General features: G+C 42.5%; 1 protein-coding gene across 2 annotated transcripts; it reads right to left on the reverse strand.

The window, feature by feature from the left end:
- Positions 1-31,424: 31,424 nt before the first annotated feature.
- LOC134529768 (alpha-ketoglutarate-dependent dioxygenase alkB homolog 7, mitochondrial) lies at positions 31,425-60,696 on the reverse strand. Of its 2 annotated transcripts, XM_063364184.1 has the most exons (5): positions 60,354-60,681; positions 52,037-52,210; positions 45,127-45,251; positions 38,877-39,043; positions 31,425-31,812 (listed from the first exon to the last, which is right to left on the reverse strand). In XM_063364184.1, the coding sequence occupies exons 1-4, from the start codon at positions 60,627-60,629 to the stop codon at positions 38,905-38,907; spliced, it is 714 nt and encodes a 237-aa protein (XP_063220254.1). In that variant the 5' UTR covers positions 60,630-60,681; the 3' UTR covers positions 31,425-31,812; positions 38,877-38,904. The 2 variants fall into 2 exon arrangements, with proteins under 2 accessions (XP_063220254.1, XP_063220252.1); XM_063364182.1 differs by lacking the exon at positions 31,425-31,812 and having other exon boundaries at positions 38,494-39,043; positions 60,354-60,696.
- Between the last annotated feature and the right edge of the window lie 252 nt (positions 60,697-60,948).

The following is a 60,948-nucleotide window of genomic DNA, read 5'->3' on the forward strand; positions in this document are numbered from 1 at the left end:
TGTCCGACATGCCGATTTTTGTGCAGCATGTGGAACACCTGGCTTCGATTCTCCCGTGTTGCGAATGTACGCCATGGGTGTTAGTTTCCAGTGGGGCGTGCTGGCAGATGTCTGTCCACGACTCCATAGCCCTCGCACATGCCCTCCACGCAGCTAGAAATTAGGGCTTGTGAGTAGTCGTCTGTTCTTTGTAATGCGCACACGAACTCGTCGATTTCGTCGATTTTTGCCCCTAGCAGGGGTGTTGGAACATCGTCCCTGTCAACGGCGCAGAATGTTGCATGGTGACAGCGTGCGCCTGACTCATCTACTGGCCGTCCGCTGGTGGTCGGTAACAGTTCATCCCAGGAGGTGTCATCGTGGTAATTAACCGTGTTGTCTGGGTTACGGGACAGCTCGTTCGCGAGTTCGTTACTCTTGACGGGCATGTGCTCTACCGTAAAGTCTAGGGACTGCAACAACATGACCTAGCGTGTCAACTTTGAGTGGTGGTCCTGCATTGTCGCCAGCCACTTAAGACACTGACTATCGGTGAGCATTAAGAAGTGTTGACCCTCCAGGTGTGGCCTGTAGCATCGCAGGACCAACACAACCCTGAGGCATTCCCATTCATTAACGCTATAGCGCCACTCCAACTCGCCGAATTTGGCACTCGTGTAATCTATGATGTGACCCAAGGGCCAATCCGAGTGAGCGGCGACCCCAAGAGATCAAAATGCAACTCCGACTCCACCTAGCAGAGGACCACTCCCAATGGGACACACACGTACCTGACATAATGTTCTGTATACACAGCCAGGTGAATGCAGCCACAGGGGAAACCCCAGCCAGGGTAGTTCCAGGACGCAACCTCCCACTGCCGAGCGAGTAGTGTCGACACCCTCTGTTACAAGCCTCCTGCCAACGAGTGCGTGAGTTTGGCCACCCAGCAAGAGGCACTGTATAGGAGCCCGTGTTAAGACCTCATAGCATTTATAATTTTATCAAATTAATAAGTATTGATTTCTTTCACTATTTTTTCCCAGGCTAATTGATTACAGCTAATTGTGAGGACGTAGCAGCACCATGCCTGACCCCTTTAGGCGCACACCCTCAGTTGAGTGGTGAAGACTTCCCCTTTAAAAATAATTAACAATAATAATTGTAATATATATAATAAAACCTCAAAAAACGTGCAATTTTTGAACGGTATAAAATGTTATGTAGGTATATTTGCTTTACTATATTAATTGACTCACGGTAAATTCACCACTTCCTGCAGCCATAACATCCTGGCCAATGCTGTCCGTGGTAGGAAGACTGCGCACCTCATCGACTTCAACCTGTTGCTAGTTAATGATCTGTTAACATCCACCATCGTTAAGTATCATAAAAAAATTTCTATCCATCTTCAAGGTCTACCCTGGCGATAGAATGTTCTACATAATTGTTTAAAGCTCCCCGGAGCATTTTAAATTGCACTGCTATCTTTGTACTTTCGGGCCAGACCACTTGGTGTCCTAGTCAGTATTTAAGCTGGACTACTTGACGTTGGCAATATACACTATTTTATACGTAACAACTTCTCAATGTGTGATTACTCAAGTCTTGTAAAAGTGCGTGATGGCACCAATAAAACTGATAGTCACTCTGACTTGTTCGTATTTATCTCTTGACACAAGATTCCCAGTAGATAGACTGAGATGTGTGGGGCACCTCAAGATCGCACTGGCAGTCGTCTTTATCGAAAAAATAGCATGCCTGCTGCAGATAGCATGCCGGTAAGTTTCAGTGTATCAAGCATAGCTCCCCATGGGTCATGACACGACCCAGGGACAAAGTCGATAGCCGGATCCACGTGCCCATCACTGAGCTAAAGTTAGATCTATCCGGCCGTCCTGGTGCATCATCGCACAGAGCGCTTGGAACAACAACAGTCTGACGTCGTCCGACCGACGACCATCCCTAAGCCCGACCTGCAACCGCCAGTATACTCTCCCGCTAACGGAACGCACCCCTGGCCGTGGCCCACCCGAGTCGAGCGAGCCACCGAGCCGAACGGCCAAACCAGACATTATTATTATAAAGCACACTAAATCCGAGTGGACTAGAGACGAACCACACCCATTCCCCCTCAAACAATTAATTACGAATTTTGCGACCTTAAAGTCTCTTCCAGACGCAGTCATTTAGTTTTTAACGTAATGAGGTCAAGCTTGGCGCGGCAGGGGCCGACGCGCCACCGGACGCCATGCCAGTTCCGCAGTGCAACTCGACTCGCGGACCGGGACGGACCTACGTCCCACGGAGAGACCACAACCATTGTCTTCATCGCAAGTAACGTCCGGTAAATATAGTCATTTAGCATAAACCAAACCTTTTTCGATTCACCTCTCCGTGCGTGCCCGGTCCGTTTTTTACGGTTCAGGACCTAATCCGACCGCGTAAACGTAAAGACGCCCCGCACCACACCTGGTGCGCAGGGTCGTTCTTCAGCATACGGCACGGGCCGTCTCCCGCAAACCACAGAACTTTCTTAAGGCCACGCGCCTTCGCGCTGACCACAAACCCGCAAGGGAAACTTCGCCAAGTTTAGTGGCGGTGCGTGTACCACCCCAGTGGGCACGGCACCCGCGTAGAAACAATCGCTTACGGGACTGGCCGACTCCAGTCACCCACAAACTCTGTGTGCCACGTCAATTGTGCGCGCCTAATTTTCATTAAGGGTACTTTGTTAACGTAATTTTGCGCCACGTCATTTGTGCGCGCCTAATTTTCATTAAGTGTACTTTGTTAACGTAACTTTGCACCACGTCATTTGTGCGCGCCTAATTTTCATTAAGTGTACTTTGTTAACGTAACTTTGCGCCACGTCATTTGTGCGCGCCTAATTTTCATTAAGTGTACTTTGTTAACGTAACTTTGCGTCACGTCATTTGTGCGAGCCTAATTTTCATTAAGTGTACTTTGTTAATGTAACTTTGCGCCACGTCATCTGTGCGCGCCTCTCTTGCATCAAGTGTACTTGGCCTGCATACTGTTACCCGAGAAACCAGTGCCACGAAACATTGAACATGTACCGGCCTGCACCCCGCAACGGACAAGTAGCCCTCAGGGGCATGTCTGTGCTCAGTAATTGTATGGTGTGACGTCAATCCCTTGAATAAAGGCACGTCGCTACTACGGCAATCCCACACATTCTTCTTTAACGTAAATTCCCAAGCAATACCGCCGACGGTTCTAGCGGACCACGCTGGGGCAACGAACCACGAACCCCCATTGGTTAGACACCGAGCTAGCCTGGCGCCCTCCCGGAACATAAAACGTTAACCAGACCAGCCACCCCGCTAGAACTCGCGCCCGGACTCGTGAACACGAGACCGCAGCCGACGGCAAATCTATGTAATTCCAAGCAACTAATGCAATTTCCGGCCGAGTTTTTATATTTTTACAACAAAATATGTGAAGTTACCGATACAAGTACATAGCGAAGATGTACATGTGTGTACTATCAATAAAAATTCTAAACTAGAGTGCGAACCATTGCACAGGTTGCACCAGGGGCTCTAATAGCCTAAAATGTGTAATTTTCATGATATCTGCTACAAACCTATTTTCTTAAACCCACTTTGCAAATTTCTACAATAGAGCAGGTACATAGTGACCTTCATACATGTGTAGAATTAATAAAAATCAAAACTAGAGTGCAAACCATTATTCAGGTTGCACCAGGGGCTCTAATAGCCTCATATGTGTAATTTCCATGGTCTACCGTCAAAGACCTTATTTTTTTCAAACACGCTTAATTTAATTCCAGTTGAAAAGCATACACTACACATACATGGTTGCTACAGAAATAGAATCTTAGAATTCCCTGACTTTCCCCTGTTTTCCAGAAATTTAAGAGAAAAATCCCCTGACTTTCTTATGAAGTACATACCATAAATATTAACGTGCATATGATTAAATGTAATATAAAAATTTCAACTTGAGGTAAAATAAGGTTTTTTTTATTGTGTTATTTTGATGGCAGAATTGCGAAGGAATGTGTTTTTTTCCTTTGACATGGCTGGTGAGAGCTCTTCGGCCCATATTGCTGTGAATACTATTGTAGCACAAAGTGCAGTACGCAGAATTTATGTTTTTAGCAGAGGGTTTGATATGCTGAAACTGTGACTCCTTGAGCCAATTCTCCTTAAAAGTAGTTTTCTTCAACATCTCTAAGCTAAAAAAAAAGTACATATTAATATTTTCAGCTTAGGTTAAAAATTTTTGTTTATGAATTCTTAAAAAAATATTACTACACAAATACAAAAACTATTACTAATTCACACCTAGCAATATAACGGGCCTACTTAGAGAATTACAATAGCAGCATTACAACATGCAATAGGGCCTACTCTTACATTCTTAGGGCCTGTATTACCAACTCTGGATAAAAGCCGTGAATAGCTATACACTGAATAAGCTATTCGCTGAGTATCTTTGTCCTCGTGTATTACAATCCCCGAATAGTGACCAAATAGCTATTCGCAATTTATCTGATGATTTTGACACCTCTAGTGTATTTTTTTAAGCGTTGGTATTAAAAACCCTGCTAAGATAGTGAAAAATAATGTTGTAGTGTTGCCAGTTTTGGTTATTCCGACGATCTTTTGTTTACTTTACTTTTCTGCTATCATCTTCACTATATTATTCAATACATATTTGCGCTTTGTGAGGCTAGATATGGCTGAATTAAAAGTAGCGAAACGTTTGCGCTCCTCTAATTACAGTAAAGAAGAATGCACGAAGTTAGTTCAATTCGTGCGCACGTTCGAAAATATAATTGAAAACAAGAAGACAGATTTTGTTCCAAATCACGTATTTTTTCTTAACCTGCCAGGCAACATGAAACATTGCGTAACGTATTTTTAAGTAACCCTTTTATACATTTACATTAGTTTAAAATAGACAAACAATCCTTGTCCTAAATTTGTATTGCATCACAGATTTGCAGTTCGGATTAGGGCAATATTTTAACCCTAAAGGATTATTTTCGAATAAAGTATAAGGCCGTGTCACAAGTTGATTTGATTTTTTATTTCATTCAATAGACCATACAATGGTATAGAATATGTCAAAAAAGAAAATTACAAATAAACATAAATACAAACACATAAACAGGTACAAGAACAGTATTAAAAGCATTACAAAATTAAAATAATATAACATAACAGCTGCTCTTCCATGAATAAGCACCTATTATATATTATATATAAAAGAAATTATATATAAAAGAAAAGTCATACATAAAAAAAAATACGAAGCTACCTCCTGTTCATAATCGTCTATATTATAAAAAGCCTTATGTGCTAAATAAAGAAATAATTTTTTTTTTAATAAATTACATTGGTCAATATTTTTTAGAACTGATGGTAGTTTATTGAATAATCTAATACCAACATTTCTAACTGACTGTAAAGTTTTTTTTCTTATGAACCCTTTGCAGATGTAAATCTGCACTAATTCGCGTGAAATGCTCATGAATATTAGTAAGTTATTCTTTAAATAAATTAATTTGTTTTTATGAATAAACAGAGAGTATACAATCCTGAGAGGGAGAGTGGCCAGTGAGAGTGCATCAACGAGGAGTGCATACACTCTTGAATTGCGACACGGTCTTAACAAATGGCCAAAAAGTAAACACATCCCCCCCCCCCCCAAAACCCCACCCATCCCAAAAAAAATATTGAACACACTAAACAATAAGGAAAATTTTGGTTAGGTTTGATCTGTATATTTTTATGACAAAGAAAATTAAAGGTAAATAAACTAATGCATAGTTTACCTATTGGTATTAAACACAATATTGCCATTAATTTCTTCAAGCAACCGAAGTGCTGAATGTCTGGAGATTCTGAAGCGCATAACAAATTCATCGTCGCTCCACTCTTCATAGTTATCTGGACGATATCTAATTGTTTTCGCCATTCTTGTGCTAGCAAGCAAAATCTCCAAAAACTCATCATCAGAATCACTATCAACAATCATCTGTCTCCTTCCAGCCGTATTTGATTTCAGTAGCACAGCTGATCGGCCCGATGTTTTCGAAGTGCTTATTCGCTGAATAAAGGCTTATTGGCTCGTCCGACCACCAAATAGTTAATTCAGCGAATAGGCGCCCGAATATCACTATTTAAAGGTCGTAATACGTTCGTGGACGCTATTCAAGAAATAAATTTTATTCAGAGCTTTATCCGGAGGTGGTAATACAGGCCCTTACAATGTTAACTAACGATTCTGTGGAAAAACATGTTCAGTTATGCATATTTTTTTATACACAATGTAAGTGTCACGCAACAGAACTCACGGATTATAATGGTTGAAAAAAAAGTAATTAAAAAAAATAGTTAGAAAAAATGCAAAAACATAACCGCACACAAAAGCCACGTGTTTTCGTATCAGCTTGGTAGTTTTCAAAATGAGAATTGGTATTGCTTCTTTATCAAAATGCACTTTATTTTCTTATGATCGCATCAAAAACTAACTTCACCTGAAACAACGCCTTTAAATTCACGTAATAAGCTTTGTACTCATCTTATTCCACGTGAAAATAGCCTTCAAAAGATAAACGACGCCATGCCCGTTCTGTAGTTCACTTAATGGAACGGAACAAAACACAAAGTCTCAAGGGCAAATTAAAAAGGATCAAAACACGAACAAATGAAGACCAGGTTCGCTAGTGAACAAACGAGTGCCTGGATTGGCTAGAAGTTATGGTGGATGGTTGTATCAGCCTATTGCAACGGACAATCGTAGACCAAGTAAAAAAAAAGTTACAGTTGCTGTGTGCCTTAAGCAGCAGCCTTTTAGCGGAGTCGTTCGGTAGCGGTACGAGCGCATCAAAACAAAGCTTTGTTTGAATTATAAGCAACTTTAAAATTTCCAGAATTCGTAGAATTTTCCCTGACATTTCCCGGAATTCCCTGAACATTTTAATTTCCCTGACATTTCCCGGTTTTCCCGGTTTTCTAGTCCTGTAGCAACCATGACATATCTATGATTTTACAAAAATGAGGAGTGGATAGAGAGACAAAAATGTGCAGGATATGACGTCACGAGACGTCTGCTATACAGTATGCGAATATTTACCTTGGTAAAGTTCTATATGGTATATACCAACACCAAAACCGGAAACAAGATGGCGCATGTACATGGCGCTACTTTAATACTAGCAAACACAAAAACATCATACTTTATGGAGAAAAAATACACAAATTAACAAGTAAAAAACCATAAAACAACATTTATCATAAACTAAACAAACAATACGTTAATTTACTTATTACAAGTAAAGGTCATTAAAAATAATACATTTATAAAAACAATGCTATCCAAAATAACCAAAAAATTAAACAATTCACTGCAATCAAACTGGGTAATGTGCACATATAACAGCCTACAACAGTCGATTGCTGCAAGCTTTCTATAAAAAAAGTACTGTCCACTTTTTCAAAATGGATAGACAGATTTTCTGTATATGCTTTTAGCAACAACTCCAAAAATTCTATGAAATTTAACTATTTATTAAATGTTATTGCTTTCATTCACACCAATAAGAGCATTGACGTCAGCCGGGGCTACGCCCCATGAGCCTAGTCAGTCTCCGTTTCCTCAACATTCCTCTCCCCTTCCCCGGCATTTGTACCGCCATGTACGTAGTCGTGTGTTTGAATTGCGCGCCACGAACTACCACAAGAGGGCGCTTAGAAGCAGTGCGGCGATCCCTAAAATTGCTATGTTAATATTAATTGTAAGCCTTTTTGTTGTTTTCATCCATCTTCGCCCCAGTGCTGTGTAGTTTACTTGTGTTTCTTTAATTTAAATAAGTTACCTTAAATAACTATAGACGTTGCCCGGGCGGACCCGAACAGGCACGGACTTGGACGAGGATAGGAATGCTTTTATATGAATTATCATTAAATAAGTAAATAGTAACAAACTTTCCATTGTCAGTAATTTTTATATATTTTTAATGTTTATCTGTAATTTACTCAACTTTCGCCGGGGCACGGAGTCGTAGAATACAGTAACGGTAATTGTGTTGGCGCGAAGGGCGCCATGTTGCCACCTGCGAGCGATGAGCTCACCCCAGTCCATCTTCATCACTGACCGAGAGCAGACGCGCCAGCACCCCGGGGACCTCAACCTTTGTTCATCACTGACCAAGTAATTTCTGTATCGTTAATTCTTTTTAAATCGCTTTCGTTCGTCATCCTCGGGGCAGCTCTCGGTCAGCGGGCTGTTTAATTAATTAATTGTCTCAGTCGAGTTTTTCATCACCGTGTAATAAGTATAGTTTGCAGTATGGCCACGTGTGTGGACCATGCCCTCACCTAAACCGATTCGTGCCTCAGGCTTTTTAACCGTGTAATGTGTAACGTGTAACGGGCGTGTAGAGAGACGTGTTAGTGAAATTAAATCTGGAGAATAAATATAAAGTGAGTACTTATTTAATCACGTGGTGAGTGAGTCTAGGAGTGTGGCGTGCCCGACGCCTAGAGCGGGCCAGGTCTGGGTAGCTAGGATAGAAAGGGCTGGTAACTCGTCCCCACTTGGGCTACGTCACGCCCTGAGTGAGAGACTCCGCCGGGTCCACGTGCCCTTCCACGTGGTGGCGCCCATAGTTAACATCTCGAAATCACCGGCAATGCGCGATCAGCCCTCAAATGGCGCCCAACGTGGGGCGAGTTACATTTTCCGCGAAAACCAGACCTGTACGAGCGTGTGAGATAGGCGATTGTTACGCGGAGCGCGCGGAACTAAAGTTCGCGCTGGAACTATTGTTCGCGCGGAGCGCATAGCGGGACTCTGGCGCGCCGGCCACGTGACCAGCCGGGCGCGCGCTTCCAGGAATTCGCTGCGAGCAGCCAGGTGGCCGGATTCCTCGCGACAACAGCAGCCGGGCCAGGTCAGTGTGTGTGTGTACCGCCATCCGCGTCGCGTCGCGTAGCGAAGGGAAGAGGGGCAATCGACCGGCCTCACCACCACACGACCATGTCGGACAACCACGGACTTGACAAAAATCCGGGCGCGATTAAGGCAAGTGAGTTGTTTCAAAAGAATAGCTTATATTGTGTTATGTGCGCGCGACCGCGCCAGGTGAGCGGGACGGCGATTTCTTCGTGGACGGACACGTGCGTGTGCGTAGGACAGTATGAAGCGCAGCCGAACCACGAGCAGGCAGAACGGGCGGATCAGTTTGAGGCGGGACACGGGAAGTGCACGGATGCGGAGTGTGAGGGCAAGACGCGGGAGGGAGGCTGGTGCCGGAACTGTCGCGCGTTCAAGCACACGGCGTGTTTCGCGAAGTCCGAAATAATCTCCTTTCAAGACGGGTGGTACACGTGCCAGTGGTGCCACCACGTGAGAATAGCGGGCCCGTCAGGCCGCAGCCCGGTGAGAGACGCCGCCGACACACCACGGAGCAGGGTACCTCTCATAGGACACGTGGAGCTACCGGAATTTGCGGGCAGAACCAGCGACGATCCGCGGAGATTTGTACACGCGTGTCGGGAACGCCTGAATCGCTACGGAGTGCCGGAGTGTGAGTGGGCGAACAGGGTGAGCACCGCGCTCAAAGGCGACGCCAAGACGTGGTGGCAGATCGTCCAGGAGTATGACATGCCGTGGACCGAGTTCGCGAGATTGTTCGAGGCCAGATTCGCGGACGTGAAGACAGAGATGAGAGTGCGGACGGAGCTGTATTGTCTCGAGCAAGGCGCGACGGAGGCGGCGGAGGCGTTTATCATGAAAAAAATACGTCTGTACAAGCGGCTGTTTCCCGGAGAAGAACCTACCGGAGTGCTGGAGCGGGTAGTTGAGCTGATGCGCCCGGAATTTCGCCCGTATTTACGCCCGATGACGCGGCGTCCGGCAGAGGAGTTCGTCCAACAGGCGCGCGTCTTAGAGCAGGACCTACGAGCTGTCAGACCGACCAGGATCCACGCCACCCTGAGCACCAAGCAGGAAGACACGACGCCCGCCGACACCAAGGCGCTGGTGCCCTACACGGCGCCCACCCGAGACCAAGCTAGGCGCGACGAACCCGGACCGAGCGGCCACGCGCAGCTGACATGGCGGAGACGGACTACCGGCGGCAGCCCACCACCTCAGTGCCACACGTGTCCACCAGGCACGTTCCATTGGCACGAGAACTGCCCGGTGAGGAACAAGTTCCGGCCTGACTTCGCGGCGCAGCAGCCGTCGGGAAACGGACGGCAGGGGGCGGCGCGCTAAGACAGCCCACCTCCCCCGCCTCACCTAACAACAACAGACCTACGGCGGCGGGGCCTCTCCTGGGTCACGTGGGAGCGGCGGAGGCCGACCTGTTGCGCATTCCGGTGGTTGTCAACGGGCGCGCAGTCCACGCGCTTGTTGACACCGCCGCCAGCCACAACTGTGTGGCGGCACGCGTGATTGGCCGTGACAACTTCGAGTACCACCCGGGCCAACTCCAGCTGGCTACCACGGGGGACGCCTGCTACACCCAGGGCGTCGCGACGCTGGAGGTGGACGTGCGGGACCAACGGTCCGTCACGACGGCGCTGGTGGTGGAGCAGTTACGTGATGACGTCATTCTGGGGCTACCCTGGCTCTACGAGCAGCACGCAGCCATCGACATCCGGGCCGGCTGCGTCCACGTCGGCACCCAGGGGCGGCGGACCATCCACGGGCTGGGTAAGCCTACTCCACCAGCAGTAAACCAGGTCAGTCTCGACGAGTTCCAGCACGGAGTTCCCCCCGAGTTTCGTGCTACCATCCAGCAGGTCCTCGATCATCAGTGTAATGTGTTTGCGTCCGCGGACCCGCTGAAACGTACCACCATAGCTGAGCATGCCATCCCGACCCATCCTCACGAGCCAATGTTTATCCCACCCGGTAGCTACGGCCACGTTGGTAAACAGACCATCCTAGACCAGGTTCAGGACATGTTGCATGACGGGATAATTGAGCCTAGCGAAAGTCCGTATAATTTCCAGGTCGTGTTGGCAGAAAAAAAAGACGGGAAACTACGCTTCTGTGTCAATTTCAAACCTATCAATAGAGTGACAATTAATGCCCCACCCCCCCTGCTGAACATGGCCGACACACTTTCAGGCCTGGGTAACACCAAGATATTTTCTTCCCTCGACCTAAAATCTGGGTATTGGCAGGTGCCGATACGTCCGGCGGACCGACCCAAGACGGCGTTCACAGCCCCAGACGGGCGGAGATTTCAGTTTTGCGCGATGCCATTCGGCCTACAGGACGCCCCCGCTACCTTCCAAGGGATGATGACACGGGTCTTAGACAACTACTCGGGCAAGTTTGCGGCCGCGTATCTGGACGACATAATTGTTTGGTCTCAGACGTGGGAAGAACATGCGCATCATTTAGCATTAGTCTTGGAACGCCTGGCGAGCCATGGTCTGACATGCAATCGCGAAAAATGCCACCTGGGGACCACAGAACTAGATTTCCTGGGCTTAGTGGTTAACGCGGACGGAAACCGACCCACGGAAAAACAGCTGAGTGTAATTATCAACAAGGAGCCCCCACGCACGCGCAAGCAACTGCAAAAGTTCTTGGGGCTAGCCAACTGGCTGCGAGCCTTCGTCCCAGAGTTCTCGGTAGTAGCGGCGCCGATGACAGAACAGCTGTCACCCAAACGTCCGTTCAGGTGGACCGTGGGAGCCCAGAACGCTTTTGACGAGCTAAAACGCAGATTTCAACAGTGCCACTTACTCGCGCGGCTGGACCCAGGCAGACCCCTGATCGTACAAACAGACGCGAGCGAGAAGGGCATCGGGGCCATCCTGTTACAACTCGGCGACGACGGCGAGCCTCGGGTGATTGAATATGCAAGCGCCAAGTTCGGCGACGTCGAGCAGCGGTATAGCGTGAACGAGCGTGAGTGTCTAGGCGTAGTTTGGGCCCTCAGACGCTACCGCCCACACCTGGAGGGGCAGAAATTCGTACTGAGAACTGACAGCCAATGTCTCAAATGGCTGGCCACGATGCAGGGGCGACGTTCGAAGCTGACGCGTTGGGCCATGCTTCTACAGGCCTTAGATTTCGAAGTCGAGCATGTACCGGGAAAACAGAACGAACTAGCGGACGAGCTGTCGCGAGATCCGGACGTCACCGTCACAGCCTGTGACGATGCGGAGTGGGAGGAGCTTTTGCCACCACCCAGCGGGCGCATACCCAGGACCCCGCGCACCCCGACAACCCAAGCCGCATTGTGTGCCCTAAACCTTAACGTCACACCGACATTACCGCCAGGCGCGGAGCTTGATGACTTAGACGCCTACGTGCGAGCGGCCCAACTCACGGACACAGACACACAGGAGATCGTGCGCCGTTGCGGGAGCGGAGAATGTGAAGGCTACCGTGTATTGGACGGGACACTGCAGGCGCGACCTAAGGGGACAGCTGGCCAATGGCGGACGTTCGCGCCAGCCGCCACCCGCCGGGAGGTGTTTGACATGTATCACGTGAACAGGCTAGCCGGACACCCCGGCGCAGACCAGACGCGACGCGATCTGCGGGAACAGTTCTACTGGCCAGGGGTAAACAAGTTTGTACGGGACTGCGTGAGGAGATGTAAACATTGCCAGAGGCACAAGGCGCGCCGCACCGACGGGACAGCCCAGCAGGTACCCAGGCAGCCCACCGAGCCATTCCATACAGTCGCCATAGACCTAATGGGACCATATCCCCGCACGCCCCGAGGGAAAAGATTTTTGTTGGTGGTGACAGACTGCTACACGCGTTGGGTGGAGGCCTACCCCCTGGCGAACATCCGCGCCGGCACCATTGCACGCAGCCTGGAAACGGAGTTTTTTCCTAGGTGGGGGTACCCCCGGGTCCTGTTGTCGGACAATGCCACCCAATTTGTCGGGCGCCGGTGGGCGCAGCTGGGGAGAAAATGGCGGGTAATCCTACACACCACCCCCGTGTACCACCCCCGCGCGAACCCCACGGAACGACGCAACCAAGAGGTGAAGGTTCAACTGCGGTTGAGGCTCGCGGATGACCACGCCCAATGGGACACGCACATCCCGGACGTTCTGTACTGCATCCGGCGACGGGTGAACGCGGCAACCGGCGAAACACCAGCCACCATGGTCCAGGGGCGGAACCTCACCCTCCCCGGGGAGTATCACGTGCGGCAACAACAAACGGACCCGGACGTAGAGAGCCCCGAAGGACGCCTGAGGCGATTGGCCGAGACGCACGATAGGGCGCGACGTAACCAGGCAGCTTACCAAGCACAACGCACACCCGAGACGACCCGCCCGCCCCCTGAACTGAAACCAGGCCAGCTGGTTTACGCGAGGCTCCACCCCCTCTCCTCCGGCCGACGCAACTTCTGCGCCGGCCTGGCGCCAAAGTGGTTTGGCCCGGTGGCGGTGGTCAAGGCGGGGCCCACGGCGGTCGTGATAAAGTTACCCTCAGGCCGGGCCGCGAAATATCACCGGGACGATGTGCGCTTGGCACAGGAAGAGACGGAGGCGGCGGACGAGGCGGAGACGGGGCAGGAAGAGACGGAGGCGGCGGACGAGGCGGAGACGGGGCAGGAAGAGACGGAGGCGGCGGACGGGGCGGAAGAGACGGAAACGAGACATGACGGAGCAGGGACGCGGCAGGAAGAGACGGAGGCGGCGGACGAGGCGGAGACGGGGCAGGAAGAGACGGAGGCGGCGGGCGGGGCGGAAGAGACGGGAACGAGACGTGACGGAGCAGGGACGCGGCAGAGAGAGACGGAGGCGGCGGACGAGACAGACGGGAGGGCGGCCGCACAGCTGGTCACGTCCACCCCAACAGACGGGGACGGGTTCAGAGGCTTCCCGGACCTGGGGGCGGGACAGGCGACGCCCCTCGCAGTCACAGATGTCCGGCCGAGGCGGCTGTTCGAAGACTCGGGGAGTGACGTCTCGCCTTTCAGGGGATTTCTCAGGGACACGCCCGGAGTGACGGAGGGCCAGTCGACATCCCAACCACTGATAAGGTGGCCGGAGGAAGTAGAGAGTAGGCCGGGTTCGCCGGACGAGCCATTATGGCCGCTGCATTACTCGTTGGCAGACTCCACGTTCAGGGTGACAGTAACCGAACCGCAGGAAGACGAAACACCGCGGGAAGAGAGGGGAGACCGGGCGTCACAAGACCCAGTTCCGGCTCCGCGATACACGCTACGACCCCGAGGGATCGCGAGGGAGCACAGCTGTTGTTGATAAGGGGGCGACCACGCCCACAGGCGACCCAGCGGAAACGTCGACATGACCGGCTATTCGAGGGGGGGGCAATTGACGTCAGCCGGGGCTACGCCCCATGAGCCTAGTCAGTCTCCGTTTCCTCAACATTCCTCTCCCCTTCCCCGGCATTTGTACCGCCATGTACGTAGTCGTGTGTTTGAATTGCGCGCCACGAACTACCACAAGAGGGCGCTTAGAAGCAGTGCGGCGATCCCTAAAATTGCTATGTTAATATTAATTGTAAGCCTTTTTGTTGTTTTCATCCATCTTCGCCCCAGTGCTGTGTAGTTTACTTGTGTTTCTTTAATTTAAATAAGTTACCTTAAATAACTATAGACGTTGCCCGGGCGGACCCGAACAGGCACGGACTTGGACGAGGATAGGAATGCTTTTATATGAATTATCATTAAATAAGTAAATAGTAACAAACTTTCCATTGTCAGTAATTTTTATATATTTTTAATGTTTATCTGTAATTTACTCAACTTTCGCCGGGGCACGGAGTCGTAGAATACAGTAACGGTAATTGTGTTGGCGCGAAGGGCGCCATGTTGCCACCTGCGAGCGATGAGCTCACCCCAGTCCATCTTCATCACTGACCGAGAGCAGACGCGCCAGCACCCCGGGGACCTCAACCTTTGTTCATCACTGACCAAGTAATTTCTGTATCGTTAATTCTTTTTAAATCGCTTTCGTTCGTCATCCTCGGGGCAGCTCTCGGTCAGCGGGCTGTTTAATTAATTAATTGTCTCAGTCGAGTTTTTCATCACCGTGTAATAAGTATACTTTGCAGTATGGCCACGTGTGTGGACCATGCCCTCACCTAAACCGATTCGTGCCTCAGGCTTTTTAACCGTGTAATGTGTAACGTGTAACGGGCGTGTAGAGAGACGTGTTAGTGAAATTAAATCTGGAGAATAAATATAAAGTGAGTACTTATTTAATCACGTGGTGAGTGAGTCTAGGAGTGTGGCGTGCCCGACGCCTAGAGCGGGCCAGGTCTGGGTAGCTAGGATAGAAAGGGCTGGTAACTCGTCCCCACTTGGGCTACGTCACGCCCTGAGTGAGAGACTCCGCCGGGTCCACGTGCCCTTCCACGTGGTGGCGCCCATAGTTAACATCTCGAAATCACCGGCAATGCGCGATCAGCCCTCAGCATAAACACACTTTACACAATGTCTGTCGTTATCAAAACTTATATTTATTTACTTTTTTAGAGCATACGTCTTTAAAAATACTACATTTATAAACACCCTACCACCTCAAAGTTTATTATATTTTAAAAAATTTGCTGCTGACAAACTAAGTAATGTGCACATATACCACCTACATCAGTCGATTGCTGCAAGCTTTCTCTACATTGAATTCAAGCCTAATAAATATATCACTAAAGAACTTCACTACTTACAAATATTCTAATCATTTTCAAGAAGTATTTTCGATAGCTTTGAAAAATTGAGTAGTCGCAGCACTGGGAGGTGACCACGAGTGTGAGGCAACACCCTTTGAGCTCGGGACTTATCCTGTAGCAGTCTGCCATCAATGAAAGGGTGATATAAGATGCGACCCTTACAGTATGGAGTAGGAGTTATCTGCAGTATTACAAGTATACCACTATCATTGATGTTGGAAGAATTTGGATTTTACAATAGTTTCATTATAGATGTTTTAAAATGTTTTAATTCTTATTAACAATAATAGGTTTACCTTTATTAAATTAATTACATTTACACACAAACATTTATATTTAAATATTGTTCCTAACTTATTTGTGGGTTAAGTATGAGTTGTTTTAACTTGCTTTACTTCCTGTACACAAATTTGTTAATTTTAAGTTTATCTCCAATAAAACATCCAAAATAAACATGTAAAAAATGCTTGTAAAACAAAATATTTTTGGAAGATAATTTTAAAGGGCCAGAATAAATTTTGCAATAGTCAAAATGTTTATAATATAGGTTTCCAACAAACTTTAAAATTATGATAGTTTCTGTCACCTATGTGGCAGCTCATTGCAGTTCTGCATCTTCATTCAAATTGACACATCCACTTTTATAGTTCAGGATACACTTAAGTTTTTTTAAATCATTGATATTTGATTGATATCTTCACACCTAAGTGGCACAACTTCGTACCCAGTAATCCATTAAATTCTCTCCCCCCCTTTTCTCGACAGGAGTGCTACTAACTTAACTGTAAGATAAAAATAATACTGTCCACAACATAATTACCTTTTCAAGCATCCCACAAGCTTTGTCAATCACTGCTAACTCGTCCATTTAAATAATGTATTGACATCAGCCGGGGCTTCGCCCCACGAGCCTGATCATCCTCCGTTCCCCTTCCCACCACCTTTCCTACCCGGCATTTGTATCGTGATGTACGTAGCAGTGTGAGATTCGAACTACGCGCCACGAACTACAGCAAGAGGGCGCTTAGCTGCAGTACGCCGCACCCCTATAAGTCTTAATAATTATTGTAATCTTTTTCTTTTCGCCCCAAAATAGTGTCACGACGGATATGTATGTGAGTGTCTTTTAATTAAATTATGATGATTTTATAGTAAAATACGTGCAAGCACGGACAAGGATGCTCCCTAGCGGGCGACGGCGGAACTAACATGCAACTTGATTTAAACTATTTTTACCTACATAAGTAATAATTACAGACGGTCAGGTCATGGATGTGATGTGCTAATTTTTATAAAGAGTTTATGTTATTTTCCATAATAACCCGGGGCACGCAATAGCTAGGATGTTAACGGTAATTTTGTTCGACGCGAAAGGCGCCATGTTGCCATCCGCAAGCCCTTGTCTCTCCCAAGTCTCCTTCTACAGCCGGCCGAGAGCAGACGTCTCTGCAGACACCCCGAGGACATCACCGTTGTTTCACCAAGAAGTAGTTCTGTTAAGTAATTTATCCTAATTGTTTTCTTTATATCCTCGGGGCCTCTCTCGGTCGGAGAGACTGCTTAATTAATAATTATTTACTCTCCGGAGTTTTAGTCATCCGTGCAAGAAGTAAGAACTTGAGGCGACCACGTGCGTGGTTCGCTTCCTCACCTAATTTGATTCGTGCCTCGGGCGTTTTATAACAGTATCAAGGAAGGATTGTGTAAGGGCGTGTAACGTGAGTAATAAAAACCAACTTAATTGAGTCACGTGTCTTTGTGTTCGGGGGGCCACGTGGGTCCTTAACCTGGTCAGCGGCGTGTGGGACGCCCTGAGAGCCCACTGCGGTAATTAGGAGCGTGCCAGACGCTGAGAGCGGGCTTGGTGAGGAACAGGTGTGCATTAAAAATAAGGAGGGCTAATATCTCGCCGCAAACGGGCCATGTAACGCCCTGAGTTAGAGTTTCACGCCGGGTTCACGTGCCCAATCACATGGTGGCGCCCATTATTTTCCACCAGTATTCAAACCTTAACACCGGTACGCCCTCAGTATCATTATTCACATCTACTACATTTGATATAAATAGTTTACTGGCACATGAGATCCTCAGCAACCATTGTGGCTAACATGTCATGCTCATATGGCGAGGCCAAAACCCCAGCATGTCTCTAATTTGTGAGCACTGGAACTGTAGTCAAGTGGTTTGCAGTCACTATAGTCTTAGAGGTCCCGTCACTTAAGTCTGTGCATGTGACAAACCCTCTGTCAATCGTGTCGTGACAACTCAAGACCTCACTGGCTAGCTATAGTCTTGTCGTCGCCCAGGTTTTTCCCCAGGAACAGTGCAGCTGCCCGGCTGCTCGTGGTAGAGGGGGTTCAGGCCTCGTGGCCTCCGGGGAACGTCAACCTGGTGCCCGAAATGACTAATAACAAATTCAACGGTCGACTCATGATTTATAATCCACTAACACGGAATACTTGGGGCTGGCCCCGTTCCTGCCTGCGTACGTCTGGGGTGAAGCCCGGCTCCGTGGGCTGTGCCACGCCGTTCCGTACCGCACCGAAAGTCCGTGCGACGCTGGCACTGACACGATAACTATTACTTCCCGATGTTCAGGATAGGTTTTAAGTCTCTGTAGGTTGCAAGTCTTCTCCCGCGTCTCAATCGTGACCGCTTGTTAGACAACCGCGCCACGAGAATCTCCCGCGATTCACGCGACTACTCCGCGACTACTCCTCGGGGCCGTCTGCCCAGCGACTACTCCGCGACTACTCCTCGGGGCCGTCTGCCCAGCGACTGTGCGACTACCCGCGACCGTGTCTCCCTCGCGACTCACACGACTGCGCGCTCCGCGCGCGGCGCTTCCCCTCCCGGCGCGTCTCTCCCTCCCCTCGACGTCTCCCACGGAGCACATGACGTTTCGCAGGCAGGGCGGGACCTCAGTCGCCCGGTGTACAAATACAACAATACCCTTCAAAAATATAAAAGATTACAGTCCGCTGAAAAAAAAACAACACACACTGGTATATCATTATGCCTAACTGGCAGGAGAGGCGCTGCCTCGTCATAACGGCCTGTAGGGAGCTAGGTAGGCACTTGGGTCGACGTCAAATGCCCCCCCCTCCCACGAGGCCGCTATGCGCGGCAACGTCTCTCAGTTAGGTATCACTCGACGCACTTGGGGATAATTCAAACACTGTGTGGTCACACTGGGGGTCAACCTCGCACTGCTCCCAGGAGGGTAACAGGCTCATCACGCTGCACCTGGGTATGGGTACGTCGCGGCGCACTGGCATGGTCAGAGTGGGGCACACGTAATCTTTCAGATTTTCAGGGGCCCTGCGGGTCCTGGAGGGACGAGATGGTGTAGCGGGTTTGTTTACTACGAGCGCGGCGGGGCCTGCCTGAGGGGGAAAATCTGCGTGCGGACTCGCCTTAGGTGTGGATGCAGCCTGTGGAAACAGGTCGAACAGGGTGGGGGTCGGGTCATCCGAACGGCACCCACCCCCGGTCCACTGCATCTGTTGGCGCAGGCGGCGCTCCTCCTCGTCCCCTGTGTTCGCCTCAACATCTGTTCCCAGACACTCAGAAATGTCGCAACCGCCCCCAGAGATTTGGCGGGGAAGGCCCTGCTCCTCACTGACCCCCTCCCCTTCATCATCCGACTCTGGTTCCGTGACCATTTCCCGTGACCCGTCCCGGTACGCCTGCCGCCCCGTGTCAAGGGCGGGCCACCCCTTCCAACCCCTCTCCAGAGAGTCCAACGTTGTCTCCAGGTACTGCCACAGCTCCCGGCTATAAGGCCACTGCTCTGCCTCCTCCCCTTCAGCCCTGCCTGGTGTCCTGTCTCCCGCAGCCGCAGAAGTCACGTCTCGTGTCTCGTCATCCGGGATCACGTCCTCTGTCGCGTCTGTTGGCCTTGTCTCCAGTATGTCCGTGGACGTTGGTGCTGGAGTGATGTCTGTGGGAGTAACGTCTGGCACATTTTCCCTTGCCTCCCCCGGGGCCTGGGGGCCTATCGGACCACGTGGCTCTGACGTCCGGGACGCTCCCTGGGGCGTGTTCGCCGGCAATGCTGGCGGCCAATCCGGACTCCCGGGCTGCTCTGTGTCCGTTTCCACGTCCGTCGCACGTCTGAGGTCGTCCCTATGAATTTTGGTACGCCCTCCATTGGGCGTCCGTACTATGTACGACGTTGGTCCTGCCTGACGTAGAATGGGCAGGGGCCCCGCCCATTTTGGTGCTAACCCAGCGCAGAACTTTTTGGCTCCGGATGACAGGTGGTGTTGGCGCACAAACGCCTGCTCCCCCGGCGCTAGCACGGGCGGTGGCCTATCCGTCTGTGGCGTGTGCTTGCGGAGGTAGGTTTCTTGATGTTGCCTTGCCTGCTCCCGTTTCTCCGACAGCTCTGCCCGCCGCGACTCGCCCCACTCCCCTGCTGTAGCGGCCGCCGCCACGCGGCGTTCGCCTGGCAGCGCCAAGTTCTGCCCCTGGACTAGTTCTGCCGGTGTGTACCCCGTAACCGCATTCGTCCTTCGTCTCAGACTGTACAGGAGAGCCGGAATATGCAAGTCCCACTTGCTGTGGTCCTCGCCCAACCGGAGACGGAGCTGCGCCTTAATTTCCTGGTTCCGTCTCTCGGTTGGGTTGGCCCTTGGGTGGTATGTGGGGGTAGTATGATGGTCCACCCCCCATCTTCGACATGCCTGCTTCCATCTGGCACCCGTGAACTGGCATCCATTGTCACTCAAAACTACTGCCGGGTATCCAAACCGGGGAAAAACCTCCCCGTCCAACAGGGCGATTAGTGTACCCGAACGGACGTTGGAGACAGGGTAGGCCTCCACCCACCTGGTGAACAAGTCTGTGACTACCACGAGGAACCTCCTTCCCTTGCTGCTCCGAGGATAAGGACCCATGATGTCTAGCGCTATGGTGTGGAAGGGGTGTTGGGGCCGCCTCGGTCGCTGCTGCTCCTCACCATCTGTCCTCCTCGCCTTGCAGTGTTGACAGCGGAGACAATTCCTCACATACTCCCGGATGTCCCGGGCCACCCCCGGCCAGTGAAACGTGGTGCGCAGCGCCTCCGCCGTCTGCTCTGCGCCGGGGTGACCCGCGAGCCGGTGGTCATGGAAGTAGGCGAGGATGGCGGATCGGGCTCCCTCCGGGGCGTAAATTCGCCATGACTCCATATCCCCAGGTGCCCTACTCTGCAGGACCCCGTCTACCACCCTCTGGTACGGTGTCACCTGGGCGCCACACGCCTCGACAGCGGCCCTGGCGGCGGCGTCTCCCCGCTGTACCTGCTGGACAGCATTGATGAGGTCGACTAGTGTGTCTACAGACTCGCGACCGAGTCTCTGGGGCTGGTGAGTCACAGCGTACAGGGCGGCACGCCCGGATGACTCCCCTATAGCTGAGGAGTGACCCTGTGGAGGAAGCAGGTCCTCCCAGGATCCTCCGTCCTCGTAGACGTTTGCCGGGTCAGGGTGCCGGGAAAGCTCGTCCGCGAGCTGGTTCGCTTTCCCCGGCACATGCTCGACTTGGAAGGCATAGTTCTGTAGCGTCATGGCCCACCTGGTAAATTTAGATTTGCGGCCCTGCATCGTGTTTAGCCATTTGAGGCATTGACTGTCTGTCCTAAGGGTGAACTCTTTGCCCTCAAGGTAGTGCCGGTAGCGACTAACCGCCCACACTACCGCCAAGCATTCCTGCTCATTTACGTCATAGTTCCTCGCGTACGGCCCGAATTTGGAGCTGGCATATTCCAACACTCTCCGCTCGCCGTCGGGGCCGACCTGGTATAGCACCGCCCCCATACCCACCTTGCTGGCATCCGTCTGCAGGTACAGGGGCTCCCCTGGTGCCATACGGGCGAGGACATGACTTCCCCGGAACACGCGCTTGACGGCCTCCAGGGCGCAGTCTGCCTCGGCTGTCCACCTGTACTTTGTCTTGGGCGAGAGCAAGTCGGTGATAGGAGCAGTCACCGTCGCGAAATCCGGAACGAAGGAGCGTAGCCAATTTAAGAGGCCCATTAAGCGCTGCAACTCCTTCCTCGTGCGTGGTGCTGACTTAGTTTCTATGAGGTCTAAGTGCTTCGGTAGAGGTCGGCAACCCGCGGCATTCACAATATGCCCCAGGTATTCGAGCTCCGCCGCCCCGATGCGACACTTATGTGGTGCGCAGGTGAGGCCGTGCCTGGCCAACCGTTCGAGGACCAAAGCAAGATGTCGTGCATGGTCCTCCCACGATCTGGACCAGACGATCACGTCGTCCAGGTAGGCCGTGACGAATTCGCCCACGAACCCATCCAGGACGCGGACCATCATGGTCTGAAACGTCGTGGGGGCATCCATCAGCCCGAACGGCATGGCGCAGAACTGGAATCGGCGACCATCCGGGGCGGTAAAGGCTGTTTTGGGGCGGTCCTCGGGTTTGACAGGGACCTGCCAGTACCCGCTCTTTAGGTCTAGTGATGTGAATATAGTGGCGTCCCCCAGCCCCGCGAGGGAATCTGCAATGTTTATGAGGGGTGGGGGTGCAGGGATTGTTACTGAGTTCACCGGCTTAAAATTCACACAAAAACGAAGAGACCCGTCCTTCTTGGTTGCCATAACCACTTGGCTGTTGTAAGGGGACTCGCTTGGCTCGATCACCCCGTCCCTGAGCATCTCTGTAATCTGCTCCTGTATGGCCACCCGCTCGACTGGTCCAATACCATGGGGCTTTACAAAAATGGGTTGGTGGGGCCGGGTAGGTATAGAATGCTCCGCCATTGTCGTGCGTCTTAGCATGTCTGTGGCTGCGAAGACTTGAGGGTGCTGTTACAACACGTCCTCGAACAGGGTGACATACTCAGGGGGCACGTCATTGGTAATGTCCGCCAGTCGGACTGGGTTGGCTGGAGGGGCGGGAACTGCTCGACCCACGCCGTACACCGTGCGACGGCCCCGTTGACCCACGTGCAGCCTACCTTGTCTGATGTCGATGGTGGCGTCCTCCTGGACCAACCAGGGTAGGCCCAGGATCAGGTCATCTCGGAGTCCTTGGACGACCAGGGCGCTCGTCTGACTAGACTGGTCACGTATGCCGATGGTTACCTGGGCGCGCCCAGAGGTGGGCGCGCTGGTCCCCTCGTACTGCTCCAGGTCCCCCTCCGGCACCAGGTGGGCAGCGACGTACGAGTGGCTCGCCGCCGTGTCCACCAGAGCATGGACGGGGTGCCCGTTCAGGAGCACCGGGACTCGGAGCAGTGTAGCCTCGTCGTCCCCCAGCCGTCCTAGGCAGGCAGGTGCGGCCCAGCTCGCTGCAGGGGCTGCCGGTGCGCCTGACGGCCGGGTGGGTTCGGCCGTGCTGGCCAGTGACGTGATGCCGGCGGCTGCTGATACCGGTACGTCGCTGACGTCCTCTGGTGGTGCCAGCTGTGCTGGTACACCCTGATGTGCTGGGGATGACGTCGCGACCTCTGATGACGTTTGCCCGTTCGTCCTGTTCCTCGTGAATCTGGCTGAAGATTCCTGTCGGCGACCCCTCTCTCTGTCCGCCGGCAGTGACTGATTCGTGATCGTCGGGCGGGTGCGTTGGGGACAGTGGCCGACTAAATCGCTGCCCCCTACTGGAAGTTTCCCGGCCGGCGTCCCTCGGCCTCCATCTTCCGCCACACTTGTTCCCGTGTCGGACAGTCCACGTGCCAGTGGTATTGCTCAGAGGTGCAATATTGACACCGCGGTGGCCTGCTGTCACTCGCCCTTCTGTCCGCATACCGCCCGTCCCGCCTGGCTGCTTGTTCCGGTCTAGCCTCGAGTTGCGGTCTTGAGTGACGTGGGGGAGGCTGGGCCCCATAGGGCACCAAGGCCATAGCGTCCCCTGGCGCCACCTGTCCCTGAACACGAGTCTCGCGCCTCGGGCGCAACGGCGTCCTCTCCTCCCGGTTGGCACGCAAGTCGCCTTCCACCTCCCTTGCCCGCTCGACAAACTCGGACAGCTCCAAATCGGTCGCGCCCCGCATGAATGGTCTCAAGTCCGGTGACAGCTGCTCGCAGATGAGTGGGAGGATCTCGCTCGTCGGCCTCCCAGTGTCCAAACGGCGATAGAGTCGCATTTTCATGTGCACAAATGCCTCGACGCGTTCACTGTCCGCAGTACAGCTGCCGATGACAGCTGGCCCGCGCCTGTGGCCTGTGGCCCGTTGAAGCGCCTCTCGAATGTCCGCACAAACTCCTCCCACCCTGTGAGGTAATCACCGGTGTCCGTCCACCAGGTTCGTGCACGGCCCCGTAGCTGCCCGCTGACCTTGGGCACCCAACTGTCCCTCGGCACACTCGCCAATCTGTCCCTGCATGCGGCTAGGAAGGCCCGCGGACATTCGTGTAATTCTCCCGAAAACTCCGGCAACACGACGGCGACCTCTGTCACTTGCATCACTATAGGTGAATGTCCGTGATTCTGTCCGTCACTCTCCTGCGTCACTCCCGGATTCCCTGTCTTGTTCCACGGACAGGTGCACACTTCACTGTCCTCCGTTTTTACGCCGCCCAGTTTCGCGGTAAAAAGTAGACCGCACCACGCGCACCTATCTCCCCCTTCCATCTTTGTTGCGTCGGAGTCCATGCCGCCACTGCGTCCCTCCGACCCGGCTGAACCGGCAGGCCCGTCCATTATCGCTCGCACGATAAGCTTTGTAAGCGAATACGCGCCGACACTCAACACCGCCGTGCGACACTTCACTCGCAGCTCGCTATCTCGCCGCGCGATCTGATCCCTGCGTGAGACGCAACGTGCTATCGTCCGCAGCTCGCTATCTCGCCGCGCGATCTGATCCCGGCGTGAGACGCGACGTGCTTTCGCCCGCTGTCGCGCCGCACTGGCGCGCCTGCTTCCGCTCCCCGTGTCTCTTGCTTCCCTGCGTACTTTCACGGCCCGTCCTACGACTCTGCACGTCACTGAAATTACTCACTACTGTTCGTTGCCCTGTGTAAAGTTCGTAGCCACACAAGTTGAGCGCCACTTGTCGTCGCCCAGGTTTTTCCCCAGGAACAGTGCAGCTGCCCGGCTGCTCGTGGTAGAGGGGGTTCAGGCCTCGTGGCCTCCGGGGAACGTCAACCTGGTGCCCGAAATGACTAATACCAAATTCAACGGTCGACTCATGATTTATAATCCACTAACACGGAATACTTGGGGCTGGCCCCGTTCCTGCCTGCGTACGTCTGGGGTGAAGCCCGGCTCCGTGGGCTGTGCCACGCCGTTCCGTACCGCACCGAAAGTCCGTGCGACGCTGGCACTGACACGATAACTATTACTTCCCGGTGTTCAGGATAGGTTTTAAGTCTCTGTAGGTTGCAAGTCTTCTCCCGCGTCTCAATCGTGACCGCTTGTTAGACAACCGCGCCACGAGAATCTCCCGCGATTCACGCGACTACTCCGCGACTACTCCTCGGGGCCGTCTGCCCAGCGACTGTGCGACTACCCGCGACCGTGTCTCCCTCGCGACTCACTCGACTGAGCGCTCCGCGCGCGGCGCTTCCCCTCCCGGCGCGTCTCTCCCTCCCCTCGACGTCTCCCACGGAGCACATGACGTTTCGCAGGCAGGGCGGGACCTCAGTCGCCCGGTGTACAAATACAACAATACCCTTCAAAAATATAAAAGATTACAGTCCGCTGAAAAAAAAACAACACACACTGGTATATCATTATGCCTAACTGGCAGGAGAGGCGCTGCCTCGTCATAACTGCCTGTAGGGAGCTAGGTAGGCACTTGGGTCGACATCAGTCTGAATTGCACATACATGAATTTGTGGGGTCCTGCAGGTAATAAACTCAAGACTGTTCACAAAGAATAAAGTTGTGAAGATTAATTATGAATTTGGAGTGACATTTTAAATAAAACAGTTTATAGTGAATTTCGTAGATTTATTTTCCTTCGTCAAAAAATGTGTCATACTGTCTACAAATACACAAAATCCATATAGTTCATGGGCACTCATTGCTCCTTGGAAAGAAATTTTTTGAGGTCAGTAAAACTGATATTACTCAAAATAGTTATTGTTTGTATATGAAAATGTTCCGTTGTCACTTCTGATCACATAGTACAACCAAGGTACTATGATGTCCTTGAGGTGAAAAAAAGTACACTATTGCCCTGTCAAGGGCTCCTGCAGACAACTGGTCAACAAATTTCAAAAGGAATGTTACAAAGAGTTCATTATTGATGATGCTTAGATAAGCCCTAAAAATTCATCTCAAACTCAAATTAAAATGTTAAATTAGTGAGCCACTGACCAAAACGCCCTCACATGGCAACATCTGAGCGATGACTAGCCAGACAAAGCATAGTACAAAATGGGGACTTCCCCAGAAACGCTACCTTCCTATTGGTTACAAAGATTGTTCTTACATTTACTACTTATTTAATCAGTTGAGTTACCACATTAGTGGAAAAAATTACCTCTTAAAAATACAGTCAAAGCTTGACAAAGGACAAGCCTGCAATGCCACAATGTCTACTGGCACAAAATCAGCTTTAAGGAGGTTGGACCACACCATGCGGAGAGCTGCGAGCAAAGCAAGAGAGCAGCAGCACATCTGTCTCAGGCGACTGGAAAACGACTGGGAGGCTGGAGCTAGATAGCTTCATGAGTGTGCGCTAGGACTAGTATTGATTGTTACAAGAAAATAATCCAGACAGCATCTCTAATAAAATATTACACACAAACAACGGCCCTTGATTAATAAGGCACAAGTAACATAACTAAATACGTAAATAGTAAACAGTGAATGGAGTAGAGCTTTACGTCTTTTCTTCGTCTTCAGGGTCATTAGAGACCATGAGGGGTCATGAGAACAAAGCTCACATTTGCCCCACATGCAGAAAATCTGGGTTTGAACCTGCTGGGAATTGAACCCAGATTGCCTTAGGTAAGTATTTTATCTGAACACTCCACCACAGTGGTCTCCAATTAGTAAACAAAATAAATACATAGAAACAGTAAATTTAGACATTATTTAAAGATAACACTATTATTACAACATGAAAACCTACAGGAATATATACAATTGCAATAAACACTGACACAGCATATGCATCATCAATTTTCAAATCAGGATATTCTTCCACAAGGACACCCTGTGGCTTGTATAGCCTAACAGTACTTGATGTACTGTTCATGTGGTGAACCAATGCATCCACACTCACACAATCACTTTTATGCAAAATAGCATTATGGTTCACATTGAAAGAGTTAGCAATGTTCCACAAATATCTTCTATTCAGAAAGTGTATTCGATTTAACTTGCTGTCCACTACAGAATCACGAACGTCATCCAAAATTTGTCAAAAGATACCTTCATGGCTGATTTCTGTGCAATAACTGCTCTTCCACTATCCACTAACCGAAGATGACCTAGGTCCATATCATGACCAACATGAGATTTAATAAATTTCACAACAATGCCTGTACTACTCTGCACTATTTCCATTCTTGCTGGGCAATGTGCATTGATTCTACTTGAGCCTTGAGTCTTCAGATGTCGAAAATGTTTTTCCAGATGACCCAAAATTTCCATCTCTGTGACAATTCCATGTGGTCTTTTGAGAACCGTCTGTCCTGGTCCAAGAACTGGTCTTCCTGATGAACTGAGACTTACACTTAATTTCAGTGTTCTTTTTCCATTCTTCAAATTCTTTCGGTGATACAAATTTCATAACCTTTTCTTGGAACGTAAGGTTGTGGCTTGTTTGATAATGCCCGGCAACAGACTTATTGCTTCCCGCACTGAAGCCACACACAGCACAAAGTTTTGCACTGTCGCCTTGAATAAAGTCAGAACTATGCACATTTCCTTTGTCTCTTCAAATTATATTTGAAAGGAAATGTTTTAAGACACTCTACACACCTAAAATCATTTTTCCTTTCGTGTAGCCATTTCTTAGGTGACGAAAGATCATTTTCTTTCATTTGCAAAGAGTTTCTCACACACGTCACTCTGATAACTTTACATCTAAAAATTTACATATAAATTACTGGCGAAAAATTACCCCACATGAAAATTAACTTAAACTCCGACAACCTACAGAAATAATTAACTTAAACTCCGACGTCTCTATACCTCCTCAAAGTTTACTTCCAAATGTAAACATTCGCACTCTGTATAGCAGACATCTCGTGACGTCATATCCTGCGCATTTCTCTCTCGCTATTCACTCTAAAATGGGTAAGCTTGGTGCTTGTCTTACACCAACCAAATAATCTATGTATAGGAAAGAGCTAAAATACTAACCAGTAAGTAGGTACTTTTGTTTCAGGAATATTTTATGTAAAACCACCCATAGCATTTATTTTAATTATTTTAAAGTATTTTACATGTTGAAAAACCGCTGGTAATATATTTTAAATCTAATTTTCAAATCGCAAGAATCATACAGAAATATTTTTTGCCTACTTAAATTACCTTTATTACAAGATTTATAACTCTCTGGAACTAACTTTTAGGTACATTTATTTGAGTTGTGTATTTCTTAGTTCATTTTCCCAAAGTTTACTGAATATTTACAAAAGTTCTTGGTTATCTTAAAGTGGGATACCGTTAGAAAAAATGTTAGTTGTTGAAAATTATTAACCATGCCTGCAGCTACCTTTGTTATGTATATTAATATATTCCTAACAATGGCAGCAATGACAAAATGTCTGTTGAGATTTATGATGGTGGGTATTTTTTTCATGTATTGAAAGTAAGTGGAATAAATATGGATTAATACAATCAGGTAATAATCTTTGTTATTCACCCGACAAATTTATAAACAGATACGTAGTATTTTCATTTAAGTCTCTTGTAAATGTAAAACCTTGTATTGGCTGGATGAATAATATCTTGAATTTTTCATTTGTTACACAAATAAAAATTGTAAAATTGCATTGTCACATTATACGATACCTTCAAACAACAGTTCCCTGCGGGAGGTTGTTACCTTCATTTCATATACTAAAGCATTTAAATGATCTCCTGAAGAATGAATTTACCAAGAAAATGCAAAGATGACAAAATACAGATGCCCTGGGAATAAATTCAAGATTTGGGTAAGTAAAACCAAGTTTATCGTTATAAGCAATAGCATTTCATTACAAAACAATCTTTTACAGTTTATAAATGTATATAATTCAATAGTAAAAATTAATTATCTACTTTATTTGTATATTTATTACATCAAAATTTTCATAATTACAGTTTTCTTAAAATACAAGTTTAATAACTTTCAATATGAAGATCAAGTACGCAAATGTTACAGCACATTGCTTTTACACACAAGCAATTCTCTTACACCTATCCCTCACTTAGCACGACTAATTCATTCCTAAAAATGTTCGTGCTATTCGAAATCACGTACTCTGAAGCATTAGTTTCCATAAATAGCAAGGCTAATTTATTTATGTGTTCCATTATTGTGTAGGAAAATATATTTTACGTAATATAAACGGGTTGAATAACACTCAACTATAAATATGTCACACCATTTACCTTTATGTGCCTCCCATCACACTTTGTATGACAAATACGACACTGCGAAAGGGAAATACGTGGTTATGTATTTTATCATCAGTCAGCTGGCTGACTTGCCCGCCCGGGCGTGACCTTCAACTCAAGTAGCGTACCTTTCCAAACCACACTTCATTGACAGTGATACCGATATTACTGTCCGGATAATTAAATTTCAATTTTTAAAAAATTAAAGTGATTACTTACGTATCACCACCAGGTTCACACCAATCCTGTCAGGCCAATGATTATTTGTTTCATTGCAACATTCATTTAACAAACTTTTCCACGTGAATCATCTGTTCATTTGTGTTCCGGTATCTAATGTCATATTCCCGCTAGTAAAACCAACGGCATCATACTTATATAAACTTTTGGTAAGAGTTCTTATTTTGTACGATTGTGCGCAGTTGACTTGCTTAAAACTAAAGTGCGACCAAACATAGCGTGGTCTGCATGACAATATGGGCGCCGTAATACTTCTAGTTTTATCTCAAATACTTGAACACAATGCATTAAGAGTAATCAAGCACGTACAGTTAATGGCAGCTAAATGGGCAGACGTTGCTTTTGTTTGAGTGAATTCCCTGACACTGGGTAGACTGAGTTCACGGCCCGGTTTGTGGCCAGGCGACAACGGTACGGAAAGGCGGCATACGCGCGGACGTAAAAACATTTGGTCCTTTACACTCCATAGCCGCAATTTAAATTGCCATAGCTGATGTTTGTACAATAGCCGATATCGTAGACAGACCTTTGCGCGCATCTCTTCCCCCCTTGTTTGGCTAACTGTATCCCATGGCACATCTGTTGTTTACAGAAGTTGAAACAGACTTCGTGGCGTCGTGCTCGTAGTATTTTTTTTCCCTGCCAAGATTTCGTGCTAACTGAAATTTACAGACGTGCTATTCAAGACTGGGGCAGTAAAATTCACATCGCGCTAAATGAATCCGCGCAATATGAAGACGTGCTAAGTGGATTGGTGTACTCTAAAAATTGCCCCCACCTAACTGCAGAGTTTCTTAAATGCCATTACAATAAATATTTTACACATTTTCAGAAACCCAGGCACGTTGAACACCTCAAGGTATTACATATTTATAAATCCATTTTCCCTCTTAGTTTCATTCCAAAGATTACTAAATTATTTTCTACAAGTCTTTTTCAATACTGTCATTATATATTTTGTTGTATACACTAGTAATCTGTGAGTTATCAGTAAAGTAATCATGAAGTGTTGTTTAATAATCCCTATTGACATTTGGTTTATTCAGTAAAAAAATCCTTTATTAAACATAGTCCAATGCGAACAATATTGTCAGTCATCATTAGACAAATTTAATGACCATAGCAAACACATTTTTTAAGTTATACTTCTTTAGGCGCGTTATGAGAAAATGATGAGTGAAATTTTAAGATGCGCGCGCATCACTAACACAAAATTAACAGGTTGAAGCTGCCCGCTAAACCGTTCATTAAGTCTCGATAAAAAGCTACCAACAAAATAGAAATAGAACCTCTATTAGTCGCGCATGTTGGCACGCTCGTCGCCTCTGATCACTGTTTCATATTTATAACATTTATCCACATGTTTCTAGTTTCTACATTCACAACACGTGTTTTAGTTTCATACAAGTGCGTATTATATATGTGCCAATAAATTATATTCAGTAGTGATTTAAATTGAATATTTTGATTAATATTATTTACTATTCGTAAATAGTTGTAAAAAAATTGTGCTTATATTCTTTTTCAAGTGCTCCAATATAATTGAGGCTAACTATCTGTATGTATTATTTATTGATATAAATTAAATTATTATTATTTAATATAACTAATACTAAATATTACAAATTATTAAAGTTAAATATTTATTATTGGTTATTTTATATTTACAAAATAAAGAAATAAATTTAATAAAACATTTAATAAAATATTTGTGATAAAAATTAAATTCGAACATCAAATTAAAATATTAATTTTTAATATTTATTATTAAATTGAATAAATAATAAATATTTATAAAAATAAATGAACAAATTTAATGAATACTTTTGATAAAAATGAAAAGTGAATATAAAATTAAGAAAATTATAAATATTTAAAAAATCAATAAACTTAAATTAAACTTTTTAATTTATTATTAAATATATTTATTTCCTTTTAAAATATTAAATAATCAATAATAAATATTTAAAATTAAGAATCTTACAATATTTAGTACAAATTATGTCATATATTTATTATTCTCTAAATTTTATTTTTTCAAATTTAAACTGAACTTTATTGACTGTGTTGACTATCTTTTTCCAGCCCTTTTATTATTTTATTGTAATTAATTATTTACATCCAATTAAAAACTATTTTTTAATGATGCCAAAGAAGTATAACTTCTCACGCGCGTACATAAGTAAATGCACCCTTTTTTAAATTTTTTTTCCAGAAAAATAGTACTTAAAAGGTTTAACATGTTGTACGCAGTGTATCTTAATTGCACATACACAAGTGTCACAGATTACATCCCAATAGAGAACTAAGTCTTGAAAATACTGAGCATGGTTTCTCGGGTTCTGCATTCATGCAGCAGTTATAAAGAGAACATCCCAGGTGCAGTCTCATTCACTGCTGCTCACCAGCACATGGAAAACATGGAAAATACTAACTTTTAAAAAGTAGACAAACCACACAAAGCAAGAGTAATGTATCATGCTAAAAATAGTTGTGATGTATCATATACACGTATAACAGCATCAATAGTTAAAACACATTAACTAAAACTTCATCACGCAACAATTATAAATATATTTGTTGGTATTAGTCAATTTTGATGTGTATGAGAATTTGTCATTATGTTTAATGCTCAGTTGGTGGTACTGATTTGTGTATTACCTGGAAGAAGTGATTTTGCAATAAACGCAGTCTTGGTGAAAGTTACACGTCATCTGCATGTCTGTTTGTGCTCCGACTTTCCCATAACAGTGATTATGGGCCCAGACAAGCTTGGTTTCATGTGGCTGTGACTGCTTGAAAGTCGTATGCATGTCAGGAGTATAATTGCCATTGCAGTGGTCGGTATATTTGCAATTGCTGCTGTTTTTTGTGATCGTGTGTGGTGTAGAAAGGTGGCCATGTTTCCTGCAACAGTTGTAGGATATCCAAAACTTACGAATACTAACTTCTCCAATTGGCTATGGAGAGTAGAGACGTTTTTGACCAAAGAGGGAGTAGACGACGTGATAAATATCTCGGACATCACCAAAGGGAAATTGTCAGCGGAAGAAAGACAACAGTTTGATGTGCGTGATAAAAAGGCTAAATGGGTCATAGCTCAATGTGTATCAGATAAACACCTGGAGATAGTGAAAGGGGGCAACCTCAGCTAAAGAAATGATGGTTTTGTTAAAGAATGTTTTTGCCCGGAAGAGCCCCATTTCCAAATTATTTGTGATGAAGAAACTCTTGAAATTGAAATTTTATTCAGGTGAGCTGCAGGACCATTTCCTTGTAGTTGAGACTATGCTTAGTGAGTTAGAAGCATTGGGGGCAGTTTTAGACGAAACAGATACAGTCTGCTCTCTATTATTGACTATGCCGGAGAAATTTAGCAGTGTTATCACAGCCATTGAGACGATGGCTTTAAACATAACTTTAGAGTTCGTGAAGGGACGACTCCTGGATGCAGAACTTCGAATGGTGGATGATCATATGTCACCATCCCAGGTGCCTGGCTGTTCGTTTGCGGCGAAGAGATCAAAGGTGAAGTGTTTTGGCTGTGGTGAATATAGTCATTACAAGAGACAGTGTCCAGTGTTAAAGCGGAGAGGTTCGCTTTCCTATATGCCTCGGAAGGGTTTCCGTGGCGGGAGACATGATTTCCAAAAGGTAAATGTTGCAAATGGAATGCCATCGGTAAGTGCTGAACAGAATGATGTGGTGTTTATAGCTTCAACCTGTTTGATGAGTAACGATGAACGATCTCACGCCATTACTTTTGTGTGGGGCTCAGGTGCATCAGAGCATATGATAAATACTGATTATAGGTCTCTCATGACAGGCATTGAGACATTAAAGGAGCCTGTTGCTATTGTTGTAGCAGATGGAAGTAAAATGCTTGTTGTAATTGAAAAGGGAAATATTGTTTTTGATAAATGTACATTGACAAATGTTTTGAAAGTAAATAACTTGAGATACAATCTTCTTTCTATATCAAGGGTGTGTGCAGTTGGGTATCAAACAACCTTTCTTAATGATAAGATGATAATAAGCAATTGAAAGGATACCTGACCTCGTAGGCCAAAAAATTGGTAAACTGTATGTGGTAGGGCTGAATTGTTCGGTAGTTGGAAATGAACCTGTGCCCAGTGTACGAATGTCTACTTGGCATGAGAGGTTAGGTCACCCAGGTGAGGAGGCAATGAGAACATTGGGTAAGATGACAGGAATTAAAGGTATGGAAGCAGTAAGAGATTGTAAATTATGTCATGAGAGTATTTTGACTAGACAACCATTTAATTTGATAAGCCCTAAAGGAAAAAGATGTCTTGAGATAATATGCAGTGACTTGTGTGGTCCCGTTAAGCCTACTACGTCTGATGGGTATAATTATTTTCAGACTATAACAGATGCATATTCTGGTTTTTGAACTGTGTTCCTGTTGAGGACGAAAGATGAAGCCTGTGAAAATGTGAAAAGCTTTATAAAATCAGCAGAAAGGCAGTTTTCTTCTGATAATCATAAGGTGTTGAGAATACGATGTGATAATGGGGGTGAATTTTGTTCTGCAAGTTTTCAAGGCTAGTGTTTCAGGAAAGGTATTCAGCTGGAATATACTCCTGTCTATACACCTCAGTTAAATGGATAAAGTGAGAGAATGAATAGAACTTTGTTAGAGAAATCCCGGTGTTTGATAGGAAACTTACCTAAATACCTATGTGGGGAAGCTGTTAGGACAGCATCATTCTTGTATAATAGAACCCCTAGGTACAATGGCCTAGTACCAGCTGAAACATGGTATGGGGGGAAATTGATAAAATTGATAGGAAAAGTATTACAGGGTACTTCATTAGTATATTGGTAATAATGTGATATGGAAATGTACAAAACAGAGTTGTGTTATTCTATCCCCAACACTGAAGCTGAATACGTAGCCTTGAATTATGATGCTGAAAATTCTGCTGAAGACAGTTAGCCCACAATTAACATTGCAGTATGAACATCTCCAGGTGATGCAGCAGAACATAGCTGGTTGGTGGAATATTTTCAATAGTTGATGTTCTTCTAGATGAAGGTAATTTGCCTCGCCTCATTTACAGTTTCCCCAGAACTTGATTAGTAAACGTATGCAAGAATGATGAAATGCTGAATGAGTGAGATAGTCACGTCATCTTCAGAGATATTCTCAGGAACTCTAGAATAGGCCAAAAAAATTTTGTGTACATTTCGGAACACCATCCACAATCTCCAAGAAGTAACGTTACCAGTACCAGCAAAACTAGACACTGTGTCACCTTCTGTAAAGGCATGGAAGAAAGGCACAAGATCTGGAACTCCTTGTGGAACCTTGCTGTGTAACTTGTGGATGGGAAGATACTGGAGATGTTTTCCATTTCCAAACTCAACCCACGATTTTTTTAGTTTCAGTATTTTAGAAAAAGCATAAATGGCAACCACTAAAACAACATTGTGAACAGTTTTCACTGTGACTTTGTGAATGCCCCGTGTATTCAGTAGCATGCCACACATAAAGCAGCAGACGAGCATCTGCTTCTTCATGGGATACAGGAGAGATTCTCATTACGCGATATAGTTAGTGTGTCTGTAGGTACAAATAACCTGTTTCCCAGCAGGCAGATCCATCTTGACAATATTTTATGCTAAAAACGCGAAGAGTTCTTTTTTGTTTTTGCTGTGAGCAAGGAACTTACTCGTGGATTTAGGTATTACAACATTGGATTACTCTTAGCCCAGATCCTCTTAACTGTTTTGTATAGTTTTTCAGGCTTTCTTCTAGATGTCGAAAACTTAGTCAACTCAACTGTTATTAGTCTCATCAAAATATATGGTTTAAGATCTGGTGGCAGTACTGTTAAAACAGTTTGGCTTGATTGAGGAATAAGCTTATGGACCAATGTATTATAACATAGATATCAGAGCATTATGAAAATACTACACCACCAGCAGGAAATTCAATTTGACTATTGTTATTCACACACTCCCACACAGTCATTGCAATAACTCAAACAATATGACGTAAAAAAAATTGCTAAATACCTTTTTTTGCAGTTATTTAGTTATGTAGGTAATGGAAATTTGGGTAGTTAAATGAACCTATCTACAACTCATGATGGCCATTTTGATCATGTCACCACAGGGGGTCATGACCTCTGTTCAATGTCACCTATCCTTTTTTTTTGTTCTCTGTCATGCATATAAGCTCTGGGCAAAATCTCATATTGGTAGCCGTGACGTCGTCCCGACCATGGCCTCTAAGCCCGTGCTCTGCATCGCTAGTACCAGATCCCGTTTTCAGAGCGCACCCCTAGCCCAGCGGGAATGAGTAAGGCGATCGCCTCGGGCGTGACCCCACTACACTCAAATAAACTTCAGGGCACGGAACCCCGGGGGCTCGACCCATAAAACAATCAAGGAACAACACATTAGGACACAATTATTAATTCACAGGCATTAAACAAGTGCGAGCACTGCACGCACGGAGTAGACAACGAACCTCATTACCAGCCACCATGGCCACTGGCCTTAATTAAAGTGCCCGTGACAATGATCGAGTCAGATTAAGAGAAATCCAACTAGAACAGTTCACAGTGAGACAATATGTTAGTAAATTTACAGTCGCCAACTTGATGCCACAATTGAAATAATTAAATACTATAAAACAGTTGTTAAGCCTTAAGCACCCAATTACCAGGTGCTACCCTTTAATTGAGCACCTGGAACGTGTTTGTAGCTTATAATAGAGCAAATTAAGTTGATATAAGTTTTTGGCACCGAATCACAAAGGAGGTGAAAGTTTCCCTCCCTTACTAGGCGGCCATGTTCGGCAGTCTCCAAGCACTCCGCGCCGGGTCAAGACGTGTGTCCGTGAGCAGCCTTCTATTTTGTTCCACCGATCGTTCACTCTGCACTTGATTTAATAACCAAACCTTTTTAATTCATTGCTGCTCACGTGGACTCAGCGTGTATTTCGCAGCTTGCGCAATTTATGGCACTGGCCTACTCCAGCCAACTCGTTTTCGTTAAGATCGCCGCGCATACGCCTGCCGGCTACAACCTCACGCAAGTGTAGAATAGAATTTAGGATCACGCTCATTGAGCCCTCCTAAGACAGTTAACTTTCGGCGCTGGCCATCTCCAGAAAACAAGTAATCACGTCCCCGCGAGACTGCCGCTGCAAATTCACAGTGTTATGTTAGTGTCGTGTTTTGTTTTGTAATCAGCGTGTGTTAGTGTAATTGTACAACGGCTCAGATGCCGCATAGCGCATCATCATGGCTTTTGTAGCGGTTCTGCCACCGCGTAGTGTGTGTGTAGGGAGTACAGTGAACCCATGCGTACCACCGGAGAAGTCCGTGGATTAAAAGCCAATTTAATATAAACTGTGTCGTCTACGATTATTCCGCACCATTCCGTCCTCCACACGGCCGAGCGGTCTCAGGGGATTTCAGGGTAGACTTCAAGCCGCGTACCTGGTGGGGCACGCGGGGGCAGAGTACCCACGACCCATCACCAACGGCCTAGTGTCTCACTAGCCTGCCCCCCCTCCCCCCCGGACAACAGCAGCACCGCAACGCCCGTCAGGTACTCCCCGGGCCTTCTACAGAGGCCAGGTGACGGCAGCCGGAAGTGAAACATTATTACACTAACTCCATTGACTATCATCCCGGCTAATCACGTTATGTGCATGGCCACCCCCCCCCCCCCCCCCCTTTCAAACACAAACACACACACAATGTAGTACACATGTACTCCGAAGAAATCAGATAAATGACACCTGGCCCGGTGCCCAACTATTTGGAGTTTGTGACTCCCACAGTACAGTCCCTACTTGAGCGAACGCATTACCCGAAGTCTAGGCCTGGCTACCCAGAAACAAGTGTCTCAGCTCGCTCTACCAAGTGGCTGATAATGTAGGTACCCGCCCCTGGTCTTAAGGTATCTGTGACACAGTGGCGAACCATTGGGCAGGAATGATGTACAGGATGCACAACAAAGTACAATAGGTATTATATCACAATGTTATCAAGAGCAGAAAGGTTTAGGAATAAGTAAATGAATTAAGGGTTACGTATTATTGAAATCGAGGCATTAGAGATGGTAAGCGGTAATAAGATTAAAATGGAGCATTGACAGAATGAATGAGTGGGGTAAACACACTGGCTCACTGCAATGCCACATTTGCCACTAGTAACATTCTGGGCTTGATCCCACTAAGAATCAAACTTTGATTGCCTTGGTGATAGATGAGCGATCAGACCACTCGACCACCACGGCCCACCAGATGTACTTAGGTTTAAGAGATCTCAAAGTTTAGAGTAAGCTCCGTACCACTTTGTAATCCACTCAGTGTTCATAAGGTTGTCAGGCTGGGGGCTATGTACAGACTATCATTCTTGTCTCACCATATGAGCAAGATGCTAGTGTTCATAATAAACCCCAAGATCCTAAGGACGCTCATTGTAACAATGAAAACTAATAGGCAGTTCTATGCAAAAAAAAAAACCTTTATGAGTATAACATTTTCAATCAATGCCAGTTGTGCATATTCAATATCATGAAGCTAATTTTTCATGTGGTTGATATATTCTAATGACTTCTCTATCTTTCAAATTCTATGAAAAACACTGAGCAAGTGTAGATAATCACTGAACTATAATAATCCATTAAACTTCAAATGAATAAACTGTGGAAATCCACATGAATGAATGAATGAATGAATGAATGAATGGATGAATGAATGACTTAGGGCTTAAAGTCTCATAGACATGAAGTTCATTAGAGATTATGAAGGGTGGTGGGATGATAATGGAGTATTGACAGAATAAATGGGTGGGGGAACAAACCGGATTGCAAACAACCAGGGTCTGACGCGCTGCGAATCAAACCCAGATTGCCTTAGTAGAAGGTGACCACTCAAGCACTATTGCCTAAAATTTCACTAGAAGAGCATTGTTTCTAATGGAATCCATGTTAAGGCATTTCCAAACAGTGCTTTCAGCCAAAAGTGGTTCAAACGAACCAATTAGCTAGTTTATGTAATGAAACAGGAAAAGTAAGTTTTAAACAGTTACATATGTTTTATAACAGAGTTTATTTTCAACATTATGAAAACAATAACAGCAACAAATATGAAAATAAATTTTTAGATACCATTGACTTCATATTTAATATGTCCACTCAAAACACTGATAGTAAATATGGAGTTCTGAATGTTATCAGAAAAAAAATTAAACTTTTTTTAGTCACCAATCTGCATTGCTCTGCTTACTAGAGCTGGGAGGGAATACTAGTCACACTGATAAATGATTGAAAAAGAGGGGGAATAATAAAACAGTTTAATTATAGTTTAACAATTAAATTACACACCTTTGCAGGATAATACCAACCCCTTAGTTGTACCCAAAAACACAATTTTCCAAATTTTACTTTCAACTCTAAACTTCACAATAACCCACCTAATTCCATTTTATCTTCTTTTTGAACTCATCTCTGATGAAAATCCATTTCTGGCATGCTTCTACAAATCACAGACACTCTTCTGGATTTATGAACTGTGTAATTCATCAAGTTTGGAACATTACTACCCAATATTTCGTGAGTGTATTCGTATCTTGCTATGCCCCTAGAAAAAAAACTGGCTGGAGAACACTAAAAAACATATTTGCTAGAAAAAAATTTGTATATTTATTTATATTAATTTATATACAGTTAAACAGTATATTTCGGCTGAATAAACTTTAAAAAAACGTCAGTGCTTGAGTAAGTTTATAAATCATTTGTTGTAACACTTCAAGATAAAACTACATGAAAACTGCAAATATTTTATTCCAAAGATATAAATGTAGGTAAAATAAAATGTTATGTTTAGTGAGTTAGTGGAAGACATATGTGATCTTACATTGGAGAAGATGATTACAAGATTGACCTACATGCTTTCACTTAAGAGCATCTTTACTTTTCTGAATGATGGGCACAGAACTTCGGCTCTTATGGGCTAAATTCTGAAAATGATTTGTGACAAGGGAGGTTTAAGACACAATTTCATTCAAACTGTGTATAGAAGTGTCATGTTATTTCAGTTTTCATAGTAAATGGTTACTTTTACATGCATTAAATATAAAAATATAAAAAAAAAAAAACTTTTTTTTACACCAATTCAGAAAAAAATAAACCCATACAATCCTAGTGGCATGATGTTTCTATTTTACCCAGGAAATAGAAACAGAATAACTCAATAATGTTTTTAAGTTAACTTTTTTAAAGTTGCAAAAATATAAAAGCCATACAGCGAGTAAGTTCATGCGCTCCCTCCAATAAGCTCTTAAAATATATAACAAGACATAGAATAAGAAAAGCTAACAAAAATTACTATAAATCAAAGTTCACCCTTAATTAAAATTAAACAGTGTTAATATATCAATCCTCCAAATATTATAAATGAAATTATTAAATTAATTTTGTTTATTAACATCACTACTTTCCACCAGTGAGAGGTTCTACATTAAACACAAATAAACTTCAGACAACACCATACCAATTCATGGTTTACTTGAAAAAAACTCAGATCTTCATGCCATATGCTATAATAAATGCAACACAAAATATAGTGACTGAATAGCTTATAAGAAATAAAATGATGAAATAAAACCCAAACAAATTATAAAATATTATAAAGTGCAAATTTAATAACGTTGTAATTACTAACAAGATTATTAAAATACACACTGTAGAAATCAAATAAGTAGACAAATAAAATTTTTAGGCTTGACTATGGACAAAAATCTAACAGGACTGAACATATCAGTTGTAAGTTAGCAAAGTGGCTCCCGTAATTGATGTGCTAAAACAAATTAGGGGTAAAATACCTAAACCTGTCAGAAGAAAGTTATATTTCTCACTAGTTCACAGTCAGCTAACTTATCTAAACGTAATATGTACACAGTATAGCAGTAACAGGTTAAAACAGCTAGAACTTCTACAAAATATAAAAAATCAAAATATTATATTCTCTACCTACATTGACACCAACAACTGAATTATATGCTATCACTCACATACCTCCCCTTAATATGTCTTCTGAAATGAGTTCTCTGATGCTAATCAAACAAATCAAACAAAGTATAGTAATAAATTAAATAACTAGATCAATGGTACATACCTATATCACACAGAAAAACAACAGCTTGAAATCTTAAACTTTTGGTATAAAATAATTTACATTCAATGCCTTTTAAAAATTTTAAAAAAATTCCACAGTGCTTGCAATACATATTTATTTTATTTTATTTGTAGTATGCCTACCAACAGTACGAGACTCAAGGAGCAGGCACAACAATAATACAAAGACACAACATGTACAAAAGGACAACACAAAAGAGACAACAACAGACTAAACCCATCGATAAATACATTTATTAACTGGTTAAATACCAACAAAATTTGCACAAAACTAAAAATTGACATGTACGACTACAACCAAAACATTACTACAAAATAAAAGAATAATGGATAACAATAAGGTAGATTTAATATGCTACTAAATTGCATATTTTGTTTATTAGAGTTTGAGACTAATCTGTAAATTAGGTCAATGTTAATATGGAGGGTACACAAAGCAGACAAACTATTAAATTTAGGAAAATGTAAACCAGTATTGCCAAGAATATAATTGCATTATATTTTGTGATTGTAACATTTTTAATAAACAGTGCATCTAATTGAGTTATGCGATCAGAATAAAAGTGTCAAACTTGGATTTGGAAGCATAAAAAGTGATATACGTATTTAATTAGGGCAAAGTTTCTACAAGAAGAATATATATAGAAAATCTACATGTTTATGAAAATACAATTTAGAATCTATAATTATTCCAAGATCTTTGATACTGAATGTTTAACAAACTACAAAATTATCTAATTTATAAGCACAATTGACAGGATGAAGATTTTTGGTAAAAGTTATCATTTTAGTTTTTTTAGTATTGAGGGTAACCATATTCCTGGTGCATCAGTTGTTAACTTCAATAATATCATTTTGGTATAATAAACAATCATTAAGTGAGGTTATTTTCTTGAATATTTTGAGATAGTCAGCAAAAAAAAAAAAACACCAGAAGAGTACTTAATACTTAAGTACATGGGTTATGTATTAATAAAGATGTTAAAGAGTAGTGGTGACAAAGTACCACCCTGCGGAACACCAGAACTTGCAGTAAATGAAGATGAATGATTAATGATAGAAACAAAAATCTTTCCATTCTCAAGATTAACAAAATTAATATTTAAACCAAAATTAGATTTTTTGAAGTAATAAAGAATGATTCACGGCATCAAATGTCTTTGTTAGATTGAAATGAGGGCGTACCGGTGTTGAAGTTGGAATTACTGGTGGAAACTAATGGGCGCCACCACATGAGTGGGCACGTGGACCCGGCTGGAAAACTCTAACTCAGGGAGTTACGTGGCCCGTGTGCGGCGAGATATTAGCCCTCCTGATTTTTAATGCACACCTGTTCCTCACCAAGCCCGCTCTCAGCGTCTGGCACGCTTCTAATTAACCGCAGTGGGCTCTTAGGGCGTCCCACACGCCGCTGACCAGGTTAAGGACCCACGTGGCCCCCCGAACACAAAGACACGTGACTCAATTAAGTTGGTTTTTTTTACTCACGTTACACGCCCTTACACCATCCTCCCTTGATACTGCTATAAAACGCCCGAGGCACGAATCGAATTAGGTGAGGAGGCGAACCACGCACGTGGTCGCCTCAAGTTCTTACTTCTTGCACGGATGACTAAAACTCCGGAGAGTAAATAATTATTAATTAAGCAGTCTCTCCGACCGAGAGAGGCCCCGAGGATAAAAAGAAAACGATTTGAATAAATTAATGAACAGAACTACTTCTCGGTGAAACAACGGTGATGTCCTCGGGGTGTCTGCAGAGACGTCCGCTCTCGGCCGGCTGTAGAAGGAGACTCGGCAGAGACCCGGGCTTGCGGGAGGCAACATGGCGCCCTTCGCGCCGAACACAATTACCGTTACAACTTAGCTATGGCGTGCCCCGGGTTATTATTGAAAAATAGCATAAATCCTTTTACAAAAATAAGTACATCACATCCATACCCAGACAGTCTGTAATAATTACTTATATGATAGAAACAGTTTAAATCCAGTTGCGTGCTAGTTCCTCCGCCGCCCGCTAGGGAGTGTCCTTGTTCGTGCTTGCACTTATTAAATAACAAAACATCATGATTTAGTTAAATAAAAGACACTCACATGCATAGCCGTCGTGACACTATTTTGGGGCGAAAAGAAAAGGGTTACAATAATTACTGATACCAATTAGGGGTGCGGCGCACTGCAGCTAAGCGCCCTCTTGCCGTAGTTCGTGGCGCGCAGTTTGAATCTCACACGGCTACATACGTCATGACACAAATGCCGGGTAGGAAGTTGGTGGGAAAGGGAACGGAGGATGATCATGCTCGTGGGGCGAAGCCCCGGCTGACGTCAGAAATAGCAAGCATTAGCCTGACAACTAGTTGTGACTTCAATGTAAATTGGATTAAGGAATGTAATTAAATTAGGGGAAGGTAGACATATCCAATCTAAAACTATGTTCATTACGGGATAGAATATTACCAAGTTCAAAATTGAAAAATTAAAATATAATTTTTTCAAAATAAAAATAAAAATTATTGAATAAATTGGACATTAGTTAGAAACAGTTAATTTAGAGCCATTTTTATGAATGGGAATAATTTTTGCTATTGAGACTAGTATTATACATGTGTTACAAAAGAGTAGCCAGGAAATGTGAACAGCCTTTCAAAATTAAAATACAGTATTCCACCAGGACTGCCTGTTCTTGAATATTTTACCTCACAATAGGAAGTATATTGTAACTACATTAATGTAAACAATTTAATGGCCAAAAACCACTTAAGGGTGTAATAACTTTGATATGACTACAATGTACCAAATAGCCTAACATACTCTGTTCCTTAATCTGTCAACATTTCTAGGTTAAACTGAACTGTTGTTTATGACATTATTACAATTATATTGACGTCGACCGGGGCTACACCCTCCCTAAGCCCGATGTGCCTCACGCCGTCGCCACCCCTCTCCTCCCACCACCCCCCTCTGTTTCAAACCTCCCGCCCCTTGTGCAGGTGTGTGTGTGTGCGTGTGAGGCTGCCGACAAGAGGCGGGAGTAAAGTCTGTGCCACGACCCCTTTTATTTTATTATTCAATTTTTATGTTTACGTAATTGCTACCTGTCTTTTCTTTAAATAATATTCCCTAAGTGTTTATGTTTTAAGTGCTAGTTGTAAGGACAGCGCAGCACCCCACGCGGCAGGCAATGGAACTACCCGCAACCAGTTTGAACCATATTCCTCATTAAAATAATCAATACTGCTTAAATAATTAAGGAAACCTTGGTATAATTTTATTATAGAATTTTTAGTGTAATTGTTTTAGTTAAATATGTATTAATAAATAACAGGAGAGACTAACGGTAAATCCAGCGCTTTCCGGGCGCCATGCTGCCCTGGCCTCTTCAGTCGCTTCCGTTCGTCACCCGGGGTAGGATGCTTGGTGAGCACCGCGCAACTTCATATTTTTCTTAATCAACTGATCTTTTAACATCCGCCGGACTTTTTATCATTCTTAAACCTTTTTTGTATCTGCCAGGCCTACTCCGGGTGGCCGACTCGTTTTAATAAATATTTAAGTTCAATTCGAACATTTAATCATGAACCGCGTCCTAAACTCACGAGGCCAGGCCATGAGGTGACCTGGTCAGCCTGTAAACTAATTCTCTCCCGCCGTTGGCGTTATTAACAGTTTCATAGTGTATGTAGGTGTAGAGCGATTGGAGATGTGTTGTAACGTTGCTGAAATAAAAGGAGTACGTCGAACGTGTGATTTTTAGTCGAGTGACCACGTGTCCCTGCTCCTGAACCTCGAGGCGTGTGGGATGCCTGAAGAGCCCACTGTAACAATATCGCGTGCTAAGAGAACCGGGCCTAGCCTTACACGGGTCACGTCACGCCCTGAAGGGAGTCTCCGCCGGGTCTACGTGCCTACATCACGTGGTGGCACCCACTCCGACATTTAATTTGTTCGTTCCCTTACCTCCCTAGTACGACAATATGTTGCTTATGTATCATGAATCCACTGTTTATCATTATCTGTTTGTATGTCATTTATCCACTGTATATTCATCTTGTATTGTTTGTTTATACTCCCTGGTTTATTACATCTGCCAGGAATCTTAAAAAAACCACTTCACTATAAAATTGAAACAAATATATATCCAATGATCATCTCCCACTCCCCACTCCTTCTCCTGTCCCATAAAACTAATGGCTGTACAGTTTCTCTATGTAAGCTTTAGTTATTGAAAAAAAATTAATACGCGAAATGAATGAAAATGGAAAACGAGGTAATTTTGGGGATGGGATCAAAATCACAATACACAAGCGCCATCAAAGATCTCGCAAAGGTATGATGATCAAAGCCAAAGCCAACAGCTAAGAAATTGTTTTGTAACTCATCACGCTAAAGTCAATAGATTAAGAGTTGTTTTCTAACTCGTCACACAACATAAGCATCCCAGCATAATAAAAAACTAAAAAGCACAAGAACTTGGGCCATCAAAATTGCCCAAAAATCCATTAATTACCTGCCAAGCATTATACTTACTTCATTATGTACAAACTCCTTTGCTTCAATAAAACATCAACCACTTTGTCTTTCTCTACTGTATGACACAAACGCATTACACTGTCAGACAGAAGACTTAATCCAGCAATTGTATTACCACAAAACTGCAAAAAAAAAAAAAAACACAACAATGTCATGTAAGTTTGTTACAAGAACACAACATCTAAACACATCTTTTGCTACAATTTCTATCAATTACTTTGCTAGAACAGTAAACAAAAGCCCTTCAACAAATCAATTATTTAAATTAAAAAAATACTGTATCAAGTTAATTATTCACTAACTTTTTTGGGTTACAAGTTATTACCAAGATGTTCAAGATTTTATACACAATAAATAATGAAAGGTTATAAATTTGAGAGATTAAAATTTTTGTAAATACTACTATTCAAGATCATTTGACACAAGAAAAAATATGCTATGCACTTTTTATTTATAATATTATACATATATGTGAAGTCATAAAAGCATGAAATTGTGCTGAAATAATTTTTTTTTTCATTTAACTGTAAATATTCTTTCTGGAGGTACATAGTTTTGTTTTTAAATGGCCTGAGAAACTAAAAAAGGCCATTTGTTAAACCTAGTGTTAACTCATTTTTGGGAATCTCAATTTTTGTCAACAAAATTTGATTAATTTTCCTTTTATAATCTGTTGTCTGCATTCGAGAGGGTTAATCATTACAATTTTGAAGTGTACATTGAAGGGGTTCCAAAAAATAGTGGTTGGTGCAAGTCAAAAATGTTGCTGTTTTGAGTTGCCATCAACCAAGTGTTTATATGTAATGTTTAGATGATTAATGCTAGTGTCGCAATGTCAAGTAATGGTTGTGCGCTAAGACGTTTTGAATCAAATACCAAATTAATTTGAGTATAAAGAACAAAAATCTAATAAGGATCTATTAAGTTTTTTTTTTTTTAATGGTGTTACTTCTTTGCTGAAGGGGCTACACTTTTTGAGCATTATGAAAATTCCAGTAGAGGAGACGGCAGGGGAGAGGTAGAAAAGACGCAGCATACTTGCACACTAGCATACTCACGCACTTGCATTCTTCCTTACTTCTTACTTACATATTTTACAATTGCACACTTGCAAACTTTCACTCTTGCATACTTGGAAATAGCATAAATTAGAGCTCCCATATTTGCATACATTTTTTTTATCTGGAACCTAAGCCAAATAGAATTATGTTTTCTATACCTAATAATATAATAAACAAGAAATTTCACTTGTGTTGCACATGGACTACACGCCCACTTTTTTTTTTTTCCAATTTGGAGTGAGATCACTTCATCATGGCAAGAGGACCTTTACAGTATAATGGAAGAAAGTGTAGTTATAGATTTATGATTAAATTTTAGCATTGTGGAACTTGGTATCAAAGTTTTTCTAAGTAGCCATCTCTGTTTTATTGCGCTGCACACTAATTCGCAAAATTTGAGTCAAGTTGATGCTCTTTCCATAGTTTGTGTAAGGTATGAAAAATTTAAAAAAATTAAATTCAGGAAATTTTATTTTCAGAACTGATGAAATAGTCTCTGTTGGCTTTCTAACATTGGAAGGGGTGACAGCTTACATTTTTTTTCCAATCCATCAGCTCACTAGAGTCCAAGAAATCAAAATTTGAGGAAATCATAAAAATTCTAACAGACTTCCCCTTCATATTTTGATTTCTTGCCTTCCGTACCATCCTATTACCAAACTCTCATGTTATGTCGTTCATCTACTAATCACAAAATAAAATTCAATTATATACTTGACAATACTGGTTTACGTATCCCTCAATTCAATAGTCAGTTGCTATCGTTCTTGTGTACCTTCCATATTAACATTGACCTAATTTACAGGTTAATCACAAACTTAAATAAATTAAACATATGATTTAGATAAGTAGCTTATTAAATCTGCTTTAATGTTATCCATTATTCTGTGTTCAAAAATCAGTCAACTCATCCTGATTTTGGTTTTCCAGAGTTTTTCCAAATTCATCCAAGAAAATGAATGCTAGGATGGTTCCCCACTAAAGGCTATTGAAAAATCCTTCCCTAATTTAGTTTATTTGTATAGTATACATTTGTCTGTCATGACCTCATTATTGACAATATTGTTACGAAACGTAAGCAGGGCCGTGGCTGGCTGGCGGCCCCGTGCGACCACTGACGTCACGTGGCCGCAGCTGACGTGACACATGATACGCGCGCCTGGTGGAAACAAGGGTCGCCGCCAGGGCCACAACTAGAGTCTCTGACACCGGGGCATGAATGGATTCATGTGCCCCCCTCTTTTTATGCACATACCACACCAATAAAGCGGGGGGTCCGGGGGCCCTCCCACGGAAAAATTGTGCTATTTAAGCATTTTCCATACCTACATGTAACAGTTTCAGTGCTACAGTAACTTCCATGCATGAACCCACTATGTCCATAAAGTAGTCCGTATAATCACTAGACTTGTTCATTAAATTGTCGTCAAAAATGGTTTTTTTACAGATTCAAATTCAACTTGCGAGACCTTTTTGCAGCAAAGATTTTGATGATATCATCATAGCAAATAGAGGATGCTCTTTCTCACTGCCAGTGGTACCACCCTCTCTAACAACATTGTACTGTATTCGTATAGAGGACGCATTAAAACTTTCTAACTTCTCCCTTTACAATTTTTTATGTTAATGATGAACTCAACATTTTTCTCAGAGTATTTTAAAATAAATATGTTGAGACGTTATATTGTAAATCAGATTAGACATTACTGGCATGCAAGTTAAAAAACGTTTTACCAGTTACCAGTTGTAGTAGGAATTACAATGCAAGCGATTTCGGCGCCCCCACAGCTTTGTGCCCGGGGCGTATGCACCGCTTGCCCCCCCCCCCCCCCCACCCAGTTACGGCCCTGGTCGCCGCTTCCCCTCCCTCTGCTACGGCACAGTTAACTTGACACCTGGCAGCTGTGGGAATTCCGCCTGCGTTCGCGCTAGCTCTTGACGTCAATAAATCTGGCGTCGGGTCGGCGCGGGATGACGCGACTGGCCCCAGCCACGCTCGTCACTTCTAGAAGTGGCGCCTGGGCCTATATAAGCCCGGGATGCCGTCCTCGGGAGAGTTTTCCCGTGGCGATAATGCCGCGGGAGCGGTGGAGTTCCGGGGCGAGAGAGTCTGCGCGCGATAGTCTGCGCGCGATAGTGTCGCGAGTGCGGCGGAGTTCCTTGGGGAGTTCAGTTCCGTTCCGGTGCGATAGTTCGGGCGAGTTCCTGGGCGAGAGTTTCTCGGCGAGCGAATTTCTCGGTGAGAGTGCCGCGGGTCAGCGAGAGTCCCGAGCGAAGCGTTGAGCGGATCCTCGGCGAAGGGAAGTGTGACGGAGTCCCGCGACGGAGGTCCACGAGAGGTGCTGCGGCGAGAGTTGTGCCAGAGGTGCAGCCCAGCGAGGTGTGCGGTGTGTAAAAACCGAGTGACCGTGGAATAAACATTTTTAAATGTAATTGATTATTAGGCATTTTTAGAAGATTATTTGTTAGTGATGTAAATATTGGCAATCAATAAAACTGTAGTGGTAAAATCTTTAATTGGGCTATCCATAATAATATAAAACCGTAACAATATAATCCGTAACAATTTAAACCCAAATAAAGGAATAAATTCTAGTACATTTCACACTCAGCCAAACATGTTTATATTTCCTTTTGCTATAATGCCCCATATATTGAACCATTAAAAATTCAATCCCACGAAAAGTCAATTTCCTGTTTTAATATACATGTTGTTTAAGTTTGTTATGGTTTTTATCATTGTGTGGAACTTTATGAATTATTAAATAAAGAGGTGTGAGAAAAAACGTTTTTTAAAAATGACCTTAGACAAGCAATACACCATTCACAGCACATAAAACATAAGTGATGACGTGAATTAGTATAATTAGTGGAGTTTTTTTAAAGAACTTAACTAAATCAAAGTTTTTGCACTGGCTGTAAATGTCCTCAAATTAGACTGTGCATAAGTTTTTGAAACTGTTATGAACAAGGAAAAAATGTTTACAAAGTTTTCTGTAATTTTATGTTATGTTTCAAGAAAAACATAGGATATCACATTGTACGTGAATTTTTGAGTGTTTGTGTGCACGAACGAATGTGATTGCTTGACAGTGCATGTTTGTTGTGTTATAAAACTTTACTTTTGTTGAACTGATCTCCGTGATATTTTACACTAGGTACTGTGGGAAAATTTTAATCAGAAACTGATTTTTGGTGAAAATGAATTTAAAATGCTCACTTTTTACTTTGGTGCTGAATGACAGCAAATTATAATAATAATTTTTATGTCAACAAATTTTTAATCACAAACCATTATCCTTATAAATTACCTGATGTTATAACATGCAATATATATTATATGTTAATTCTTTGGTTTTGTCTTATTTTTTTTTATGAAACTATATATAAAGAACATACTGCAAAAAAAAAAGTAAATACATACAACATTCAAGTTCAAACTACAATCATTCTACAAACTAAACCATTCAGCACCTCAATGAAATTATTTAAATATACTGTAGGCTGTTATCATAGCTGGCTCATGTTGGTGCTATATATTATATAGAATATAGTTTATAAAATCCACAGCCAATTTGTAACATAAGGTATAACAAACATTTCTTCCTAAAAGTTTAAAATTTTTAAGGTTTATTATGATGCTATAAAATAATATTTGCGTAGTAATGTTGTGAATACAACGTTATTCTTGTATAAAATATTAATGCTTGATGATAAAAGTACTACAGTATTTCTAACTACTATACTACTAATTATTTAAATTATACTGTATTCAAGGTTTTTCATCATAAATTATACTTAGGAGGAAAAAATAAAATCAAAATAAAAAGGAAATCATTTATAATATTGAACCAACATCCCTCTAATAACAAAATATATACTTCCTTTTATTTTTATTTTCAGATACCTATCATCACTCGTCAGTTTTTTCTAAATTTACAAGGAAAACACATCGAATTTTCGATTTCCTGAAGCTAAATTAAATCACTTTTTTGTAATAGAAAATAAAAGAAATTTTACAACAGATACTTTGAATTTTTTTACGGCTAGCTAGGGCGAGTTTCCTGGAGTTACAAAAATGAAGCATTTTTAAAGTATGATCACGCCCTGTCCCTTATACTGTACTTCATATACATGGAGAATTGATGTAACTTAAGTATAAATATAAATTGGTTTTGACACTTTGCTTTTGTTGTCTTAAGCTCTGAACAATTCAGCAGAATTATTTTTAAAGTATATAGCACTGTTGACATGCTTTTTACCTCAAAAGGTAAACTCAATTATTTTAATTTTTTTTATTAAAACTCTGTTATTGCTGAAGATATTAAAGAGTGTATGCTGTTTAACATATTGTACCTACTGATTTGAAACTTATGTTGATGATTTTTGCATTGCCTACAATTAATATTACAGAAAACTGATAAAGGACATAATTAGCATATATTTTATCTACACCCACAATTAAAGCATGGAAGTAAGAATTTAACTCACAAATTTACAAACATCAAATGGCTCAGTTACCCTGACTTTTTGACTGAGGTTATATATTTATGCACTGCTAGATTCAAAGTTGTCCTACTTGGTAGTTTATTTTTTAAAAAATAATAATTTAACAATTTCTTTGTGATTATCACATTTATATGATTAAAATATTGCTGTCAATGCCTATCGCGATATTCTTGAGAATTTTACACCTGTATTTGATACACAAAGTCTGACGACAAATGAGATGAGTAAATTTGTAAACTAAATCACAGAGTTTAAAATTCATTAGAGCTACTTTAAATTAAAATTGTTAGCATCGTTCAGCAATCTGGCAAGCATACATTCTAAATGCAAGCAAGCATCTGGATAGCAGCACGCTATGTGCTGTGTGGCATAGAACGTGTGTAGGCTAACAAAGGGAAGTTTACAGCCAAGGCACCATTTCAAAACTTGTAAACAACAAAGTTTAATGGCACTTAAGGTGAACCCAGTAAGTTATAGGTTAGTTAAATATAATGACAATTAAATATTTCCAATTATAACTATCATGCTGTATCTTAAAATTAATTATTTTCAAAATAAAATGTAAATACAAATGCTTCTATTATTTGTTTGTTAAATTTTAAAGAGTTGACATTATCCCGTACATGAAAATATATTGCAGGCATCCCATGTGCAAAAACACTATGTTGTTTTTTTCATTTAAGTACACTAAATATTTAATACTTTGCACGTAAAACATCCTGTGCACATATATCCTTTTACCACAGCTGTCTGTTAATGTTTCTAAATACAAATCAGTATGCCCATCAGTTTCTGAGAGCCTAGTAATGACATAAAATGGACATTTGATACTATGAAAAGAACACACACAATACTGCACAAGCCAAAAGGAGTGTAATCCCACAAGCCCTTCTTTATAAAACTGCTAAAATATTACATATTCTTAGAGCAGGACAAAGCACCTGTGTCCTCTACTAGTCTCCATCTTGCGTTTAAGTGCAAGAGTCTATTAGCATCCTACATACATAGACACTGCTGTATCTAAAATACAGTGCTTGGACGAGAATTGATTCCCCATCACATCCTCATGGTTATTTAGAAAAAAAAACACTTGCTTATAAAAAATTATGTTGACACACATTATAGTACTCAGCAGATTAAATTTTTAAAACAACACATACATACAAAATTAAGTTGACACACATTATAGTAATTTGCAGATTTAATTATACTCAAAAGAGGTAATTTATTAACATCTTTAAAAAAGATTAAATAGTAGTATTAAAATGATATGCTGAGCCTTTTATACAGTCATTGATAGTTTTTTTAAAATAGATTAATTACTTAAAAGTTAATACCTTGATGCTGTCAACATGAGGTTTAATGAAACCATTTTCTGCAAGATCTAGAATATGTACCAATTTCATATCTTGTGTTTCTGAATGAAAAGCAGTCTTCTGAACTCTCTTCAAAATACCCATGTTGTATTCATTCCAATGTAAATGTTCTGTTTCTCGATATCCATGTATAGCCTACAAAATTCAAGCAAGACAACTGCTACACAAACCATAGCCAATTACTGAAAATTTACATAAATTTATAGTGTAAATTTAACTAAAAAAAAAAAAAAAATATATTTCCTATAACAAATTGGCCATGAGTTACCATAAAAATTAATATATGACAAAATAAAATTAGCTAAATTATTGAATTCAGCTGTCTGTAACAACCTGATTTCAAGCAAATTCTGATGCAATTCTATAACATGCCTCCCTCAATTCCTTACTCTCTAAATAGCTGAGAGATATTAAAGTCAAATATATAGTGTGTGTGTCACTAACTAGATTTAATTTTGAGCATAATATAGGAAAGTAGTGCACAATGATGTATTATCCCAGTACAGCTGTGGTTAATGAAACAAAATCTAATTTATTTAGCTCAGGCGTGCACTTAACATTACCATCTGCCAAGGCAAACTGTAATCATTTTTAGTGCTGTAAACATGCTGCTACATAGCAGCACCTTCTGCACACAATGGCCACGTAAACTGAAATTAACATTACCACAGAAGAGATACAAAAACAAACTAAACACACACGAGATTGTTATAATATTTTTGTATATCATGTACAAAAATTTTTTAAAGAGTTGTAAACAGTGCACATAGACTAAGCTATTGGTAAGCATTCACTCATCAGCAATCAATTTCTGCAAATTCTTGAATTGGCATTTAGCTGTTCATCTACAAATAGTCCACACTTAAAATCAGACATTTAACATAAATGTTGATGCAAATTTGAAATATTTGGACAAATTTATTTTTCATGCGTTCGTGGCCCGAGGCGGGAAGAAAAATGATGTCTAATACTAGCATGGCGAAATCACACAAGGCTATCAGTTGTGGCGCTGGGAAAATGTTGCGCGACTAATAGAAGAGATTTGATCAGGATGAACAATGGGCTAACAAAGTTTATATTAGGGAATTTAGGTACTGCTGCTTGTTGAAAATCTCTAACTTTGTCTCAAGATACTAACGGACCAAGTCAAAAAAACTTCCTGGTTTATCTATGACATTTATTTCATTTAGTGAAAACCCAAATTCAAATTGTACCTCTCAAGATAACAAAATAAAAACTACTTTGACATAACATATTTGGATTTCTTGTACAATCTTCCAACTTAAACATGCTTGACCAAAAGCTAACAACTATTCCCATTAAATGAAATTAAATTCTGTTACAACATCTTCAACATTCAAACACCTAACTAATCTGCTGTGATAAATATTGGGCAAAATTCTGAATTTTGAACTTCCTGAATTCTATCTGTTTAGCAATAGGTCAAAATATTTTCAGTTTTTCAGAAAAGGCTTTCATAATATTTTTTCAATGCAGCTGGAAACTGAAATTATTTTCTTATTGTTTGTTATATTAGGTTTCCGAGTCATTTCGGTATATGTTCATTTATTTAATTTTTATTTGTATCGTTTAAAAGAGTTTTTATAACCACAAATTACTAACACACAATCTATCACAATGTGCTTTTTAAAATTTTTTTATAATCTAAATCTAAACCTTTCAGTTAAATACCATCACATGCATTAGAGATAAATTTCTTCATAACGGAAATCACCAAACAAAAACATAGCAGAAATGATGAAGCATTAGAATATTATATTCCTTAAAGTATAATATTCAACAAAAGACTATAAAGAATCTAATTATTGCCATGACATTCAGCCACTGGAAGATGGTGTTGCCTGATCATTATGGCATTTTCAAATTTTTTAAAAATGTATAGAAATATCTTTACTTATTGACAGGAGATCATAAGGATCAATCATACAACAGCAAACTACTCTTTTTTAATAAAAATAGGACAAATCATTAAGTTAAAGGAAATATGGAACACTGCAGCGGAGGTAAGGAAAATATTTACAACACCTGACTTTTGAGAATTCAATTTAGGTTAGGCTATATATGTAATGTAAAAAAAAATCTAACCCTGCAAGTGTTTCCTCCACAGTTAAGATTTATAAATCATTAGCTCTGACTTCCACAGTAGTTCACCCCTTAATATGACCAAATTGTGTAACACAACTTCACAATGAGTATTTAAGGTAGCTTATTACAACAAATTGAACCCTTTTACATATTGAACACCAGCCCCAATTTTTTTCAAGTGACTGGGACATTATTCTCCTCCTGTGGTGATTTATGGTTTCACATATTTCTAGTTCTTTAGTTGTCACAGTCATTTGTTTGAAGTATACAAAGGGCACTGGGAAATGTCATTTACTTTGAATTAACTTTCTTGACAGCATTATATTCACTGAACTGGTTGATTGTCTGGGTTACAACTAATCACAAAAAAATGTCCACTATTTTAAAACTGAAAATTTCAGTAATAATAACCGAAGTTGTGTGGAGTGTACTTCAGTTTTAAGAAATATGAAGGTATTACTTTAAGTAACCTAGGTGATAAAATTACAAATAAGGTTTGAATAATGCCACATGCCAATCAGTGGCGTAGCGTGCCATCTCGGCGCCTGGGGCGGGAGACCCATTTTGCCGCCCCCATTCTATAGGTGCTTAGTTAAAATTAAATTTCACATTCAATGAGGTACCTTTTATTGAAGTTAAAATAGGATGAGCGGTTTTACAAGCGGATTCTACGGGCCTTATGAGCAGCGAAGTCAGAAATAACTTTGTCAAAATCAATATTAGCAGCCAATTCTTGTTCAATCGACAATATAGCCAAGTTTATAGTCTAGCGGAGCTTATAGTAGATCTGAGGTAATTGTGCCACTGCCCCGTTGACCCTTTAGACCCTTGGTGCGAAACTATAATTTGTGGATTTTTGGTATTTAAATTAACGGACTAATAAAACTGAAACTGGGATTTTACGTTCAGCGTGTTTCACCCAGTCCCTGCCAGACCTAGAAGAAAAAAGGCGTCGACCGTTAGAAAATGATTTAACTGAGAAGGGCTTGTAAACCCATAATTTTTAATTTGCTAAATTTTTGGTATATTTATTTGCATGTTAAGGTGTGTCAATTTTTTGCTAGATTTCGCCTATGTTAATTAGTATTTACAGCGGTGATACGCCCGGTGCGTATCTATATTTGTATTTGTATTAATATGTTCTTATATATTTTTAATGCCTTTTTGGTAATTATATTTAATTTTTGGAGCTCCGAAGTATATGATCAAATTATAATTTTTTCGGGGAATTGTTAAAGTATTTTTTTAGTATTATTATATAGCTATTTTTTTATAAGTAGTAATAGGGTAGGTATTTTATGATGGATGCGCCGATTTGTGATGAAACGATTTTATGATATATATATATATTTATTAAATGTTGTCATATAAATTTTGCGTCTTTTTAACTTGCTGCCTCCTCTCACTGTTCGCAACCTTATTAGTATTTTTTAAGCCTGCTATTAGTTTGGGTTTTAATATTTTTTTGGGTTTACCTGCGCTCGCGGTACGGGGCAATATAGGAGTTTTACTGTGTCCCGGTTCGCGGAAGTTGTTTGGTTTGCCCTGGGTTAAGGTCAAACTTTACAGTACAATGCGTAGTACTAAATTCAATGAGTGCGAAAGAGAGGCATCGACACGGGCCGACGCGTGAAACAAAAGATTTTGTATGAGTAATTAACATAATAAGGAGTGCCGCTCAACTCAGCTCGCGCGCGCCGGGCGGCGCGGCGTGATGCGATGTTGCCGTTCGTATGTAAACAAACAAACGTTATAAAGAGCTCTGTCAGTGATTTCGCAGTTTTTCTTTTAAATAAATATTAAAAAATAGTTGGTGCGCAAAATGTTAAATAAAAATGGAACATTATAGTGTGTCTGACACATGTAATGAATGAATCATAGATCAGATCTCAACCCGCTTCACCGGCGACCCGCCCCCGCGGGCTGCCGCCCGGGGCGGGCCGCCCCCTCCGCCCCACCCACGCTACGCCACTGATGCCAATCAACAAAAGATGACAAATCAAGTGCTACAGGCTATCTCCCAAGGCATCTGTGGTTAGGTGTGGACAAAAATATTACAAGTAGTTTTAAAAATATGAAATAATTCATCCAAAGAACGAATAAAGAAATTAAATTTAATTACAATTTATAAGTGATGTGAAAGAAATGTTCTCTGAACAAAGACAGTAAGTGAGGTAAAACAGTTTAGAATTTTGTGTAGTGAAGAAGTGTTTGAGGCTAGCGGAACCAGAAGCATTAGTGCTACCAGGAATATTTGTTGAGGCAAAATATATTGTTTTATTTTTGTTAACTAACTGTCCACACTATTTAAAAGTATTTACAATGTAGGTACCTAATGAAATCATTCTGTATGAATGATTCTTGCAATGGGGAAGCTTGATTTGAAATATTTTCATAGAGATACGCCATTGATGGTTTTAACTTGGGTCTTTTCAAGATACCGGCAAACACGGAAGCTATTTACATGTAAAGAAAAATTAGGGGAAATAATGATGTCATAGGAGTAAGCCAATGAGGTTGGAATCAAGTACTATTTCATGTATTGGTAGCAACGGAGTAAACAATGTTAATGTGTAGTTGTTTCTTTGTTAGGGACGTACTTAGCTTCGTATCATAAGTGTATTTGAAACAGAGAGAACAAAATCATTTGCTCGTTACTGAGGTTGGAAGTTAAACATCACTGGCGAGTAATGAAAGTGTTGCTCACAAAATTGTTTTTTGCGTGTTTACCATCATTGGGAAAATTAGACCTCTTCCATGTTTTGTGAGATTGTGGCAGTAATTGAAGTTACAGACCAAGCATGATGTGTAATTTTCTTTGTTTGAATAATGAAAGGTTACAAAAATATAGAAAATGTCTGCAATGAATACGTGTAAGTAATTAATAAAGCATATTGGGACTGGTTGAAGAGAAAAATGCACAGGCGAAATTACTTTCAAACAGAGGGAAATCGGATATGTACAATTGTGTGCATGGAAGAATTAAGTGTGTATGTGTATAAAGGTGTTGATGCAAGGATTAGGTCAAATTTGAAATTTAATAAGCTAGGTTAGCACTTATTGAGGTAATGGGGATGACAGGATGGATGAATGAATGAGAATGAATGAATGAGGATGAATGAATGAGGATGATTGAATGAGGATGTTTGATTAGGTTGGGTCAGCTACATTATAAATACTTTTAGATAGTCTTGATGGCACAGTGTATCGTGCAGTAGAGGTCGGTTACAATATTACTATTACAACAGTCTTACAGGGTTTGTTCGGAAACTAATAGAACTGAGTCGATTTAAAAAATTTTATTCAGCCAATCGTTACAATTCTATAAAAACTTTCATAGTAGGCTCCTTCTGCGTCGATGCAGCGCTGCCACCGCGATTTCCAAGCATTGAAGGCGTCACGGAAGGCATTCTCCGGAATAGCCTTGAGAGCTGCGGTGCAAGCTGCTTGGATCCCCTCTGTCGTCTCAAAATGCTCGCCTTTCATCGGCCTTTTCAAGCGAGGAAACAAAAAGAAGTCCGGGGGGGGCCACATCTGGGCTGTAGGCCGGCTGCAGAAGCGTTGGGATGCCGGCCTTGATCAGGTAGCTGTTCACAAGAAAGGCGGTGTGAGCCGGGGCGTTGTCGTGGTGCAACTTCCAGTCGGCTGCAATGTCTTGTCGGACACGATTGACGTCACAATCTCACGAACCACAGATTTTGGTAAATTTAACATCTGGGCAATTAAACGAATACTCAGTCGACTGTCTGAGTCCAAAACTTTGCGCACACGAGTCACATTGTCGGGGTTTGTCGAAGTCGAAGGTCTTCCAGCACGGTCTTCATCTGCGACCTCTTCCCGGCCCTCCGAAAAGGCCTTGTGCCACCGAAACACACCACTTCTTGTTAAAGCATCATCTGGGTAAGCCTGCTTGATCATATCAAACGTCTCTGTTGCAGATTTACCGAGTTTCAAACAATTTAATCGCGTACCTATGCTCTAACGAACGCTGCATTTTCGGCTTGCACCACTCACAGAAACACGTCGCACGAAAAAGCCTGTCCTGACTCTCCAGCTGCTCGGAGATAACTGACCAGCCGCTCGTTCGTTAGCTAGGACCCCTCTACCGAATCCAGTCGGTGCGCGCACGCTCCGAAGTACAGTCGCGGCGGAAGAAAATCTGTCCTATTACTTTCCGAACGAACCCTGTATCATGGGATAAGCAGGAAAAACACGGGTTTCGGCCAGAGCACTGCAGATGCAGTATTTTTCACCTATTTCATTTTTTATATTATAAGTTTAGGCTATCATAATGAAGACTAAAATTCAACCTAAACTAGTTTGAATTTTGATATCAGTATGTAATTTTTTAAAAAAAGAGACTTTCCAGATATTTTCTTGGTATCGTGAACTGGAATACAGTCCCACCCGGTCTACTCTTATTTTTCAATATAAGTATTTTAATGCTTATAATTTATCAATTTTCCCCTATTTTTCAGGATAATGAACGTTTGTAATAAGTAGGGCACAATGTTAATTTTCCAGATACAGCAATACATTGTAATGCAACAGACATAATTTCATTAATAATGACATATCAATATTGCAAACGAGAATAGAGAAAAGGGGGATTATATTCTAGTTTATATCGGAAAAATATAGATAAATATGTAGTTTAGCGGTATTTGCAAAAATAAATGTTAAAAATCCGAAAATACTTTTATTATTATGTGCTCTTTCACTTCCTCTTTTCATTAAACCCGGTGGAGATAAGAAATTCCAAATACTTTAGGAGATATCAAATTTTTTTAGTTTTCATAGTTGAGCAATATTTGTTAAAAAAAAATTTAAAAATTCCGAAAATACTTTTATTCTATGCTCTTTAACTTCCTCTTTTCATTAAACCCAGCTGAGATAAGAAGCTCCAAATACTTTAGGAGATATCGAATTTTTTAATTCTCATCACAATACCTGTGCGTTCATGCGGCATTGACAATTGTTTCTTGTTTACGAGTATGAAATTTTTTTTTTCGCGACGTAGGTGAACGACTACATCATTTTCTACTATGTAATGGCAAAGGAATTGTACCCGCCTCTAACTTAGGTGAGTTTTTAACGTTTCAAATTTTAATGTTTTATTTGTTGTTTGGATATTGTTGTGCAAGAAATAATAAAAAAAATTACGTGAGTTCCTACTGTTCATCCTTTGTCCCGGTTTGTTTGGTCAGGTCAGTTACATTATAAATACTTTAAAACTAAACAACCATTCAAATTAATTCACATTATTTTTAATGTCCGCTTAGTTTGAAAGTATTTATAATGTAGCTGACCTGACCTAATCGACCATTTTAATTAATTAGGCATTCACGAACACACTGCAAAATACAAAAATGGCGGCGGTCGAATGATAAACACAGGTCTTGTATTGCAAAATAAGAACTGCGATATCTCCTAAAGTATTTGGAATTTCTTATCTCCGCCGGGTTTAATGAAAAGAGGAAGTGAGAGAGCATATAATAAAAGTATTTTCTGATTTTTAACATTTATTTTCGCAAATACCACTAAACTACATATTTACCAAAATATATAATTGAAGTAACAAAATGTGTGAAAAATAGTGTGTTAATAGTTCCCTGCCCAAAACCCCCATATTCCCATGCTTGTACTGTAACAATTTAGGGGTGATAATGACTTAAGCAACACCACCTTGGTGACAAACAGTATTGTTATGGTATCGCGATATAGAATAGTCACACTGTATTGCATACAAAAACTGAAAGAATGAACAAGATGAATACACAAATACACAAAAAAAAACAGCCAAAATCAGTCATGTCAAATGTTAAACAAATAGCACAGAGAAAATTCCATGGAAGCAATCCATCCATTTGTGCCTAATGAAAGAACAGATGTCAGTTCCCGAAACGTCGTAAATAATTGTCTTAAGAAGCCTACTGTGTTCGTCTGTTGTCCTGAAATTGATGCACACTAGTCCTCTTGCAGTTTTAGCAAACAATAAAACCAAGTCACATCTTAATTCTGTTACCATTCTAGACTATGAACTAAACATACGTTACCCTATTGGTCACAATCGTAGCGTAATTTTTTTAAGGCATTTTTCTGCTTCTTCTACCTACCAAAAAAAGTAGGTCTTATTCTGAATTCTATTACCATGTTAAACTATTTAACTTACGTTATCCCAGTGATCGTATTCGTAACGTAATCTCTTCAATAATTTTTCTGCTTCTTCTACTAATGATTTTTCATCTTTTTCTGACAAGAAATCAAAAATTACTTGCATATCTTTACAAAACACTTTTTGCAAATTAATGTCCCAAACACCACCAAAACTCACATAAGGTCTATCGTTGTAATAAAATCTGCGCCTAACAGAACAACCAAGAGAATGAATTATTTTTAATGATTTTAATGGGCTCGTGGTTAGAAAATATTTACAGTAAACAGACATACTAAATTCCACTACTATAACCTCAAACACATTTTTAAATAGTCCATCTTCCAAAGACCATTTTTTTTTTTTCAAATAGGGTGGCCTTCAGTGTTACACCAACAGCCAGAGGATACTTTGTTCATATCCGAGACCTTAACATATCGTCAGCAATCAATTCTCTGTATGTAAATTAACACCCATGCCTTACCCGGGACTCGAACCCAAAGACCATAATATATAGAAACATTCATAGGCTACAAGCAAGTGACGTACCGTGGAGTTTTTTTTTAATTTCGTTGGTCTCCAGCGGGACAACAAAGACCAAAGTTTGAGAATG

This window comes from Bacillus rossius, chromosome 2, assembly GCF_032445375.1.
Source record: "Bacillus rossius redtenbacheri isolate Brsri chromosome 2, Brsri_v3, whole genome shotgun sequence".
Classification (NCBI taxonomy): Eukaryota; Metazoa; Arthropoda; class Insecta; order Phasmatodea; family Bacillidae; genus Bacillus; species Bacillus rossius.

Coding starts and splice junctions, on each gene's coding strand:
- LOC134529768 (XM_063364184.1), bottom strand. CDS start 60,629: ATGTCTGTTTACTGTAAATATTTTCTAACCACGAGCCCATTAAAATCA. Junction 45,252..52,036: donor CTCATGTTGACAGCATCAAG/GTATTAACTTTT, acceptor TTTTTTTTGCAG/TTTTGTGGTAATACAATTGC. Junction 39,044..45,126: donor AGGAGTTTGTACATAATGAA/GTAAGTATAATG, acceptor TTTTTTTTCTAG/GGGCATAGCAAGATACGAAT.